Here is a 71,359-nt window from a genome sequence, read left to right as displayed (position 1 = left end):
CGAACTATGTTGTCGACAAAGCTTCTCGAAGCCTTGGATTCTTGTTTCGTATGGCCAAAGATTTCAAAGACGTATACTGCCTGAAAAGTCTTTATTGTTGCATAGTTCGTTCTATTCTCGAGTACGCTTCAGCTGTTTGGTGCCCTTTCTACCAGAACGGAGCTGAAAGAATCGAGGCTATCCAGCGGCGTTTTTTGCGGTACGCTCTACGACACTTAAACTGGCAGGATCCGTTTCGTTTACCAAGCTATGAAAGCCGCTGCCGTCTCTTAGGCTTAGATACGCTTCAAGCACGCCGAAATGCTACACGTGCTCTAGTTGTAGCGGACCTTCTAACATCTAGAATCGACTGCCCCGAACTGTTGGAGGCCATACCTCTCAGCGTACGACCCCGAGGATTACGAAACCAGAACCTGCAGCTCTACGTTCCGATTCGCCTGAACAATTACGGGGCTAACAGCGCTTTCATCGGCATTCTAAAAACTTTTAATCGGTTTTCCGAACATTTCGACTTCGACGTCTCAAGGAACGTATTCCGAAGGAAAATTTTAAGTGTATGAAGTATTGTGTAGTCTTATGTTGATATTAATTTTAATTTGTTAGTTAGTAATTGTAGTATTGTGCTATATTATACTGATAATGCGTGACGGCTCAGACCTCTGCATCTAACATACTACAGCGAGAGTAGAACGAATAGAGTCAGTCGTATTATAGAGAGCAACGGAGAATGACGTGTTTCTCCTCGACGACCCTCAGGCACGGGGACACTACATTGACGACGAGGATGAAAATGGCGATTTGATTGGTAAGTGATCCAGCTGAATGTTGAAAAAAAAAAGATATGGAGAAAGGCAAATAAGATGGGAATTGAAATGGATCAGTCGCTTAAATGCGGAAAATATTTAGTCTGATTCCATTCTGGATCAGTCGCTTAAATGCGGAAAATATTCGTAAGTCTGATTCCATTCTGCGTAAAAGCAGGGCCATTGTTGAAAATATAGAACAGTCGCTTAAATGCGGTAGAAAAAGGTTCTGTTCTATTCTGCGGGAGAGCAGGAAAGGTATGAAAACGCTTAAATGCGGAAGGAAAAAAAGAGAAGTGGAAATGGAGTCGCTTCAATGCGGATGGTCGATAGCCTGGTTTGAGTGAGAAGAGAGAGATGGAGAGAAAAGGTTCTTTAGTGACCAAAGTGTGTCAATTTGAAGTTGGGAAAAGGAAGCAGGAAGGAAAGGTGCGTCTTCCACTCTAACGGGAAGTTTGTACATATGCTACTATATGCTGCAGTGTTTTTTTTTCAGTAGAAACCAAGAGAGAGGAAAAGGCAAACTGTGTGAATATGATGTTGACCTTGGTAAACGATCGAAGAGAAAACTTGTCTTAGTGACGTTGTATGATTTTGTCGTATTGTTCGTTCTTCATTTGAATGCTCAAATCCAAACAACCGACAGAAAGAGCGAAAAAGTTGCAAGCGTAGGAGCGGGTGCATTTTGCTATGTAACCCTTACTGAGTGGGTCAAACGATTGAGAAAAAAAATCAGCACTTTGATTCTAGCTGGTTGAATTAACGACAGAGCATGGTAGAGCGTTGTTGCTAAATTGCACGGCCTACTTCGAGTGATATGAGCGGGAGTGGTTTGCGTAAAATATTTGTCAAGGTGATGATAAAACCACATACCAGTGCGACGAAAGTTTAGGTTAGTTACGGTGACGATAGGTGGGCTAATTTGTTTGGATTCGGTTCAAGTGTTGTTAAGAAAGTATGGACGATTTCGAAAGTTACACATTTTGAGAAAAGTCTAGCATATAATTGAAAAGTAAATTTTAAATTTTATAAATTGCAATGTAACAATTTGTTGACACAGTGACTGAATATAAGTGTATCGAACTTGACGATAACTGCCCCAGAGTAAAGTTTGTTGTTGAGTGGCAGAAGTGGTAGTCAATGTTGATTGATTATGGTTAAAATTTCAGTACCCATTCCAAAAGAGCCTGTTTGGAAGCTGATGAAATCGCATAAGATGATTGATGATTATCAAATCTAAGAGGCGTCAAGAAGGTGAATCTTCTGACATATGAAAGTACGGAAATGCAAGTTGGAGAAAGCGAAGCCCTGAATGAATGTTACGTGAAGAATATAGTTTTTTCAGTTTTGTGTCAATCGTCGATGAGGTACAAAGCTGAAAGTTTTGTTTGTGGTCGGTCCAGATGTATAATTGAATCCCTAGAGCACTAAAAAGGTTAAAATAAGAGAAGTTAGGTTCTCGTAGAAGATCGAAGAAATAAATAAAATTCGATCAAGTACAGATAGGTTGGAATGAATTACTTGTGGGAGCCATGTTCAAAGGATGAAATTTGAAGTTTTTCTTCGGGTATTGATCTCATAAAGGAAACTATAAGTCAGTTTTGAAATTCTGATTTGAACTTTTTATTAAGTTGATATGGAGTCATGAGCGTATACGCATGAATGAGTGGTATTTGAGAATCATTGGGATGATATGTTGGAGGTGGAATGTTAACGATGATTGTTAATGAATGACATAAATAGAAAAAAAAAAGGGAAATGCGAAAAAAACAGGAGATTTCGTGAATTATCTTCATCAAGGAATTTTTGATAAAGAGTTGTTGAAGTATTTAAAATTGTAGCAATGCAAATCAATATACCAAAATGCACGTTTGATCAAGTTGATAAAAAAAAGCCAAGTTAACTATTGATTAAACCAAACGTAAGTTTGAAATCAACATTTCGAGATTTCGTGAATTATCTTCAACAAGGAATTTTTGTGTCATGTTTTGTATTCACGAAATATCGACGAAGGTGGCGAATTAGCCAAAAGCGATCTAATTTTTCTTCTAAGAGTCATGTAGCCAGTAGCGACGAAAGCGTGGCATTACAATGACAGATTATCAGTTTAGAGCGAGTTTTGGTAGAAGTAGAAAATTGGCTGTTCCTTAAATGAACCAGAAAAAAAACGGGAAAAACTCTTGTCGTTTACAAAAGGTTGCAGTTAGCTTTAAGCTAGCGGTTCGATGAAGAAACAAATAGCGAGTTTCGCTGTTATTAAGTTTAAAAAGAAACAATATTAATATCTTGCTGTGATTTTCAGCCTGCTGAAGGTCTCTTACTGAGACTCGGCGCATAGTTGGGATTTAGGAAAGCTATAATGATGGGAAACATTGCCATCATATTTGTTGTAAATTCTATTTAACAGATCAAGTTAAAATTAGATGGTGTGCGCTGTGAAAGCCACTCGTTTGTGTTCAGCCACTCGAACCATACTTTGACTAAATATCGAATAAGGCTCATGAGAGTGTAAAATTGCAAAACGTTTGTTGTGAGTTATTAATTTTATAAATTTGCTTCTGTTGTTTTGAACTAATCTTGACGTGAACTAAAATGAAATCTGTGAGTGATGGGCATAAAGCAAAAATTTTGTGCAGTTATGTGGTAGCCAAAAAAATGGGACATGTGTTTAGTATTACATGACTGAATTCGGTGGATTTCTGTTGGTTTCAATAACTGTTAGTCCGAGGCCGAAGAAAAGTGTAGAACTGGTTTTAGAATAATGGAAGCAATCAATTGTGCAACATTTTGATTGTGGTCGTTCATGTCCACTACAACATTGAGATTGTTGTAATAAAAATAAGAAATGGCTTCAGTGAGATAATGAGTATTCGTTGTCAGTCTTTGCTTGGATTCGATGCCAATTTTCATAATCTTGGATTCAAGATTTGTCAGCGAAAGGTTTGATCAATACGATTCCTTGTCTATGCAGAAGAAAAACGACGAACCGACTCACTTTTATAAAAAAAAAACTCTGCATTAGTCAAGCAAGAGCACAAACAAGGTATCAGAATTGATATTTTCGATAATTGTGAGGAATTCTTCAGAGATGCTTTCTAGTAGGACTTAATATCCTTGAGAAATTGGCTGATAAAAATGAGAAAAATGGAAGAAGAAAAGTAGAAGGTAGCTTGTTGGTAGACTTAACACCGAACTCTATATTCATGATGTTTTGTTGGAAACGACGGATCAGAGGAATTAAAATCAGTTGAATAGAATTATATCATATAACTTTCATCCAGGCATATGTGTTCAATCAGTAATCAAATATGTATCGGACATACCCAACGACTGCGAAAATAGAACAAAAACAAAAGTTTCAGGGATGTTGTTGATTATATCCAAGACAAGCATATCTAATCCATAAATCAGCCAAAAGTGATTAGTATGATAAGATGAGGACCTGGTTTATGAACAAGAAAATGCGATAAGGAAAAAGATGGATACTGATCGGATACGCACCCCTTAACCAAGTATGATATCTGGAAAGGATAGATACTCAATCAGAAAATGAAGAAAATGAATGAGATTTCCAAAATTAAAAACTAAAGAAATATCGAGTGATAAGAAGATCAAGCGAGGATTGAGTTTGGCTTCATTAATAAAACCGATAAACTTTATGCTACATCTAAATCTGAAAGTATAATAAGGCAGTCCATATGTTTAGAGAGTTATTTATGTTACGAATGAACTTGAGGATGATTTGGGAATTATCTTTGAAAAAAAAAGAAAAGAAAAAAGTGATGTAGTATTGTGCTATATTATACTGATAATGCGTGACGGCTCAGACCTCTGCATCTAACATACTACAGCGAGAGTAGAACGAATAGAGTCAGTCGTATTATAGAGAGCAACGGAGAATGACGTGTTTCTCCTCGACGACCCTCAGGCACGGGGACACTACAGTAATCATTAGGATCAATATGTGATCCGTTGATGTTTTAAACAATAAACAATAAACAATAAACTCGACAATTCACCCGAAATCCGCACACAGCACTGCGTTCCATCCATCGTCGCCTTGATCAGTCTGATCAGCTTCCCGGAAAAGCCGTTCTCGTCCATGATTTTCCATAGCTCGTTACGGTCGATCGTGTCGTATGCGGCTTTGAAGTCGATGAATAGATGGTGCGTAGGGACTTGGTGTTCACGGCATTTTTGGAGGATTTGCTGTAGTGTGAATATCTGGTCCGTCGTAGACCGTCCCTCCATAAAGCCGGCCTGATGATGTTACCAACTCGGTAACATTGTTTTGTTTTTTTTACTAATATTTATTGATGGGTTGGAGCTAGGAATAAATTGTAAATAGATAGCGTAAAACGTAAACGGCGAATTCAAATTCAAAACACGGAGAAGTAGGCGAACTTGAAACGCACATGGCCCAAAGCGTTGCTTAAAACGCAAGACCGATGACAGCACGCTTTTGGGAAGAACGCAAGTCAGCAGCGCAGCATCGAGACGAGGAGGTTTCTTGGTGAGTCAAGAATCATCACCAAGCCTCTTGGTTTCCGGCAGCGAACGAGTTCGGACGTGCCTTGCTATCGCTCCCAAAGGCAACAATCCGAGTCAGTGGTGGTGCGAGACGTTCCGTGTGTGATTAGACGGAGCTTAAACTGGTCCGAAGAATCGTGTGTGTGCAATCCCAACAAACGACACACAACGCGTGGTGAGTGGTCCCCGAACATCGCCAAAACCCGTGTGCGCAAATCGAGGTGCGACCAACCGGAGAGAGACAGCCTCATCCAGCCTCGAGTGCGTTGTACCGCATTATCGTTTTCATCCCATCCCGTGGCCCAACCGCAAACCAAGGTGTGCGCCTTATCGAAAGCGCGTGGTTGGTCTGCCAGCGAGATCAAGGAGAGAGACAGAAACAGCCAGCCGTAAGCGTGGTGCGTGGTATCGCACTGCTCCCATCCCATCCGGATTGCCCAGCCGTGCCGTGAGTGTGGTGCGTGGTACCGCGCTTCCTCCCCCTGTCATCCAGGCATCGCCCGGTGCCTGACGATCAAGACGTTCGACCGAGTGAGCCGATTGCCCCGCTACCATCCCGATCCCGTGTGCTTTCCATCCGACAGTAAGAATTCGCCGAATAAACCAGCTTTAAACCAAGGTAACTTTTTGTTGTAGGAATCCACCCATCCGAAAACTCCCCCAGCCTAACATACGCCCTGAGACCCAGGAACAAAAGAGGCCTTGAGCGCCCAAACCCGTTAGTCCCTGTGGCTTTAGACCAGGGATTGGGTGTTGCTGGGCAGCCCCTTCTGGGCTGAACCCGTTCCTGGGGAAAAAGTATAGTTTCAATGACTTCTCACGAATCTGTTTGCTTGTGGCGTTAGGCGGCGGAGTAGGATTCGGGACAACACTTTGTAGGCGGCATTGAGGACAGTGATCGCTCGGTAGTTCTCACAGTCCAATTTGTCGCCCTTCTTGTAGATGGGGCATATTACCCCTTCCTTCCACTCCTCCGGTAGCTGTTCTATGTCCCAGATCCGGATGATCAACCGGTGTAGGCAATCGGCCAACCTGTCCGGGCCCGTTTTGATGAGTTGGTGTTTAGTTAATCAAGTGTTTTAATATACGCACAAATTATCGCTGGAGAGGGGGATGTGTATCAATTATGGTTATAAAACTCAATATCTGGGGATCGAAGGCGAATGAAAATAGCCCCGCTATGGTGAATGGTTTCTTCTCGAACCTCACAACTAGTTTCACAGTGTGTTTTGATAGATGAAGATAAAGGATTCAAGTCTTAAAATTCATTTGGTAATTGTGATTAGAAAAATTTGAATGGAAGAAAAATTGGCTTTCTATACGTTTATACGACGCATGGTTTTTATTCTGTCTTGGTGATGATTTGTTTTTTTATGGATTGCTGTGATTTAAAACTTCTCGAGATTTTTGGGAAAGTATTGTCACATGAGGTAGAAGGTGATTCAGTTTAGCTTTGATGTGTGATTTGGTTCGAAATTTCCTGAATGCAAAAATAAGTATTCATTTTTATATTTTTATCTTCATTCATTTTTTTTTTAAATAAGTGCAATTGGAGTTTTTTTTTATTTGGAAATCCTTAACAAAATTTAGGTTAAGGAATTTGTTTTTTTTTTTCTATTTTGCCAGCAGATCTAATCAGTTTTGGTAATATTTTGAAAAATCACATTCGTCATTTTAAATAAGTTCCTCGTAGATCAATCTAATCACATCAGAAAATTTAGATATACCATTATATGAGGCCGAGTTTAGCTTAGGACAGTAAAAAAAATCATTATACTAATCGATCAATCATCAGAAACTGTATTATGTTAGGTTTGCATATGTTAAGTGTATTTGAAATCATTCCAAATAATCGATCCAAACATAATGAATACAAAAACAAGAGAATAACTACCCTGATAAGCTCAAGGCTTACGGGAGTTTCAATGGGAAACTGAGGCGGTTCAGGATATTAGGAGCTTATAGGTTCTTAGTAGTTGTAACGCCTACCAAGGTGATTTCCATACCATATTACCTTTTCTCCAAACATTCAGCAGGGAGATTTGAAGATATTGCGTACAGCCGGCCTCCGCTAAACATATCTCCACATGTGCTGCACTTCCCTTCCCCCTATCGACTACATGGACTTGGCCGGTGTCGTTATTGGTTCACTCAAAAGTGAGATACTTCTTCTTCTTCTTCAAACACCAACATGGTCAAACTAGCATATGCGTTAAAGGAAATGAAAAACTTGCGTTCCTCATTTTTCTTTTCAGTAGGGGAGAGTGGGGATACTTGATCCCCTTTTCTTATTTTCCCCATATCTTTCTGGAAAAATTTAGCAACTCGCCGTTCTTGACATTTTCTGACAGCTTGTAACTTCAAGTTTCTATGCTCCAAAAATTAGATCGACTTGAACCCGTTGATGAACTAGAAGCATTTTCGTGGGAGTAAAAAAAATGCGATTTTTCTGAAGTTAAGGGAGACTTGATCCCCTATTGAAGGAGACTTGATCTTTTATTCAGGAAGCACTAATCCTTGTATAAAAATCTAACAAAACCCCAAGATAGAATGTTAATTGACTATTTTGGTCATGTCTGTTCTCATTTCACAATTTATAGCAGACATAAGAAGAAAATTCTATAACTTTGTCTCAACGCTATTAACATTGCATACTTAAAGGCGCTATTTTTTATAATTAAGAGAAAATTAATTATTTTTGCTCTTTTCTTCAGACAATTGTTTGATAAATATTAGTTTTTGGATAAATATTAGTAATTTCGTAATCAGCAATCATAACGATCAATTCAGAAGAAGAATATGCCGTTTTGAAGGGGGATCAATTGTACCCAACTCTAGGGGATCAATTGTACCCATAATCAACATTTTAGAAAACTGTTTCTGAAAAAAGTTGAGAGTTTTCCATTGCTTTGAAAATATGGCATTATGAAGTTCATTTTACGCTCAAACGATTGATACATTGGAACAAATATTTTTTTTTCATAATTTTCCCATGTAAGGAACATTTTAAAGTGATGAAAAAAGATCTTCAAGTAACATTTTGTGAAATTTTTCAAACAAAGTTCAATTACTCAAAAAATTATTTTGTTAAAATTTTATAAACTACAAGCATTGTTATTTTGCTCATTTTGGCACATTTTTCTAGAACATTTGATCTTTGTAAGACATTCCAGTTTCGAGATATAGCTAAGGAATCAAGTATCCCCAGGGATCAAGTATCCTCATTCTCCCCTATAGTATCTGATACGTAGAACATGCGTTGCAGATACTTCTACGGCCAGGCCAACCATGTGATGAAAACGCAAAAGGTACAGGAACAAAGGAGGCATGAAGCGTAGACTTCCCTGCCAAACGCTTCATATGATAATATAGGATTTCGGTTATTTTGGTTTTCTTTATAGAATAAATGAAAAAAGATATCAAAATAATACAGAACGGGCTCTTCAAGTCGAATGGAAACGAAGGTTACGGATGATTTAGGACGCATAGCTTCATTCGCTTTCTTCGCGCACAATCTACTTCCGAAGAATCCTGTCTTTTTTATCCTGTCTTTGTTCTGATGAACATTGAGAAAAAAACCTCAAGTCATTTTGTCCCATTACACCAATGATCGCAAGTCGGTCCCATATGGCTTGCCCCAAATATGGTCGGCCCCTGAAAAGGATTTTCTACTGAATTAAAACGGAAAAGTAAACCTTATAAAGCGACTCACTTTCGATTTCCGTTGCAGTGACAGATTCTATTGATTACTTGAATTAAAAAGCATGCAAGTGCCGAATTCTCGTTGGGCCGTTTTACGATGTTTCATTGCAGTTTTTCTCATTCCAACAAAAACGCGAATGGGACGGACTTGCTATGAGCGGCAGATCGGCGAAAGTTTTGTTCTTTTAGCATAGGTAGAACATTTATCAAGATTATGGAAATTATAGGAGAATATGTAGAAAGTTGTGAGCCCATCCTTTTCATGATCTCGTAGCACCGGCCTTACAAGTTCTGAAAGCTGAATTCATATTCATTATTTTTGCAACTTACACAGCAAAAAAAGTGTTGCGATATTACATCAAAAACGTGCACATAACTCGAGTCGCTAAAGGTATCTAATATTACATTGTTTTGATGTACCAAGCAACTACACGTTTTGGATGTAAAAAAATACACTAAATATATGTAACGCAGTAGACAAGATCGAGCACAGAGGTAACTTATTATCACTAATCGTTATCATTTTTTTTAATTTGAATAATTTCCGATATGTTAAAAAAATTCGACAATTCAAATTAGAGATTTATAATTTAAGCTTCTACTTGTACTTGTATGTATAACGGGTTCAGAAAATTTTATCATAGTAAATCAAACCATCAAAAACGAAAGCTATGATTTTATTCCATGAATAATATGACAAACTAAAAATTGAAGGATGGAAGCATTAGAATGGATTCAATTATAACTGCATCGGTGAACCTTTTAGTATCCTGTTGAAATGTTCGATCATATCCTTTATTCTACCTTCAGCCAGACATTCACACGCGAAAAAACACTGATTGACAATGTTCCGTATCCGTTTAATCTGCCCCTTTGAAGGCCATTGGTCATACAACCTCGCATTTGCAAACGGTGACAATCCATATCTGTAAACATTGAATGAAAAAGTTCACAGGGAGAATAAAAAACTGAACGCAGAATACTCACCTCAAATACAACTGTTATTATTTTCTTTTCTCCGGAACTCTTTTGTATCGCTGATTAATTATGGCCAAAATTCCTGAAAGAACAAAATTATGTTAAGAAATCATCACCAACAGTTTTGCTTAGATGTATTATCAATATTGATCTGACTCACCAACAGAACAAATCCTCCTGAGCTCCACAATCCAGTTTTAACTTTTCGACACGAAAACTATTTAAAATGTCAATTGGAATAAACATTGACTACTTGATGTAATACTACATAGTAATTTGGAATATTACACAACATGACGTGTTCGAATCGTGTACATCGTTTGGATGTAATATTTTAACCGAAATCAATAAAAATGAATAGGTTGGCTACCATCATCATAAATTACATCGTCCAACGTTACATTTTTTTTGCTGTGTATATAAATATGATTTTTGTCTTATTTAGAATTTTACTTAATGGCCCAGTCACTAACCGTGCTAACCGTAAGATTTTCTTGAATATTGAATTGCTTTTATTAGATCTAGTTACGTTTTCAACTCCTTGAATGATCATCATTATCATCTCGGTTTCAAACATCTTCTGAACGGTAGCGTTATGTTGCGGTTCATATATGTAATTTCCGAACAAAAAAAAAATCTTGAAACAAGTTCTTCTTGGAATGCTTCCAAGGGAAGAAAATTTTAAGTTGTTGATTTTTGTTACTTTGGAAATATTATGTGTATAGCACCAAACCGAATAGCGACAGTTTTACTAGCGACACTTTTTACTAGCGAGATTCCTGTCACTCAAAGGCTTGTTATTCTTTTTTTTTCAGTCCAGTAGGCGATTTTCATGTAGTGCATAAACTTTGTTTATGTTATTTACTGTTGATTTTCCTTAGGCCATCAATCGCATACTATAATAAGATAATAATAAGATGGCAATCTGATGGAATTGAAAGAACGTCGAAGTAGCCCAAGCTTACTATGCTAACAAGAGAAAAAAAAATGGACCATAACTTTACTGCACTGAAGCATGAAAATATAAAAGCCTAACGGTTTTCACACCACGCTGTGAGAAGTTGATTGATAGAATGAAAAAAAAGTCCTACAACTTTCGTTTTTTCAGTTAGGTACCGAAGTTTGTGTTTACCAAACTCACGATAAGCCAAGCCGCTCCGCGACTACGACGCGGATGTACCTATAGATAATGCATTTATGTATACTTAGCTCCAGTCTGGGTACGATCATTCATTTTTCCCGCAAGCAAACCGAGAAAAATTCTTAATCGGAACTGACTGTCGGTGGCTTTTAAACGTGTCCCCCCTCAGCTCAGCCCACCAGATGGGATATTTGTTTGTTTTTTGATTCTGGAACATTTTGATGTTATTTTTTCTTACTTCTTTTCGGATGCCCTTTTCCTGCACGTATCTAAATGTTGCGCGTTTGCTGGATATCTATGGTACTGGAAGTGACGATATGTTGTAATCTGTATACAGGAAGGGCCCGATGCATATCTCTCGCAGACAGTTTTTTCAAATAAGAATGCATGGTAATTTTTTAATTGAAGCTCTGTTGTTTATTCATTATGAAAGAAAAAAACGTTCACAGTACTCTGGCTTTGTTTTATATACTTTTGAGAACATGTGGTTGAATCCACCAGAATGAATAAAGATTTTAGTTTTTTGATTGAATTTACATCACGCTTCACGGTTCCTACCAAAGTTTAGAAACAATTTCGAACAACTTCAATAAGTCATATAAATATCGGGTGACATATCAGACCTACGGACATTTTCAAATAATTAGAAATTTAGTTCAACTTGGTAGCAAATTTTGAAAATCTCCGGAGAATTTGTAACAATTGTAGGTATTTTGAAAATTTCTGTTATTTTCGGACAGTTATAGTCATTTTGTGGTTTCTGTTGGGCAGATCGAAAATTTTGTGTAGGATGATTTTCAACAATCAAACAAGTTTGAAAAAAATGCTTAATTTTTGTGTAATTTGGAAATTTTGAACAATTTTTTTCGATTTCTGTGAATTTTAACAATTTTTGCAGATGCTTACAGAAATGCACAATTCGGATAATTTTTGTTTTAACTTTTTCATAATATTTCACATTTTAATTTTTTTGGAAACTTTACGGACAATTTCAGCATTAATTATTGACCATTTAACTAAATTTTCACAATTTTGGAAAATTAAGCAATTTTTAACTTAAAGGGAATTTTGAAATGAATGTTGTATCATTTCAGAAAAATTGAATTATTTAAGTTATTGAAAACAAATAGCTTGAAAGAATTATTGGACCATGAGGACCTTGCTTGTTATATTTTTGTATGACTGGAACGAATTTGAATATTTTTGAAAAATAATATATTCGTCATGAGGATATTTAGTAGTCCGTTAAGAGTAATAGTGTTATTATGTAATTCTGAACTTTAATTTTAACTTATTGACGGGACTGAATAGACGCCTTTTTGAATTTTTTTTAAATTAAAAAGTGGACTTAGTTATAACGTGGTATTGTTTACTATTCTCTATTTCCTACTCTTTTCTCATTAATCATTTCTAACTGCTCTTTTCTCTGATTTATCATAAGGTTGTTCAAAATTTTAATTCTCTTTTCCCTCGGTTAGAGCAAGTTCACTGGTGTTGGGAAAAAGTGGTAGAAATTTTGACATTTTGAAAATTTTACCATGCAAAAATGTTTTCAAGCTCTTGGGGCGTTGTATTTTTTTACAACACTGTTTCTATTTCAGCCGTATGTGATAGTAATATTGCTATTTTTGCATCACTGCATGCGAGAATACAACACGTGTTGAGCTTGAGCTTGAGCTTGCTATCAACTACGGTCCACCTACGGCCCTCCTGGCCAATGGCATAATGGTTACACTCCGTGATTGGCTCGAGATAATCAACATTGGACAATGAACCAAATAAAAGGTGCTGGGAACAAGCAATACATTCTCACTGTACAATTTTGAGAATCTCAATCTTTAATATGAACCAATAACGACGCCGGCCAAGTCCATGTAGTCGATAGGGGGAAAGGAAGTGCAGCACATGTGATGATTTGTTTTGCGGAGACCGGCTGTACGCCATCCCTCCACAAATCTCACGTTGAGTGTATGGGGAAAAGGGTAATGTGGCATGGAATATCATCTTGGTAAGCAATTGACCACTTTAAATCAGAACTCCTAAGCTCTTGAACTTTATAAGTATCCTCAAGAAACTTCCGATCAATCATGAAAAAAACCATTATTGAATAGTGACGATGCGAATGTAAGCTAGGCAAAGTTCGAAAATAATCGAACTTAATAATGATATTTCCTTTTATTAGGCTACATTGAAAGTTTTACTCGTTAAAAGCCTCAGCCCAACCAAAAATTTTGAAACAACAGAATCGATTACCGAAAAGGGAGGAATTGAAATGCGGTTTTAGGGAATTATATCGACAAAATCTCTCTATCAGTCAGAAAAACACTATTTCTTCGTTTAAATCGGTTATCATTTTCTTAAAAATGCACTCTAAGTAAACAAATATTTTGAGTTTTGGGGTAAATTTTTATTTTCATAAAGCTTTGCTAACGATTTGAAAATTTATAGTAAAATATTTCAACGAGTCTCAATCATTAGTTTGAAAGAACCTAAAATGGTCGTATTTTTCTTTACTTTCGGCTGAGGACTATAAGAGATTTTCAAAATTCTTCATTGAAAAAGAAAATGAATGAAAAATGTCAACCAAAACTTGACAATCTGGCTTCGAAATTTTCAATGAAAATGAAAGTGACAATGTTACGATAGATTGAGTGCTTTGCATTAATTTGTTTTGATAGTAGACGATTTGAAAGTACAGTTTAAATGAGTTGATTTTTAACTTTTTTTCCCTTTTCAAAGGGAACAAACTTCGTTGAACTTCATAAAGACCTAACTTAAACAAAAAAAAAAATAGAACGAGCTCACCAAAATGTCCACGATAACGTTTTCCAAGCTTTTTCAATGAAGACTTCCGGTTATTTTAAAGTTGCTATAATTTTATCACCATCCGTCCTGGTCCTGACTTCCATAAATCGGCGCTTCCATATCCTCCGTAAATAACGTACAAACCCACAATTTCCTGTTTCCTGTTTGAAGGTTTCATATACTTTTCATTCTTGACTATTTAAACATTTTCGAGGCATTTTCCAGCAGCTTGACAAAAACACGTCATTTCACAACAACTGGTTGCTTCGATCCCACAGACAAAATTCTGCATGCGAGAATACAACACGTGTTGTAAAAAAACTAGAGGGCCACAGATCTTGAAAATGTTTTTGCATGGCAAAATTTTCAAAATGTGCCGTAAGTGTCAAAATTTCTACCACTTTTTCCCAACACCAGTGAACTTGCTCTTATAAAAGAAGAAATGTTGAAATTTCAGAATAAATTGTGAAAATTGATAAATGAATATCTATTTGTGAAAATGTGAAAATTTTAATTAAAAGTTAATAAGTAACAACTGAAAATGAAAAAAGAGCAAACTAATATTAACAATGCAAAATGAAAAGTGAATAATGGGATGTGACTAGCCTACAATAGAGCCACATAGAACTAACAGCGAAAACTGTTAAATAAACATGTTAAAAATTCAATAGACAGATATGAGAAATGGATATGTAAATTGAGATGTAAAAAGTAAAAAATACAAGAGCAAAAAAAATTGAAAGAACTTACATATGTGCATTAGACTGAGTCGATTTGGGGTTATTTTTGAATTCCTTAAACCCTGGGGTCTAAAAAGCTTCGTCGTGGTCCAAAATTCATCCATGATTTTTTGCAGAATTTTTAAGTAACGTTTACATGAGTAAATTTGAACTTTTAAGATTGTATGGGAAAATTGAATATTTTGTACTGAAAAATCAACATCGTTTTTGTTTCTTCTGTGGAACCGAGCCAGCTAATGGTTTTTGTGCCAATTTATAAAATTCCTAAAGGAAATTTTCCGCTTAACAACTTTGTCGAAGACTGTAACTTCGTATCTTATTAGGCAAAAAAGTTATTAGCAGTTTAATAGGGGTATGTCTTTTCGCATTGATAAACATCAAATTCAATTGACATCACTGCAGGGCGCCTAACGAGGTATTGCATGACTACTTTTCATGCAATGCTTCGCGAGGCTCCAGCAGTGGTGTCAATTGAATTTGATGTTTATCAATGCGAAAAGACATACCCCTATTAAACAGCTAATAACTTTTTTGCCTAATAAGATACGAAGTTACGGTCTTCGACAAAGTTGTTAAGCGGAAAATTTCCTTTAGGAATTTTATAAATTGGCACAAAAACCATTAGCTGACTCGGTTCCACAGAAGAAACAAAAACGATGTTGATTTTTCAGTACAAAATATTCAATTTTCCCATACAAACCTAAATGTCCAAATTTACTCATGTAAACGTTACTTAAAAATTCTGCAAAAAATCATGGATGAGTTTTGGACCACGACGAAGCTTTTAAGACCCCAGGGTTTAGGAAATTCAAAAATGACCTCAAATCGACTCAGTCTAATGTGCATTAGACTGCCCCAAATTTGTATGAGAAAGTTCAAGCTTGTGAAATGTTATGCGCTGCAGGCCTCAATTGATCCTAGGCCTAGTACAAGGTCTCATGCAAAATTTGGGCCAGATAGGGTCACGGGAAAGGGTCGCTTAACGAACCTTTAAAGTTTGTATGGGATTTTGAGACATTTTGTTCGGGAGGAACATGAAAATCCAGTTTTTCATGAATAACGTTGGTCCCCTTCGGCCAATTTCTTTTGAAAACGGTTTTTGTTAAATCCTAAACTATGACAAATATTTCATCCGGAGACTGCATTTCGATTCGATTTATGATAAAAAAGTTATTAAACTTAAAAAATGGGATAACTTTTTTCAGGGTATTATTCATCACTGTTAATGCTGCGTCAAAATGTTCGAAGCAATGTCTCTCATTAATAGTGATGAATATCACCCTTAAAAAAGATAACTACACCCAAAATTCAGCCTCTGTGCCAATGGCGTGTAGTCAATTACATAGCATCATTGGTACAAGAAGATAACGCGATCGGTGCTGATTCAATTTGCTCCCACCGGCATTAATCTCACAAGTTAACCGAATTGCGTATGTCTGAAAGAAACAAAATAAAAACGCTTTCACGTCCCTCCCTATCGCATCACAAGACGAAGAAGGATGGAAATAAATACCGGCCAACACCAGGCAGCCAGCCAACCGAGCACTGTGCGTGTGAATGTAGCAAAAGCAACAACAAAAACATCCTTCTAATTCAATCCCTTCAATCCACCGCCAAACTACCACGGCCAAGCTGTGCGTGTGTATGCAGTAAAAGCAACAAAAAAAACATTGCTCCAATTCAATCTACCGGCAAACAACCACGGCTAAGCTGTGCGTGTGTATGTAGCAAAAGCAACAACAAAATTCACCGGCAAACAACCAACGGCCAAGCTGCCCGGCTTTAGCAGCTGTGTATATGTAGCGTGTGTATGTAATAGCAGGCAGTAAGCAAAGCACAGTTCTCATTCAATGGGTTTCCCGTTTCCTTCACTCCCGTTCCCTTTCCCGTTTCCATCTTAAGACAAATGAATACCTTGAAAGGAGGCCAAACGCCGGGAAGCCACTGTCGTGCGTTTCTTTTGTGATTGATCGGTGACAGAATGCCTATGACAAATATCCCTCTTCCTGCATGAAGCTCAAATAGTACACTGGTTAAGATGTCGGTCTGGCAAGACCATATGGTTGGTGATTTGAGTTTGATTCTCCCTACGGGCGCTGTGGTTTATATTTTTGTTTTCTTGTTTCTGGGATGAATTATCCAATAGGAACGAAATCCCATAAAATGTTTTTCTTGTTTCGCTTGAATGTAGTGGTCATGCATCATTTTAGTTGGGAGCCGAGTCCTTATGCCAGTTACGGTTTTTCAAACATACCGTCTTCGGCACAGTGCACATTTCAGGGCATTATCGGCACAGAGATTTGCTAAATAGGCATTGGATTTTTGCAACCTCTTCTATGGGTGTATGAAGCTTAATAACTTTTGTGCCTCAACTTGAATCGAATGAAATATTTGTAATAGTTTACGATTTAAGAAAAACTATATTCTAAAGAAATCGGCTGAAGGGGACCAATGTTATTCATGAAAAACTGGATTTTCATGTTCCTCCCGAACAAAATGTCCCAAAATTCCATACAAACTTTGGGCTCGTTGAGCGACCCTTTCCTGTGATCGGATCTGGCCCAAATTTTGCACGAGACCTTGTACTAGGCCTAGGATCAATTTAAGCCTGCTGCGCATAACTTTTTTCAAACGCCGGGGGGTCGTTTGGGGCACTCTAATGTGCATTTGTACACCCAAAATTCAGCCTCTGTGCCAATGGCTTGAAGTCAATTACATAGCATCATTGGTACAAGAAGATAACGCGACCGGTGCTGATTCGATTTGCTCCCACCGGCATTAACCTCCCAAGTCAATTGAATTGCGTATGTCTGAAAGAAACAAAATAAAAACGATTTCACGTCCCTCCCTATCGCATCATAAGACGAAGAAGGATGGAAACAAATACCGGCCAACACCAGGCAGCCAGCGAACCGAGCACTGTGCGTGTGTATGTAGCAAAAGCAACAACAAAAACATTCCTTCAATTTACCGGCAAAGCTGCCCGGCTTTATCAGCTGTGTATATGTAGTGTGTGTATATGTAATAGCAGGCAGTAAGCAAAGCACAGTTCTCATTCAATGGGTTTCCCTTTGCCTTCACTCCCGTTCCCTTTCCCGTTACCATCGCAAGACAAAGGACTACCTTGAAAGGCGGCCAAACGCCGGGAAGCCACCGTCGTGCGTTTTTTTGTGATTGTTCGGCGGCAGAAACCCTATGACAAATATCCCTCGTCCTGCATGAAGCTCAAATAGTACACTGGTTAGGATGTCGGACTGGCAAGACAATCTAGTTGGTGATTTGAGTTCAACTCTCACTACGGGCGCTGTATTTTTATATTTTTATTTTCTTGTTTCTGGGATGAATTATCCAATAGGAAAGAAATCCCATAAAATGTTTTTCTTGTTTCGCTTCAATGTAGTGGTCGTGCATAATTTTAGTTGGGAGCCGAGTCCTTATGCCAGTTACGGTTTTTCAAACATATCATCTTCGGCACAATGCACATTTCAGCGCATTATCGGCACAGAGATTTGCTAAATAGGCATTGGATTTTTGCAACCTCTTCTATGGGTGTAAAATAACACACCTGAAATATTACCACTAACATAGTTATTTCTTATTATTCATATTTAATTTTCCCTTAGCAGCTTTCTCCCTGTAATGTTCATTTCTTATTTTTCACTTCTAGCTCTTAACTATTATTTCACTTCTTATTTTTCGCTTTTACCTTTAAACTTTTTAATGCATGATTATTTTTAACTTTTAAACTTTTCTCTTCACTTTCCATTCTTGACTATTGTCTTTCATACTTTCACCTATTTACTTTTCACTCTTCACTTTTAATTATTAATTTTTCACTTTTTACTTTGCATTACTCACACCCATAGAAGAGGTAACAGAAATCCAATGCCTTTTTAGCAAATCTCTGTGCCGAAAATGCTCTGAAATGTGCACTGTGCCGAAGACGGTATGTTCGAAAAACCGTAACTGGCATAAGGACTCGGCTTCCAACCAAAATTATGCATGACCACTACATTCAAGCGAAACAAGAAAAACAATTTATGGGATTTCGTTCCTATTGGATAATCCATCCCAGAAACAAGAAAATAAAAATTATAACCACAGCGCCGTGGGGAGATTCGAACTCAAATCACCAATCATATCGTCTTACCAGTCCGACATCTTAACCAGTGTACTATTCGAGCTTTATGCAGGACGAGGGATATTTGTCATAGGCTTTCTGTCACCGATCAATTCCAAAAAAAACGCACAATACGGCGGCTTCCCGGCGTTTGGCCTCCTTTCAATGCATTCCTTTGTCTTTTGATGGAAACGGGAAAGGGAACGGGAGTGAAGGAAACGGGAAACCCATTGAATGAGAACTGTGCTTTACTTACTGCCTGCTATTACATACACACGCTACATATCCACACGCTAGAAATTATTAAACCATTTACGATTCAAAAATAACCATTTTTGACCTTTTCCCGGGAAATGTCATTTTATGAGTTCTCCATGAGAAGTCATTAAATGACTTCTAGGGGAGAAGTTTGAATATGGTTATTTTTCAACCGAATGGTATTCTGGAGGAGAAGGTGAAAAATGGTTATTTTTCAACCGAATTTCAAATGAGCTGCTTTTTTAGATTCATGAGGATTTGTTATGAAATTTTCGATAAAAATTGTCATTTTTCGTTCAATCGATTGCAAAATCGCAAAACCAAAGAAACCGAAGAAAGATTATGATAGTATTTAGTATATTTTTATTCTAAAAAATTCTTGTTCCCAACGGGAGTGCTTGTTTGATTGCCCTCGGAGTCTTCTTGGCAGGGACACATGATTTTGTTGCGGTCTTTAATGCATGCAGTTAAAGCTCCAGGAAATATTTTACCCGATTCGATGGAATTGTCGGAATGAAAATTCATCCTTTCCCGCAAGGCATCGAAACCTTGAAAGTATCCGGAGTGGTAGTCATATTTAAATGGTTCTGTTCTGCCGACATTTAATCGAATTTTAGAAGGGTGGCATCAGGGTGACGGCAAACAAATATATCACGTCAGAATTTCCGCAATTCCGTATCCAGCTGCTCGTCCGGAAGTTATCCTGATTTGCCATCCTGAAATGGCATAAGCAAGTTTTTCTTTCCAACTTATCGCGGAGTTTACTTCCGTTACAAGCGGAACTGTCAACGATCCACATATTGAAAAGAAAACAAACCTCATGGTTTTTCCGGCCTGCCAGCGGTAGCCTGCTGTTGGATGTACCTGGTGGAATTTTTATGATCCTAAACAGGATGGTCATATAGTACTTGATAGCTGACTATGAGAGCAGAAAGAATGGTATTTAAAATTGGCCATAAGTTTCCTACAAATAAATTTTGTTACCTGTCGAATTCAAGGATAGCATTAATTAGCAATCAATTACCTTCCAGCAGCGAGTGTGCTTGGTTATTTGATCCCACAATTGAAATACTTTTAACCCTTCCGGGGAAATCCATCCGATATCGAATAAAAAAACTTGCGAAGAACGCGTACAACTTTGCCATTATCAATATTTGTTTCAATTGAGGTTAAATTTTCATTCTTTTTCCGGTTAATAACCGAAAACTTGGAATATGGTTAAAATTGTATCATGAAATATTGATGAAAAATAACCATATTGGCAGTTCTGCAGAAAAAACTAAAAAATGGTTATTTTTCATTAAAAAATTGTTAAATGAAAATGAGCGTGCACAGCTGTCAAAGCCGGCCAGCTTGTTTTGTTATGGAAACGGGAAAGGGAACGGGAGTGAAGGAAACGGGAAGCCCATTGAATGAGAACTGTGTGCTTACCGCCTGCTATTACACACGCTACATATGCACAGCTGCTAAACACGCTAATTTTTTTATAACCATTTTCGAGTTTTTATTAACCGTTTTACGGTTTTCGTCTGAAAAGTTCGATTATTGTTGTTTTTAAACCAGAATAACTTGTTAAATTTCAATCATTCTCAAAGTACTGGTGAAAACCAAAATAATGGTTAAAAATTCAAGCGTTATTATTTTCGACCGGACGCTCAGGCGGAAGCTACTTCCAGCGAATCTGAGCAACTGATTCCTGTATTCATTCTCCGGAACAAAAATACCACATTATTTCTTCCTCCGTGGCTCAGAAACTATCGGTGAAAAAAATTAGGAAAATCCAGCTGCCTCAAAAAGTAAGTTCCGGATACGAATATTGTTACAGTTGAATTTTAGAGCTTTTGTTATGGTGTGATTTGAGCAAAAATAGAGTTAGAAAACCCAACCCTAATCAAAAACAAATCAACTTGTTCGACCAGATTTGGCCCACTGTATCGAACTTTAAAAAGAAAAACCCGACAGCCCACAGTCCACGAAAAACGGAAAAAAAAAGAAAAATAACTGTCATCGGATATTTCCGGACATCGGTCGAGGCTGCGACAAGACGAAGTTCGAAAAGTGTGGCGGATTTCCCGCGAAAAGCCCCAGCGAAGCAAAATTTTCCTGTCCCCTGTTTCAATCAACGTGTCTGGACAGACATTTCGACGAGCTGACGAGCTGAGCCGATTTGCAATCATGGCTGGCGAAACCGATGAGGAGGTTGAGCGACGACGGGGGAGCGCCGAGCAAAATCATACCGAGCAGTACGGCATCGTCGATCCGGATCGCATCATCAAGAATCCGCTGCAATTCCAGTGGACGCTCTGGTATCAGGAACCGGATAAGAACAAGTCGTGGGGAGACAATCTGAACGAGGTGGCCACCGTCGGTACCGTTGAGGACTTCTGGAGATTGTACAACCAAATCAGGAGCCCGTCGGACCTGAAGACCGGGTGCGATTATTCGATGTTCAAGCAGGGCATTCGCACCATGTGGGAAGACGAGAAGAATTTCCGCGGCGGCCGGTGGGTGATCAACGTGCTCCAGCAGCAGCGCCAAGAACGGGATGAAATTGCGATTTGGACCTCCACCGTCATGAGAAAGCCGTAAGTCGATTTTTTTTACCACGTCCGAACCATCATTGTGATGAAGGAGATTGGGTGGGTGAAATAAAAGTGGCCATTAGAAAATTTTAAATTATGTTCTCGTTTTTCATTGTGGCGACGACCATGAGAAACCATCTGTTACAAATGGCGCCCAACTAAATCGAACCACTTTGATTATTAGTTCGACAAATTTTAGGGACTTTGCGTCCACTTACAATTATTATGATTTTTAATATTCGATAATTGTACTTATCATTATTTCATTATTGCTCTTCTCGTATATCACACCATATTATTGTGTAATCATAAGTATCGTGTTATTTATTCGATATTGTTGTGAATTAAAATTTACTTTAATTATTTATTTACATTGCAATACATCATGCACAGTTATCAAGGGGGTTACCAAGGAAAAATCAAAAGGAACGCGATCTGGAGGCGCGGTATAACCTCTATTCCGGGCCCTTGGTAATTAAGAGGATTAAATCCCTCTTTTCCTGAGATAACTGTTGCTTTTAGTTCTGTTTAGTCCTCACTGTAAAATCACAGCTATTATTCTCTTCAATGGCTACATGATTTAATATGCTTGTTTTGCTGCTTGGGTGAAAGTCTTTTAGTCGTTTGGTTCAGGATTCGAGGAAATTTTTGCCAGGTCTGCTGGTATAGATCGACATCATTTGCCAAGATATGTTGGCGTTGAGTTTCGTCTTTAGTTTTAGTTAAATCTTTGCCATAATTCGTTGGCGTAAAGATATTTTTGCCAAGATTCGTTGGCTTTGAGTTTATTATGATGTGTTTATGTATTATGTATTTATGTATTAAGTTTTAGACACCTCTGCAGTAGGTGTTACGCTTCCGGGGTATGCTCGGAATGTAGTCGATCATTTCTTTCCCTCGAACTCCTTGTGGCGTGGTTTTGAAATTTTCATGGATTTCTATCATAATCCATGAAAATTTCTACCAAAGCAGCAATGTTGTGTTACAGTTGAATTTTAGAGCTTTTGTTATGGTGTGATTTGAGCAAAAATAGAGTTAGAAAACCCAACCCTAATCAAAAACAAATCAACTTGTTCGACCAGATTTGGCCCACTGTATCGAACTTTAAAAAGAAAAACCCGACAGCCCACAGTCCACGAAAAACGGAAAAAAAAAGAAAAATAACTGTCATCGGATATTTCCGGACATCGGTCGAGGCTGCGACAAGACGAAGTTCGAAAAGTGTGGCGGATTTCCCGCGAAAAGCCCCAGCGAAGCAAAATTTTCCTGTCCCCTGTTTCAATCAACGTGTCTGGACAGACATTTCGACGAGCTGACGAGCTGAGCCGATTTGCAATCATGGCTGGCGAAACCGATGAGGAGGTTGAGCGACGACGGGGGAGCGCCGAGCAAAATCATACCGAGCAGTACGGCATCGTCGATCCGGATCGCATCATCAAGAATCCGCTGCAATTCCAGTGGACGCTCTGGTATCAGGAACCGGATAAGAACAAGTCGTGGGGAGACAATCTGAACGAGGTGGCCACCGTCGGTACCGTTGAGGACTTCTGGAGATTGTACAACCAAATCAGGAGCCCGTCGGACCTGAAGACCGGGTGCGATTATTCGATGTTCAAGCAGGGCATTCGCACCATGTGGGAAGACGAGAAGAATTTCCGCGGCGGCCGGTGGGTGATCAACGTGCTCCAGCAGCAGCGCCAAGAACGGGATGAAATTGCGATTTGGACCTCCACCGTCATGAGAAAGCCGTAAGTCGATTTTTTTTACCACGTCCGAACCATCATTGTGATGAAGGAGATTGGGTGGGTGAAATAAAAGTGGCCATTAGAAAATTTTAAATTATGTTCTCGTTTTTCATTGTGGCGACGACCATGAGAAACCATCTGTTACAATATTGATGACCTGGATGCGGGACAATAATTTAAGGATGTTTCCGGAGCGTACAGGTACGTTATGACAGGTTAAGATTACTGTCGGATTCAACTAATATGCCGCAGTTATCTTTTAATTAAGAATTGAAAGCATATTTTTTTGCTCACATTTCAGGAACGATGGTACTGCCAATTTGGCCCAGATTCCAGAAGACGACCTGGCAGTTTCTCATAGCACGGATTATCGGAGAGCAATTCCGAAAAACTTTCGAAGACCGAGCTGGTTTTAAAATCCCGGTTATATTGCGATGATGATCAGAAAGTTATCACAAAAGACATTGGCAGGTGCGAAGAGTACAAAATCGGTTCCAAAATGTTCGGGGTTTCATTATGACCCATGTTCAAATCCGAGTCAGCTCCAACCTGGTTGTGACAATTGCATAACGTTCAATGTATGTTCATACTTTTCTGGATGGATTTGAACAAATAATAATTATAATAAGTAAAATACTTAAGTAAACTGACCCTTATTGATGATCAAATAAATGAAGTTTTCTAATTTTACGCAATAAAAATGAAATTATTAGAAAAAGTACTTTTTATTCCTTAAGAAATGCCTCTTTTTGATTTTTCCTTAAAAAACGGTTATTTTTCAACCGTTTTCTAGATTTGGTAAACGGTTGAAAAATAACCATAATGCAAGTTCTTCTTGAAATCGCATTTTATGAGTTTTCACTGAAAACTCATAAAACGAGTTAACCCAGGAAAACTTCGATTCTGGTTATTTTTCAGGCATTAATGGTTTAACATATTCGAGCGTGAAGCCGGGCAGCTTGGCCGGTGCGTGGTTGTTTGCCGGTGAATTGAAGGAATCCTTTTGTTGTTGCTTTTGCTACATACACACGCACAGCTTAGCCGTGGTTGTTTGCCTGTGGATTGAATTGAAGCAATGTTTTTTTTGTTGCTTTTACTGCATACACACGCACAGCTTAGCTTGGCCGTGCACACGCTAACTTTTGGCTACCCCTTAAAGGCGTAAAATTGACCCGTTTTTGAGAACCTTCGTGATCTGTCAAATAACGGGTCAATTTATCGGATCAAAATTACCCTTTATTTCGAAAAGCTCGAGTCCAGTCATAAAGGGTTGTTTTGGAACTTTGTAAGTTTTTAAATTCATTTGCTCTTGTGAAAATTTACCTCTGCAAGGGGAACTGAATTGGATGAGGAGGATGTGGTAAGTTTTTTTTCAACGAAATTATTTTAAATTGTTTAATAATAAAAATAACAATATTTCCCAACAGATTGTTCCGGAACCAGTTGTAAAAAAATTGCAAAGATTATGTGAAAGCTGCGGACACATGAAAGATTCAGCGAATCTCCTGCGATCTTTGGCTGGTTGTAGGGTAAGTTCATTTAAAGTAGTTTTATTTAAAGTATACACAAACAAAATTAAATTTGAATTCATTTCAGAATTCGTCATTTTGATGCCGTCCTCATAATGAAGGTCCAACTTTGTGTGTTTCCAAAAGCAGCCAAATCGGGACAATAAACGTTGGAATATAAATATATTTATCATTGAATTGTTTTTTTTTTTGTTTTGATTTTGAATTCCCCGAATGAAACATGATTGGCCCTGTCACTTGAAACTGCTCACATCCCGTAATCGAGCTCTTTCTAATAAGGGGTAATTTTGACCCGCTAAAAGCGTTATCATGCTGAGTACCCCTTAAAGGGTAAAGAGACTATATCCCGAAAAAGGAGTTCTCCCAGTCTTATTGAATAACGGGTCAAAAGTATTCGTTAAGGGGTAACCAAAAGTTAGCGTGCACGCTAACTTTTGGCTACCCCTTAAAGGCGTAAAATTGACCCGTTATTGAGAACCTCCACTATCTGTCAAATGAAGGGTCATTTTAACGGATCAATATTACCCCTTATTTCGAAAAGCTCGAGTCCGCTTCAAAGGGGTAGTTCTAGATCTAACATTGAAAGCGTTATTATTTATTCGGTGAATTGTGATTGATGCGAAAGATTGTAAGTATTTTATGATGTATTTATTTTGTTCCTTTTGCTCGATTTCAATTATTCATGTTATTTTTTCAGAACTGCACAGTTCCGGATGAGGGCGGTGAAAAATTTTAAGCCGATGGACGAAACCGGAACCGCAGTGGATTAACACAATGGTAAAAAAAAATGGTGGATAAATTTTGCTATTGTCATATTTCAATAAACCAAATCAAAAATGATATTTTGTTGTCGTTAATTTCCCAGCAAACATATTTCCCATAAGCAGCTCCTGAAATTTCCACCATATGAAAGCGTCTCAAATAAGGGGTAATTTTCATCCGGTATGAGCGTTTGGAATAAGGGGTAATTTTGACCCGCTACAAGCGTTATGAAGCTGAGTACCCCTTAAGGGGTACAGCGACTGTATCCTTAAAAAGGAGTTCTCCCAGTCTTATTGAATAACGGGTCAAAAGTATTCGTTAAGGGGTAGCCAAAAGTTAGCGTGTGGTTTGCCGGTGCCGATGGATTGAATTAGAAGGATATTTTTGTTGTTGCTTTTGCAACATTCACACGCGCAGTGCTCGGTTCGCTGGCTGCCTGGTATTGGCCGGTATTTATTTCTATCCTTCTTCGTCTTGTGATGCGATAGGGAGGGACGTGAAAGCGTTTTATTTTGTTTCTTTCAGACATACGCAATTCGGTTAACTTGTGAGCATAGATGCCACACCTACCGATTTTTCGGTATTCATACCGATTTTTGGGCAAATTTTTATCCAAGAATCGGTATATACCGAATACCGATTTTTGGCAAAACATACCGATTTCATACCGATTTTTGAGATTTTGATACAAAATGTAAAATATAATTCAGTGTAAGTAAGACTATCGAAAATATTGGATTTCTGTTCAATTGAAGGCGACCTAATCATATTATTTGGCGTCAGCTTAGTAAGAAACACTTGAAGCTTTTATGATAAGTGCACATTTTTCAATATTTCAGTCGAAACTCTCAAATTTTAAAGGAAAGAAGTACAAACCCCGTTCGATTTTGGCAACATGCCCTAACATTTTGTGTTGCCAAAATCGAATGTTGCCAAAATCGAATGTTGCCAAAATCGAACGGTTTTTTTTTCTTATTTTTTTTTCTTTCATTTTTACAGAATAACTATTTTTATTATCGTTAATTTAGTTTTAGTCAATTTCCGACAATTTTTAGTCATTTTTTTATCATTTTTTCTCATGTTTTGATGCATTTTTCACTACTCTTGTTTGTTTATAATCTTGGTTGTTTTTATCATATTTGCTGTTTTTGTCATTTTTCATCATTTTTTGTTGTTTCTTGTCATTTTTAAGTCTTTTGTTTGCATTTGTATGTTTTTTTAAAAAAAATTTCATCTTTTTGTCATTTTTGAGTACTTTATAGTTTTTTTTTTTAAACTTTTGTTTTTCTTGGTGTATTTTATCACCATTTCAGAACATAAAAACGTATTCATGGTGTTTGTTTCAATTATATTGGTCCTGTTATAGCGAAAACTAAAAGGCAAAGTCGCTTCTAAAAACCGTTCGATTTTGGTACATGTGCCAAAATCGGATGTTGCCAAAATCGAAAGTTGCCAAAATCGAATGTTGCCAAAATCGAATGTTGCCAAAAATGAACGGGATCTATATTTTATTTTTGATAGTCGAATGTTTAAAGATAAGTCTACGAATAAAGTTAAGCGCCAAGATAGCCAGAGGAAATTAATCTAATGAGGTTGAGTATATATGAGTTTTCAGAATTTTGAAAACATTAAAAAATTGTAAAGAACACTCCATAAGGATTACACCAATAAGGAAACATGTGTTTATCGATAACATGAAGAAATTGAATGATTGAGAATATTACATAGAAGCTTCAGGATTTTTTTAAATAGAAAATTCCACAAAAACTTTTCAATATGCGATTTTTTATAATAAGGGCCCACTGAGCCAAAAGAGTATAAAAGTAAATGATCCATGAGTTAATAATACGGAACGATTTTACATGTTTCAAACTATATTTCGTGATTTCTTCAGATTTTAAGAAATTTATTTTCATACCTTTATGTTCGGAAAACGTATGGAGAATTGCCAAACACAACAGCTTTAAAGCGTTTTTTTTCTAGAAATTTGCTTTTATGCACTCATACACCTTTTTGGCATCAATGCAGTAATTATGAAAATCCAAAGTTTGTAATTTTTTTTTCTAAAATTATAATAGAGAAGAAAGAACAGTATAAACCTTCTAAATACTCTTAAAATAGAATAAAAATGTATAAAAAAAAAAACGAGCACACAAAATACCTTAAGGCATTGATTAGAAAAAGTATTAAATAACAGACTTCATAATCACTACCGAAATTTTTTCAATCGCCATAAAATACCGATTTTTATACCGAATTTTCGGATTTCCATACCGAAAAAAGAATTTTTTGGTTTCAAAAATACCGATTTAAATGTGGCATCACTGCTTGTGAGGTTAATGGCGGTGGGAGCAAATCGAATCAGCACCGGTCGCATTATCTTCTTGTACACACTTAATCTTTTCTCCTGTGGTCGGGAGGATTTCGTCCTGTATTTTCAACAGCTGAAATTACAGGACGATTTCAGGACAGAAAATTACTACAGGAAAACAACTGTCAAATTGTCCTGTAGGCTTGCAACGGCTTTCTCCTGTGATTTGCAAGGAAATTCTTGGGACTATCCTGTAGGCTCAGTATTATTTTCTTTCTATGTTTATATTGAATTGAATAATGCAAAAAATTCCAAAAATATTTACTATTTTGAATCATTATAGAACATTTATTAATCTTAATGAGAAGTAGTTAAGTTAATAAAATAACGACGTCGCTGCTGATCTTAGCATTTCATGATGTTGGACGTCATTTTAGCTAAAAACAAACAACAAAAATGTCAATGTTTATATTTCATTTAATTTAGAATAAAATTACCAGGTTCTGCACTACCAAGGGTACATTGACACGAAATAAGCTATACAATTAGGCTCTCTTGAGACTCCGTCGGTTGATCCTTCAAAAACAATGTTCCATGCGCACGACTTGCAGCCACACGCACTTCTTTAGCTTTACGACTGCTATTGAGAAAGGTAAAATTATACGGAACGTTATGCGTAAGATAGAAAAGGATGAACTATAAAAAACGCGACAGAAAACTTTTGACAGCTGGAGTTTTCCCGTCATACAGGACAATATTCAGAGTGCCTGTGCATTCGTGAATATTATGTCCCGGATATCAGGAGAAATCAAGTGTCCTAAGATTCGGGAGGGTTCCCATACGAACTTCGAATAAATTCATCCATTCCCCTGTGGTTCAGAAAGTCAATATCCTGAGGGGAAAATTTGCAATCTAAGTGTGTACCAATGATGCTACGTAATTGACTACACGCCATTGGCACAGAGGCTGAATTTTGGGTGCAATATTACCTTCTCTGTATAGAGAAACATAATGGAATCAATAAATTCGTTTAAGTTTTCCGATGTTGAAAATATTAAATTGAGACATTCGAAGTAAACATTGGAAGTGAAAAAATTGAAACGTGGAATGTGAAAGTTCAAAGAAAAAATTCAAAACTAAATAAAATAAAAGTGGGAAATGAAAAGTGGTTAAGTGGTTAAAAGTGGTGAGGAAAAATGAAAAGTATAATATAAATTAAAGTGTAAAGTGATGAATTCACTATGAAAAGTGAAAGTTAAAAGAAAAAAGTGAAGAGTTAAAAGTCAGAGTGAAAAGCGTTAAAAAAGGAAGAATGAGAAGTAAAAAAATATTCCAACGAGAATAGTGAAATGGTAAGTAGCCATGAATTAAGGTAATTCAGTACAAATAAAAAAATAAAATGAAAGTAGCATAAGAAAAATTAAAACTCTCAAGCGAAATGTCGGAAGAGAAAAGTGATAATTGAAAATTAATGAAGAAATAACATTAGAGAAAAACAATTTGAGATACATTAGAAAAACAAAATACAGACCCGAATAACCCGGGTGGTTAAAAGGTCTCTAATAAATTATAATAATAATAATAATTAGAAAAACAAGTTAAAAATCTCATAAAAACTTGTGGGAAATAATTTTGTTCCCTTGAAGTTATCCCGTGAGCGCGGAAAATGATAACAACGTTAAATTTTCCGAGATAAAAAGGTGAATGCTTGTGAAATCAAAAAAGGTGACTTTTCCCTCACCGAGCTGAAACTCTCCTCACAACAAGGTAGAGTTTACCTGAATTGAGCAGAACAAAAAGGTACAATCCACCTAGAAAAAAGCAAATCCAAAAAAGATATTTTCTACCTCGTCGAGATAAAGCTTACCTCGTAGCGAGGTGAAGTTGACCCGGAAAAACGGGAAACTCTTACCGTTTAGCTCAGTGAATCCCAAAAAGGTAAAATTTACCTTTTTTCTAGGTGATAAGAGAAACGGTACATTTCACCTTTTGCAAGGTGAATAAAAAAAGGTAAAATTTACCTCGAAAGAGGGGTGGAAAAAAGCTACCCCAGTTACTCAGTCAATTTTACCTTTTTATTATTTTCTGTACGAGACCCAGGGATGCCAGGTGTTGAGGATGAAAAATCTGGGAAATTTTGAAAAAAAGTCTGTGTGTGTCAGTGCATAAGGAAAATCACAAATTTGGGACTTAAATTTGACGAATCGTGAGAGCGTGGGGGGGGGGGAAGAGGGGGTTGCTTGTGCTATGGTGTTCGGGTTATTTTCGAGTTGATAACTTGATAACTACACCCATAGAAGAGGTTGCAAAAATCCAATGCCTATTTAGCATATCTCTGTGCCGATAATGCGCTGAAATGTACACTGTGCCGAAAACGGTATGTTTGAAAAACCGTAACTGGCATAAGGACTCTGCTCCCAACCAAAATGATGACCACTACATTCAAGCGAAACAAGAAAAACATTTTATGGGATTTCCTTCCTATTGGATAATTCATCCCAGAAACAAGAAAATAAAAATTAAAACCACAGCGCCTTAGGCAGAATCGAACTCAAATTACCAATCATAGCGTCTTGGGCGTCGTACACAAATTACGTAACGCATTTAGGGGGGAGAGGGGGGTTGAGTCTGCGTTACTTGCTGTTACATAGGGGGGAGGGGGGGTACTTGGTTCAGTTACGTAACGAATTAATGAAAAAAAAACATAAAGAAAAGTGTTTTGGGACCAGAGCTTATATCCATCCGAAAGCCTTTTTAGGTCACTTTCGGATGGATCAGAATTTGACGTTTGCGATGTTTTATGCCTGTTCCTACTACTACTACTGAGCGGTGAGATTACACTCAAACATATGCCGCCCGCCTTGAAATCTCATTTCAAAACAATCCTAACGGTACATGTTTAGGGAACAGTTTTGTGTGAATTCTAACGGTACTCGACAAATTGATTTTGTGTTTTGTTTTGCTCACTATTTTTTACTTTTCGTTTTTCTATTACTTCCTAGTGTAGTGTGATGTGGGTAGTGTTGTTAGCTTTGGCTGGGGTGAACGCCGAACTTGAATCGATCGCTGGCGACGGAAGATTCGGTGTTGCTGCTGGATGCTGTAGTCGCTCGAATTGGATAAAATCGATGATTTTGGCTGCTACATAAAGCGAATTGACCCGCACAGGTACGTTTTAAATTCATTTTAGAGATGATACGGATTGAAAACTTCTGTATAAGTTTCCTTCCGACAGTGACGATGCTCAAAGTTTGGTTTTGTTTTACAGCTTTTCTGCGGCGCTCCTGGTGGCTAGCAAAAGTTGCTGCTGTTGGTGCTAGTCACTGCTCAGGATAGTGATTTGTACGAAATTGCCAAGGTAAGTGTCAACAACATTTTGAGTAAGATTTTAATGGATTCTAGTGATTTTTTCCTCTTGCAGTTTGCCCATGCTGTTGCTGACTTGATGCTGGATTACGTTTAGCAAGAACTTTGCGAATTCAGAACTGATTCGCCATATGAAAAATGCTTACGGTTTCATTTAAGCTGTGCTGTATGTCCCGGAAGCAGTGCCTAAACTGGACCCTTTTGACATGTAATGGATGGGTGCCGGAAGTATGCGGGGTTGATTCAAAGCTGCTTCAATGGGTGCATAAAGGGCACTTTGCGATCAGAATGACACGGTAAGTATCACATATTCGATGAAGGGCCTTCGTTCTGATCACACTGGCATATCTCGTTCAAACCGTAGGTTCTGCTGCTCATTGGCCTTGAACGGCAACAGGCGCTACATTTCCGTAGATCAAAGCGCCAGATTGTTTGTTGTAATGGCTTCACGATGACCAAAGATGGATCTGTCTGGCTGGAGGCTAATGGCAAACTGGAAAGGCTCTACATTCTTCGAAACTGCTCGGTGGTATGCTGTTGCTGTTCTGTGCGAATGAAATGGGGTGAGCACTTGATCGACTGCCGATGTATGGACCTGAGGGCATCGATCCGCTTGACTTCGAGGTTTATCAGATCCGGTTGTCCCAAGTCGTGTGTGGTGTTGAGAACCGTTGGACTGGCCGCTCTGCTGTGGATTGACGGAAGGGATGGACATGCGGCTCATTGGTGTTTGGCTGCTCAAGAATGTGGTGACTATCAGCTGGCGTGGGTGATCAATCTGCCTCAAGCGGTTGATGAGATAATCTGAATTCAAATTGGAAAGTGCTTAGTATATGTGAAGTAGCATAATATACCAAGGACTTCCCTGAAAGCGGAGGCGCCGGGCCTCCGCGCATGCTCCTACGACTTCTGACCATCTTTATTCTGATGATGACATTTTTTCAAACTTCTTGGGGAGCTTCTGAGGTTAAAACAAGGTAGTCCAACACTTATTCTAAGAGTGGGAGCATGGGCTGACAATGTTTTTTTTTTAAGTAGATCTCAAAGTAAAGCGCAAATGTGAACTTCCCAGGATTCAAGTGTGATTCTTTAGCTAATAATATGGTGAACTTAGAAAGATTTTGCTAGAGCTTTTGAGACGATATGGATACTTGAACAGTAAGATTCCTTCACTCGATATGGGGAAAATTTCGTATGGGTGAACTTAAAACCTTTAAGATATGTGTCTTGATTCTTCAAACGATCTGGGTGAACTTAAGTAGAGGAGGCTAAGAGTCTTCAAACGGTATACTTTGTGGTGACTTTACTCATACAAACTCGAATTCAAAATGTTCTTTAGGAACTTGCCAGCTCTCATACAAAGCAGATAACGCATAGTAAATCTTAAAACGATGTGAGGAGATCTTCAAACGATATGGATATGGGTTTACAACCGGGTTGAATTGGAATTACTACTGCTCATGTGAACGTATGTCAACCATGTACTTCTGGCTGGCTCATAACATACACATGGCTGATTTCTGGCTCATAACATACACAAACTCTTTCTTAATGAATTCTCAGACTGAATTCACTAACTCTGATATAGCATATCTGACTTTTTGTTCTGACAACTCATTCGACTGACTCAAAACTGACTCATTCTTGGGTAGGGCAACGACAAAACGTTCCGCTTCATTTCTGACTGTGGGTTCTTCAATTCATTTTCAGCTCTTAAATGAATTTAAAACGTACCTGTGCGGGTCAATTCGCTTTATGTAGCAGCCAAAATCATCGATTTTATCCAATTCGAGCGACTACAGCATCCAGCAGCAACACCGAATCTTCCGTCGCCAGCGATCGATTCAAGTTCGGCGTTCACCCCAGCCAAAGCTAACAACACTACCCACATCACACTACACTAGGAAGTAATAGAAAAACGAAAAGTAAAAAATAGTGAGCAAAACAAAACACAAAATCAATTTGTCGAGTACCGTTAGAATTCACACAAAACTGTTCCCTAAACATGTACCGTTAGGATTGTTTTGAAATGAGATTTCAAGGCGGGCGGCATATGTTTGAGTGTAATCTCACCGCTCAGTAGTAGTAGTAGGAACAGGCATAAAACATCGCAAACGTCAAATTCTGATCCATCCGAAAGTGACCTAAAAAGGCTTTCGGATGGATATAAGCTCTGTTCAAGTGCTCGAACTGAAGCTTTTATCCATCCGAAAGCCTTTTTAGGTCACTTTCGGATGGATCAGAATTTGACGTTTGCGATGTTTTATGCCTGTTCCTACTACTACTACTGAGCGGTGAGATTACACTCAAACATATGCAGGACATGAAGAAATTTCTACGCAGTTGAGGGACAGCCCGCATACTAAAAAACCATATCTCAAACAGTCTCTACGATACATCTACGGTTTTAGAAATGGTGATTGTATCTGTAAACGTAGCTGTTCTTCTAAACTTTACTTCGCCAACGATAGCAGACGAAATATGAACGTTTATGTAAAAACGTGCGATGGTAACTGGAAAGGTGATAGAATGATATGAACGATTTCCTTCAATTTTTCTTTAATCGTTAAACTGAACTCGAACCGTTAAACAAACCGTTCATCCCCTCTGTCATACTTGTCAAACTCGCACGTCAAAATCAACGAATCGCCCGGTCAGAGATGCCAGTTGGTTTTGTGCAAAATTCGTACACAATTATGATAATAATTTTTTTTTTTACTATCTTTATACTAAACGAAGTTCAGCTCTTGATTTATGCCGATGACATAGTGCACGCCGATGCGAATCAGCGGATGCGAATGCGATGCGAGGCGAATCAGAGGTTGCGAATTAATGCGGAGAACCACATTTGAGGGAAATGTAAGTGGATTACTTAGGTCGATGACTAGTGAGTGCGATACGATGCGAACCGGGGAATGCGATTGAATGCGGTGAACCACGTGATGAAAATGTATGTGAATCGCTTAAACCTGACATACTCAACGTGGCAAAGCAGGTGTCAATTTGTTCCGCCGCTCGAGTTCGCATAGGCTGCGTCCGTAATTTCGCATCGCATGGCTCTCACTGGCCGATGACATAGTGAGTGCGATGCGATGCGAATTGGCGGAAAATTTACGGACGCAGCCTATGCGAACTCGAGCGGCGGAACAAATTGACACCTGCTTTGCCGCGTTGAGTATGTCAGGTTTAAGCGATTCACATACATTTTCATCAAATGTGGTTCACCGCATTGAATCGCATTCACCGCATCGCATCGCATCGTATTCACTATGTCATCGGCCACTATGTCATCGGCCTGAACCTGACATTAAATGCGACGAAGGAGATGCCAATTTGTTCCACCGCTCCAGATCGTATCGGTCGCGTTCGCCAATTCGCTCTCACTATGTCATCGGCCTTACAAGATACTTTTAATAACGCTCATTATGCAAGATGCAGCATGCATGCAAAAAGACGACCTAGAAACATCAACGCTATAATTTTTTTTTAACTTTCACATATTAATTTCATATCGGTACAATTTGGCAAAATCTGTCTAATCGGCACCACTGCCCTCATCTGGAAGAGATACACAAGAACACAACAACAATTTTCGTCCATCCGAAATCTGGATTCTGCAAGATTCTACTCGCTGATTCTTCTACGGGAGCTACCGGAATTAATTACCGTAAGTAGTAACAAACAAATTCTAAATATAATCTAAATATAATGTAATAAATTGATTCCAGCTTCCTCACTCATTCATAACCCGGGTGACGATGGCTTCCCGGCATTCCATAGCGCTGGAGCTACGCGAATCCATACCCTATGCCCATGGCCGGGTAGGATCTTCCTGCAAGAATCAAATTATGGGATATCAATCCGTTTAAATTTCTCACCGACAACCGTATGTAAGTGTTAACCAAGTTCAATAAAGATAATGAGAAAAAATTGAATTGATATCAAACATCCGAAAATCCCATCTATGTGTGTGTGAGACCGCCATTGACGTATACCGTTCTGGATAACGTTGGAAAATACGTTATTTTGAATCGTTCGATAGCTATTACTGTTACTGTTTAGATAAAAGATTACTCTTCGGAAAACTGTTATATTAACAGTTTGGTTGTCTAAATACGTTTTGCAAGAGCGTTTTCTGGACGTTATTCATACTATTTGTAGTACAGTTCGTCCATATAGAGGTTTTAACAGTTTTAAACAGTAACATAACTTAACGCCATATTCAACAGACCGTCGTTTTGGAATTCAAGATAAGTGCAATGTTTTTTATGGTTTCAGATATCATTTTCTAAACGTTTTTTTACACTGTTTCTTAACGTTTTATAACTACTACAGGAACTGTTTTGTTACAATATTTTCGTATTCGGGAGATCAAACCAATCCGCCGTGCTATACACCTCGTACAAATAAAACCCCCCAATCGAAATCGAAATAAAGTGTTTTGAATCTTAAGTTGAATTCAAAGTTTAAATTCGCGAGTTTTCCAAATTGTGTCCGAAAGTGTTCCGGTGCCAAAACAAAAAGAATTGTAATTTTCTTTTTTTTGGCGAGCAAATCTACGCACCCCTTGTTCGAAAGCGTCAATGGTGGTTAAGTATTTTGTAAATAGAATTTGATTCAGAAAAACCGCACTGCGCGAATGAAGCGAAGTGAGCTTTGCTGTTATGTTTATTTTACTGTCACGTCATCGACTGCAGCTCATTCAGTGTTTATGTGCAGTGTAACTCAAATCAAATAAATTTTTGTGTACTTTTAATTTCAAAATTGAATATGGGGGGGGGGGGGGGTATTTAGAGTTACGTAACTATAGAAGGGGGGTTATATCAAACGTTACTTATTGTTACATAGGGGGGAGAGGGGGTCTAAATTCTAGATTTTTTGCGTTACGTAATTTGTGTACGACGCCTTGCCAGTCCGGCAGTTTAACCAGTGTACTATTCAAGCTTCATGCAGGACGAGGGATATTTGTCATAGGCTTTCTGTCACCGATCACAATCACAAAAAAAAACGCACAACGGCGGCTTCCCGGCGTTTGGCCTTCTTTCAATGCATTCCTTTGTCTTGTGATGGAAACGGGAAAGGGAACGGGAGTGAAGGAACGGGAAACCCATTGAATGAGAACTGTGCTTTGCTTACTGCCTGCTATTACACTGAACAAAATCGGGCTATATAATATATAGGGTCAATCCAACAACTTTTATAAATTAGGGTCAGGGATGCCAGGTGTTGAGGATGAAAAATCTGGGCAATTTTGAAAAAAAGTCTGTGTGTGTCTGTGCATAAGGAAAATCACAAATTTGGTACTAAAAAAGAAATTAAATTTGGCGAATTGTGTGAAGGGGGAGGGGCGAGGGGGGGGGGGGTTATTGTGCTATGGTGTTCGGGTTATTTTCGAGTTGAAAACAAACACTGTTTCCTACCACGTACCATGCCGATTTTATTTAAAAAAAAAATTTTAATGATTGATTAGTCATAATAAAGAATACAAGCCAGATTTAAGTCTAATCTGCCACTTACATATCAAATCTGATACATTTATATTGATTTTATCTGTCAATTTTGAAAATCTGGAAAATCTGGGCACTCTCAGCAAAAATCTGGGCAAAATCTGTGTCTGACCAATATCTGGCGGAAGGGTCAAAAGTCTTGGTTTTACAGACAAATCTGGGCACCTGGCAACCCAGATTAGGGTCTTGATAAAAGATAATAGCATTTCTAATAAAAAGTAAAATAAAATCCAATAAATTCTAGCACTTGGTTTTGGTTGATAAAAATCCGTGTGAACCTACTAAAATATCCAATAAATTCTATAAGGCAGTCACCCGTAGTAAAATGCATAAGAAGATCTAATAACATTTATCAAATTTAAACCATTTAAATAATATCGATTCTGAAAAGTAAGATTATTCGTTCGTTAATTATAATCATTGTTCATTTTCAAAGCTCAATCCAAAATACTGGTAAGTAGTTTATTTTGATCTGCAATGCAATGAAATATTGTGATTATTTTTATTCCAGAATGAATACATGCGGAAATAACAGAATTTATTTTATTTAATTTCGCTCGATAAAGAATTTTCTCCAGCTCAAGAAGAAGACGATCTATGTGAGGGGAAAACTTTATTCGCAGCTTCGTGTGGCTCAATCAGAACATCCAGCTTGATGAGAGGACTTTTTTTGACGTTGCAATACGGAAGGGTGTACATATTTCGTCGGTAAGTTTATATAGTTCAATTATTTTGAAGGAAAAGTAATAGTGTTAAAATACATTCCAGAACAAATGTCCATTAACCATATTTTATGGATACCACCTCACGGCAATGAGCAATACAACACAGGAAGAAACACCAGCAGTATTGAAAGTACGGAGAACATCCAAAAGTGCATGATATGGAGGATGCGGTGTATATATTAATTAAAAAAAATTAAATTGAAGGAAAGTAAGTAAAATAGAGCAAAACAAATTTTTAGCAAAATAAACATTAGTATGTTTCATTGGATCCCACGATACCGTTTCATTTCATCTGTAAAAATAATAAATCATATCAACTAGCCACGCTAGCCACACTACTGCATTTATCGGAATTTCCAATGAAATCAATCCTTCAACCATTTCAATAGAATAAATTCTTTCTAGTACTGGTAAAAAGTATTGGATTTTCTAGTAGTGCAAAAGCATTAGAATTTCCGATATTCTTTATAGCCCAATTTCGTTCAGTGTAGGCTGATGTCATGCTGAAGCAACTAGCAACGCGACCTACAACGCAACGTTCACACGACTAACCAGCTCTCATTTGATCTCCATGGAAATCGCGCAGACCTGTCATCTGGGTTGCCAGGTGCCCAGATTTGTCTGTAAAACCAAGACTTTTGACCCTTCGTCCAGATATTGGTCAGACACAGATTTTGCCCAGATTTTTGCTGAGAGTGCCCAGATTTTACAGATTTTCAAAATTGAGTGATGAAACCAAGATTTATGCATCGGATGTGATCCGTAAGTGCCAGATTAGACTGAAATCTCGCTTGTATTCATTGGTATTTCACCAAGCATTCATTACCAATTCTTTTTTTTAATAAGATGAACATGATACGTGGTAGGAAACAGTGTTCTTAGCGCGATAATAACCTGAATACCACAGAGCCCCCCCCCCCCCCCCCCCGCTCACACGCACCGTCAAATGTCTTATTTAGTATCAAATTTGTGATCTTCCCTGTGCACAGACAAACACAGACTTTTTTTCGAAATTGCCCAGATTTTTACTCCTCAACACCTGGCATCCCTGCCTGTCATACTGGTCGCTTTGTGTAGCGCGACCACACTGAACAAAATCTGGCTATAAGGTTTATTGGGAATTCTAGTGTTTTCGCACTAAAAGAAAATCCAATACTTTTTACCATTAGACGAATGATTTATTTTATACTTTTTTCCAATGAATTCTAAAGCGAGCCAATTTGATAAAATTTATTGTTCAAGGTAGTGAAATGAATGGTTTAATCAGTGTAATAAAATATGCTCGTATTTTGTTTATTTTTCGGCATTATTGTGATTTTATTTTTTAAGTTGTATTGATATACAATTGCTGGCGTGTGTGATATGATCAGTAAAGCAACTTTAGCTTCAAAATTGAATTAAAATTTGATGTATTTATAAATGCAATCAAATTTTGTTTCAGTAAGTGGCATCCTTGGTAAACGGGTAAAAGATAGACACTTAGGACGTAGTTTGTCTTGTTTGTTTGATTCCGCCTGCTCCAGCTTTTTCACTGCCACATTTTCAAGTGCATAATTCTGGAGTCAGCTGTTAGTTCGTCGATGATCCTAACGGAATTTTTTTTCAATCTGAAAAAAGAGAAGCAGTTTATAGACCTGTTTATCTTAACATTAACCATCAAATTCTAATTTACCTTTCAATTTAAAATCAGAACAGACCTGGTTTCCGCCTCAATCCTGTTTAGAATCGGTCATGTTCTGTTATCTGGATGATGGCATGCACTTTTTCCGGGTATAGAAAGCATTCTCCGGCTGGCTCTAAGAGACTCAATCCAGTACCGTGTGAGAATCGAAAGCACATCCGACCAAAACATACGATATTGGATGTCTGGAATCGTAATTAAATTTTATATAAAAATGCTCAAGATTATGTATGTCAGAAAAATTACCTTTAATAAATTGCAGTTCCATCCATCTCTTCCGGGAAGAACAATCCAATTCCCATTCCTCCCAGCGGAGGAACAATTTATTTTACACTGTATGATCGAATGCCTTTTTCGCTTCCCCTGCATGGAGGGATTATTGATGAAGCTCGTAGCAACCGTATCTATTCCTAAAAAATAAATTTCAAACAATTATAACCATTTCTATGAGGTTATAAACATATAAACTTACCAACTTATTGTACTCAAATTGAAAAATAACGAATTTTAAGCACACTGAATGGAGGAAAAGCTATTCTGTAAAAAATATATTAACTTCAAACTGCTAAAATTTATCGAAAAATTCTTGTAATTGGTAGTGATTGTAACAAGCTGCTAAAATTCAATGGAATTTCCAATATTTTGTACTGGATTTATCAGTAGCTTCTATTACACACTGAACTTTAAGATTTATTAGATTGACCCTATAAATTTTATTGCCAGATTTGGTTCAGTGCAATCTGATGCCAATGTGTTTAGTAGCGCGACTAGTAGGAAATCCAATAGGAACATTGTTTTTTCTCGATTTGAAGCAGTGATTCCGGGTTTTAAGCACAATAGTACGAAGATCTGTCCGAACTTGTGATAATAAACTAAAAACTATCTTAATCGGCGAGAAAATTTTCAAGAATTCTTAGTTCCGGCAAAAAAAACAAGGAATTTTGTCGGTTCAAATTTCGGCATTCTTGCAATCCGGGTCGTGATTTGATGAGTTTTTGATGGCTCCGGAAAGAAAGGAGACGATTCAAAGCATTATCAGATGTAGAGAAGTGATGATTTGTAGGGAATTTCAAAGTGACGTCGCGCCAGCATGACATGCCAATGCAATGCAACGCAATCTTATTGGAACGTTGCGTTGCGTTGCGTTGCTAGTTGTTTCAGCATGACATCAGCCTTACATACACACGCTACATATACACAAGCTTCGTTCAATCGTAAGTAGCGATTGGTTTCGACTAGTTTCTGTCAAGTGGTCGTTGTTCAACGGGCTCATGTTTTGGTCGAAACAGGTCTGGTCGTTGTTCAACGGAGCAAGTTGAAATCGATCGAAACTAGTCGAAACCGATCCAGCTCGAAAGCAGGATTCGTTTCTACCACACTAACACACATGCAGCGTGTGTGTCAGACAGAGAGCGACGTCCGACAGAGTTTTTGTTTCGTTATCGCCTCATCATTCATGCTCTGGCTGGATGTTTGGATTCAGTCGGCAGTCGGTTCTGTATGTTTCGAGTCGCTGTGCTAACTCTTCCTGCTGTGCGGTGGAAGACGTTTGCACTTGCCCCGGGGGGTACCTTTGTAGATTTATTTGAATGGAAAATAAACTTGCAAAATCTCCTTTTTTTAAATCTTACTGTATATATTTTTGTATAGCGTTTAAATAGCTGTAGGAATAGCTTTGAAGGAAAACTATAGGCTATTGATACTAAAACCACAGAGAAACAGACAGGACACTCGAATTCCATTCTTCGCAAATTGATTTCAGAAATCTAGAACACGCCGAAAAATATATTGTAAAAATAATCAAATTTCGACCAAAAATAATAACACTTGGTACAACAAAAATCTGGTTAAAAAATAACAATATTATAAAATTTGAAATCAAACTATTTCTTTGATTTGAAATGAAACAAAGGGATGTCTGCTAATATGTGTATTTGACTTTCGGATTTCTAGTATCTAAAAAAGATTCATATAGCATTTTATTAAGATTTTTATTGAAATTTCACAATCTTCCAAACTACTAAATTTTTCTCGATCGGTAGAGCCAGTTAGTTGCTTCAGGGACGGCCTGGATCTGAGCCAGACCAAGCACATTACGCCGACGGACGGGCACGACAGTAAGCATCCGTACGGCAGCTGCGTTCTAATTATGAACGCCAACATGGAGGAATGAACTGTTGCGCAGGCGAACATCCTATCATTGGAAAGGCCGTGATCGTTCGGCTCTTCGCCTCCCTAATGGTGATGTTCAGCTTGTATCAGATGCGCGGAGAAAGGATGAAGTTGGCTACGTCCTGGACGAGTCGAAGCGTTCCCCGATGGCCACACCTACGTCAAGAACGCCAACCGGGAGCCTGATAAATATTAATCGATCGACTCCAGCAGGTCGATTGCATTCAGTTGAGCAGCAGTGGCGAGAAGGGTAGGAAGCACACTTTGGGTCGAAGCATCTGGAATAAAAATAAAAAGTTGATGAAAAAAATGAAAGCTTAGAGAAATGATGTTCCCCCAGTCAGTATTGAACAGTTTTCGGGCTAGTTAGATACTTTGAAACCTACCTACGGGTCCAGCTTTTATTTTTTCTTTTTGTTTCTGACGTCTTCCTGATGAAGCATGTTCAATTTTCATATGATCCGGGCTTACGTCCATGGCATTGATTGCCTGTTCTAGCCTTATCAGTGAACGGACGGGAACCCCAGCAATTCTGCTGCGTCGATTTCGGAACAATAACGATATGGGGTCCCGGGCTATTCCAAAAATTCTTCAAATAACCAAGCAGAGAAAACGTCTGTAACGTCTTTCCCAAACCCATCTCATTGGCCAAAATACCATTGATTCCGTTTTCGTACAGCGAAATCATCCAATTTAAACCACGGATCTGGTAGTCTCGCATCTCGCCGAACATGAAGTACGGTGGCGACGCTTCGAAACGGAACACCGTTTTGGCCTTGGTGGCCGCCTCAGCCAGCAGCTCCTCATCCTCTTCCTGTTCCGTTTTCCTGTGACGGTGGCTGAAATGTAAGTTATGGTTAATTTAAATTTGAATCATCCTAATGTGAAATTTAAAAACAACACTTACTCTCCCGGATCTTCGCTAATCGACGGTGCCTTCTCCCGTTCGCTCTTGGTTCCGCTGGCTTTGGCCGGAGGACTGCTACTGCTCGATTCGTTCTTCTTTCCGGTTTGCAAAGTGAGCGAAATTCGAACCGCTTGCCGCGATCCGTTTCCAGCGTCATTTCGTAATACGGTTCCTTGTGGGACGACGTCGTATCGGAAGTGGATTTATTCTGACGATATGCAAAAAAACAAGCATCAGCTTTTTATTCCAAAGTTAAAACAATCCCCGCACTTCAAGCCACTATCCCGGTACCCTTCCCGGACAACCATCGAACAGTCAAACTTAAAATTTCACCACATACCCATCAATTTTCAGTCGTATTTTAAACCACCAAACTTACCCAATTTTCGGAATCCAGATAAGCTTTTTTCTAGCCCGTTACGGAACGCGTCTAAATTTTCCCGTGATCTGTTTCGGTCTGTCTAGAAATTCAGCTTCGTTCAATCGTTATAGTAAAAATCGGTTTCAACTGGTTTCTGTCAACTGATAGATGTTCAACGAGCCAATGTTTTGGTCGAAACAAGTCAGGTCGTTGTTCAATGGAGCAAGTTGAAACTAGTCGAAACCAATCCAGCTCGGCAGCAGGATTAGTTTCGACTTGGTAGAAATCGGTCAAAGTCAATTGGAAAGAGACAGGTGATCAACTGTCAATCCATTTCTACTTGTTTCGACCCGTTTCGACTAGAGTTGATTGAACAGACATTTCGTGTGCAAAACGCACAAAACACGCATTAGTATTGGTGTAAGTATGTTCAACGGACGACCTGGTTGAAATCGATCGAAGTCAATTGGAAAGAGACAGATTACCAACTGTCAAAATCCATTCCTACTTGTTTCGACCTACACACTCATCTGGCGCAACCCCTTATAGTGTAGTTTTGACCCGTTATCGGAAAAGACTGGGTTAACTCCTTTTTCATGTAAAGTCCTTGTACCCCTTACAGTGTACACAGCATGTACGTCAAAGCAGAGGTGAAAATTAGTAATGTAAGAGCAAACGCACCAATACGGGAGTATACGGGGACCGGTTTTGCTCATTTCAGGGGACCGGTTTTGGTATACTCACTCTTCCGCGCACCGGGCGGTAGCATAATTATTCTACATTCCGCATTGCACTGAGAAAAAAGGAAAGAGAAATTTGATCAAGAATTAAAATACGGACCGAGTACATTTTTTGAGTCGTGAGATTTTTCGCTTGAATTTCAAACGTATTCTGCTAAAGATCCTGATGCCCGATGGAAACCTCGGTGCAAAACGTTATTCATACAGGCTATCAGTCGGATTGTAAATCGATTTCGTCCCCTGTCCACGGTAGCTGCTGCAAACATTCTGATCCAGGAAGCTGACGGCGATGGCGAGATGGTGGCCGCCCTGGAGAATCTCCCACCTAATGAGGTGGAAATCAAGCAGGGTTTCGAGGCTTCGGTCGGTCAGAATCATGGAACAAGTTTCAGTGGCGGTGGGAAATTGTGGTCCTGGGACGTTTCCGATGAACCCTGTCTATACGGGAGATATTTCAAGAGAGGCTAGCCGTTACGGAACTGGAGCAGATCGAAGATGTGGAAAAGTTCTACGCCGGCAACTTCCATGTACTGACGGACGAGTGTATGGTGTTGATGCTTCTGTACAACGTCCTGCTGGTGAAGCGTCTGGAGAGCGTTCTCAGTGAAAGGAACTTCTGATACATGGAACCAACGGTAGCAAGGAGTTAATCAATTTCATGTCGACGGGACGTGCTCCTCTACGTTTCAATTTGATAAGCGCCGTTGAAAAGTAGGTTGACGATTTTAGAGCCCCAAAAGAACCGTACCATGTTAAATCTTTTAAATAAATTGTTCACAATGAAGTTTTTTTTTCGTTTTGTAATCGATTTCTTGTTTCATCGAAAAGAAAAAAGCCTTTACCGGTATAGTCTAATATGTCGAAAGTTAGCTTAAATGCATACGTAATAAAATAACAATCATAAACCTTTAGTTTCAATTCTATTGTAATCTTTTTTCCATGAGCACTCACACACAATCGCCAATCAATCATACATTTAAAGATTTAAAGTAGGACAGAGGTCATCATAAAGAAAATCTTATAACGTCGTGCATCCTGGGAAAAGGAATAAAATTCTTGCTTTTGCTACTGTCATTCGAATTAACATAATTTTTCTATATAGAAATAACTAACTTAAACAACGACTGGAGGTCACTCGATTTAATGTTCTTTAGTTCGTCTAGCACGGCAAAAATGTTGATGGATTTGCCTGTCAAAACTAACTTAACTCTGATCTTTCTTCAACTTTAACTTCCCCGGGAAAGGCATCGGATGTCTTCCTCTGGTAGTACTTCCGGGGCTAAGTTAGCCCCGGATAGCACTGCTATGTTATACAGAGCAGCATACTTTTGTAATTCGTTCAGAAGTTGAATCTGAAAGAAATGAATTTTTGTTTAGAAAACGCCAAGGAATGAGAAGATTCAATTTTTATTACCAAATTCGCATGTGTCATCGCTTGCTTGATGTTTTTGGAAATTCCAGTCAGACCCCATTGCTTTTTTCGAAGGAAACAACGGAACTTCGATGCAAGGTTGTTCATCCGGCAACGGAAACTCACTCAGCACTGCCACATAGAATAGCACATCAGCCAGGGTAATTTCCTCTTGCCCATTTCGTCCACCTAACGGCTCTTCTAGTTCTGTTAAACAACCATTTTTGGTCACAAAATACGATGCTTAGAGTTTGTTTATCTGAAATAGAGTGAGGAAGGAAAAAATGTTATCAATATTCAAAGGTAGAAAAAAGTCCAAAACAATAAAATACAAAATAAATTACTCACCACCAAAACCAGCATTTGCACTTTCTCGTTCAATTCTTGGATAAATTGAACTTTTAACACGGAAAACTGTATCGAAATTGGTTATTCCAAAAATGAATCCATCCTCAATTTTGATTTTCATACAATTCTTTTCTTAAAAAGAAATCAACAAACATCTACACGCTGCAACGTCGTTTGTTTAATTCTGCTTAAAACGGTAGAATTTTTTCAGTGCATGTTTGCTCTCGCCCCTTTCTAGTGAGCAAATTTGGTGATTTTGTCGGTCCCGACGGCAACGGCCCTATTTTGCTCACCTTCATACTAACCCCCGGTGCGGTATAGAAGTGATCAAACTCGTGAGCATTTTCACTTTACTCGCGATTGCTGCGGATGCCCTAAGCATGTAAAATCTACACATTATTTTGGAAGCCCGCTTTGCGATGTCAGCCCCTTGATGTTAGCCCTTAAAATGTCAGAAGTATGGAAAGAAAATAATAAAAACAAATCAGTTAGTTTTGAATTTCTGTATTCGGCAAGGAATCATTTTCATGCTCCTGTTATAGAAAAGGAAAATATTCAATCAACTCAATCTATTGAACCTATCTTTCAGCATTAACCGATTATTGAATCGTCGAACGAGATCGGTTACGGCAGAAAGAGTTCTATATTCTGAATGACAAGTTAAAAAACTACCCTTTATTTAGTAAGCCAGCTTTTCTAAATAATGTGTAAAATTGACTCGAGGAAACGACACTTTTTTTGACAGATCTCGGCTGTTCGCAATAATGGGTCAATTTTACAAGTTTACACGTGTTGCGCCAAATGAGTGTGTATTTCAACCTGTTTCGACCAACTTCCATTGAACACACATACAGCTGCCAGAGCCGGGCACACGCTCTTTTTTTTTAACTCAAAATTAAGTAGTTTTGGTTCAAAACAGCACTTCAGTGGCATCCCTCAACTTTGAGTTTGTCTGGGGAATAGCAAAATTAAGTTCTGATATGCATACTCAATACTAAGTTCGGCAGCCGAACTCGAATTTATCCTTTTTTTTTCGAGGGTAGCTTTTTTTCAGGGAATTAAAGGATGATTAAAATTTGTTGTACCCGGATGTTGCTGTCCCGGTACATTGCATTGCAATTGCAGAGCGGTGGAAAGTTTTGACACTCCCGGTCAAAGAAAACTTCCGGATGCCTACGGGAAGTAAACAACATCCGGAAGTTTCCGGACATTCCAAGCCGCTCACCGTATGATGACAATGACGGACAGAATTTTACGCTGACACGGTGAACATGCATTCCTTCATAATCTTCCGGTAATTGTCCCGGAACGACAAAATTTCGCGGCGTGTTCGTTGGTTGCTGTTCCGGTTCGAACTGAACTCGCTAAGTGTTTTCAGTCCAACAAAGAGAGTTCAATTTTTAGTTCATAAGGTCGAACTCAGCTTTGCTCCCTCGCCGAAGGAAAAAAAAGGATCAATTTTGAGTTCGCAGTTCGAACTCCATTTTGAACCATCGCAAGAAGGAAAAATGGTACTTAACTTTAAGTTCATAGAATCGAACTATGTTTTGAACCTCGGTCGTACTTAATTTTGAGTTAAAATAAAAGAGCGTGCAGCTTGGTCGGTAAAAGCAGAGTGCCTCCAGTAGGGTGGGTGCATACTGAGGAAAAGTAGGCAAGGGGTACTAAAAGTTTCTCATTGGTGGGGGGTGGAGACGGTGCGCTTTTTGACAGCGAATTGTTCGCCTACCATGCCTACGATTACGATTGCCTGTCACAAGGGTCACAAGATGGACGATTCCGTGCATTGGTATAAGAACACACCTAGCTTTACCCGCCTTGGGTAAAAGAAATATTTTTGTTGTTGCTTTTGCTACACACGCACAGCTTAGCCGGTGGATTGGATTGAAGCAATGTTTTTTTCGTTGCTTTTAATACATACACACGCACAGCTTGGCCGTGGTTGTTTGCCGGCGGATTGAATTGAAGGAATATTTCTGATGTTGCTTTTGCTACATTCACACGCACAGTGCTCGGTTCGCTGGCTGCCTGGTGTTGGCCGGTATTTATTTCCATCCTTCTTCGTCTTGTGATGCGATAGGGAGGGACGTGAATTCGTTTTTATTTTGTTTCTTTCAGACATACGCATCTCGGGTCACTTGAGAGGTTAATGCCGGTGGGAGCAAATCGAATCAGCACCGGTCGCGTTATCTTCTTGTACCAATGATGCCTTGTACCAATGATGCCTTGTACCAATGATGCCGCCATTGGCACAGAGGCTGAATTGTGGGTGTATATAACAATTTACAAACAGTATGTCTGTTCAATCAACTCTAGTCGAAACGGGTCGAAACAAGTAGAAATGGATTGACAGTTGATCACCTGTCTCTTTCCAATTGACTTCGACCGATTTCTACCAAGTCGAAACTAATCCTGCTGCCGAGCTGGATTGGTTTCGACTAGTTTCAACTCGCTCCATTGAACAACGACCCGACTTGTTTCGACCAAAACATTGGCTCGTTGAACATCTATCAGTTGACAGAAACCAGTTGAAACCGATTTTTACTAGCGATTGAACGAAGCTAGTGTTTCCTACCAAGTACCATGCCGATCTTATTTAAAAAAAAGTTTAATGAATGATTGGTCAAATACCAATGAATACAAGCCAGATTTCAGTCTAATCTGCCACTTACGGATCAAATCCGATACATGAATATTGATTTTATCGCTCAATTTTGAAAGTCTGTAAAATCTGGGCACTCTCAGCAAAAATCTGGGCAAAATCTGTGTCTGACCAATATCTGGACGAAGGGTCCAAAGTCTTGGTTTTACAGACAAATCTGGGCACCTGACAACCCAGACGAGACCACTAGTTGAGGTGCCAGTTGCCTTGGTTTTTCAGGATTTGTCCTGATTTTCGAGAGACCGTCTTGATTTTTCAAAAAACGCTTGAATTGTCCTGATTTTTGGAAAAAAAAGTCTGTGAAATGTCCTGATTTATATGAATTAATCAGATTAAACAAATCTCTAAAAATAATAGTTTAACCGACAATAATCTTCGGTTCAGATAATTATTTAAATAGTGTTTTCGATATAAACTGCAGACCAGCTAAGATTCTGTTCGCTTCAGTTGCATAATTTGATGCGGCTTCACTGCAAAAAATCCACATTTAAATAGTATGTTTCTCCCACACATACGCTCGTGAAGCTGTTCGACAAATTAAATTTATGTGATGTAAATAAAAACTTATATTTTGACACATAAGTTTTATGTGAAATTAATATATTGAACTGACTGAATTAAAATAAGCGTGTGGCATCGGCAAAATATCATCGAATTTGTTGTCGATGATTTTTTCTGCTTCATTCTGGGTTGCCAGGTGCCCAGATTTGTCTGTAAAACCAAGAGTTTTGACCCTTCGTCCAGATATTGGTCAGACACAGATTTTGCCCAGATTTTTGCTGAGAGTGCCCAGATTTTACAGATTTTCAAAATTGAGTGATGAAACCAAGATTTATGCATCGGATGTGATCCGTAAGTGCCAGATTAGACTGAAATCTCGCTTGTATTCATTGGTATTTCACCAAGCATTCATTACCAATTCTTTTTTTTAATAAGATGAACATGATACGTGGTAGGAAACAGTGTTCTTAGCGCGATAATAACCTGAATACCACAGAGCCCCCCCCCCCCCCCCCCCCCCCGCTCACACGCACCGTCAAATGTCTTATTTAGTATCAAATTTGTGATCTTCCCTGTGCACAGACAAACACAGACTTTTTTTCGAAATTGCCCAGATTTTTACTCCTCAACACCTGGCATCCCTGGCTTCATTCCAAAATGGCGCGCGCGGAGTTTTCTCGACACATTTTTACCTCGCAGAACCGGAAAAGAAAAAAACCATCAGAAAACCCGAGAAAACTATTCAAAATTCCTTTGTAAGTTTTGGCCAGTTTGTAATTACAGCAGTTGTGCCAAAAAAAGTTTGCTAGCTAGAGCTCGAGGACCGGATGCGATACAGGGCTGCTCACGGATAAATGACGAAAGAAATTCGGATTCAAAAATTTTCAAAGCATGCTTGCAATCTTCCGGATGGCCAGATATGCATCTCGAGATGGACATGGCTGGTTGACACACAGTCAGTCACTTCAAGAGTGTGCAGCGTAAGTATTCGGTAATACAATTACTGATTTTATTTAACGATACGTTTTTTTTTTTTCAGAAACTGTTTAGCCAAAACTTTATCTAAATCATTTCGGAAAATGAGGAACAAAAAATCCTCCCAGAATCACTGCCGGAACCGCGGAAAGCAAAAACCTCCATCTCTTGAAAAACAGCAGCTGCATCAAACTTCCGATGCCCACTCAAGTCGGTCTCCCGGGAAAATTTGCAAAATCCAAAGGTGAATAAAACTGCTGCTTTCGGGTCCGGGCGAAGGTTCCAATTTGAACTCTTTTGATTAATCGACGATACGTGACTAATCTACCCGTTAGATGCCGAGAAATGTAAAGTGTTTTCAAATAAAACGTGAAAATTGAGAAAATTTAATAAATGTTGCGGCAAAAGTCAAGATCATCAATAATTTGAATCATTATCCTCTCCTTTTTTGAAAATTTCAATTTTTTCTTGAACTAATCTACAGAAGGAAGGCCCATAAAACCAAATTGTCTAACATATATCGTATATATGTAAAATTTCATAAAAATCATTTGTCACACATATGCTCTTTATGTGTCTATGCATATAAAACTTTCTATGTTTTTGGGTATATGCGCGACACATATTTTTTAATTGGGAAACAAATTGCAAAATTCTATATAGGCCCACACATAGCCTCAATGTGTCGAATTGGTTGAGTGCACGCATTTTTTCAAGTGTTTCACTGAATGAACTCCCACACTCAGGCAAATTCTTATTACAATTTTCATAAGATGCTTCTTATAAACCGCTATTTAGAGTGTAAAATTGTTTTTCATAAGAGTCTTATGAAATTCTTCTAATTCTCATACGAAGTTCTTATGAAAAATAGAAGAAACGGTATTGTGAAAAAATGATGAACACATTCATTCCATCAGTTATGTATTTCGTAGTCGTCAGAAGCACTCACCATTTGTAAAGTTACTGCTTTTACTGAATACTTTGATGTGATTTTATTCTTCTAAATGGTAAGTTTGAGTTTAAATTTATTTTTAGTTGAAAATATTTGTAAACTTAATAGGAACATTTTATGTTTTATTTACTTTTCAGCTTGGTTACCGGCAAAAAGCGCGAAGTCTAAGGTCCGAGGCGCAATACAACTTTTTTATGGAACCGGGTGTTGAAAGGCAGCTGATTGTCACCATAATACCATAATGTTTTTTCATACAAATTAAGCAGAAAATAAAATAAAATGAAAAATAATCTTGAGTTATTTCAATTTTATGCGACATTTCTATTCCCATAAGAGTATCTTATGAAAAGCAACAAACCCTCATTGAAACCGGTGTTCATCCTTTGAGTTCATTCCATCATAAGACAATCTTATGAATTTCATTATTTTTTCTTATGGCGCCACTTCATAAGAGAATCTTATGGCATACATAATAGGATTTTTCTGAGTGCATGTTCAGTTGATGAATTCAGTAAATTTTAGAAGTCTTTTTAGCGTGGTGTATTTTTTGTTTGATTGCCTTGTTTTCAGGGATGCCAGGTGTTGAGGAGTAAAAATCTGGGCAATTTCGAAAAAAAGTCTGTGTTTGTCTGTGCACAGGGAAGATCACAAATTTGATACTAAATAAGACATTTGACGGTGCGTGTGAGCGGGGGGGGGGGGGGGGGGGGGCTCTGTGGTATTCAGGTTATTATCGCGCTAAGAACACTGTTTCCTACCACGTATCATGTTCATCTTATTAAAAAAAAGAATTGGTAATGAATGCTTGGTGAAATACCAATGAATACAAGCGAGATTTCAGTCTAATCTGGCACTTACGGATCACATCCGATGCATAAATCTTGGTTTCATCACTCAATTTTGAAAATCTGTAAAATCTGGGCACTCTCAGCAAAAATCTGGGCAAAATCTGTGTCTGACCAATATCTGGACGAAGGGTCAAAAGTCTTGGTTTTACAGACAAATCTGGGCACCTGGCAACCCAGCTTGTTTTTAAACATTGTTCATTCATGTTAACGAGATTACGTTTTGCATCGTAGTTCGTAGTTTACAGTGATTTTTACGTAAAAATCATGATTAATAATTAACAATTATTGTTAAAATGGATAAATTTTCCGATGTTTGTAAGCTAGAACCTAGCAGTAACAGCGTTGGGGGTTTAGTAATCAAGAAAAAAGATAAAGATTCTGATGTGTTCAAGAAACCGAAACCCTCCCTGTTGGGGTTGGACAAATTGGCAGCAGCTCAGCGGGCCAAGAAACAGCAGGAAGCTGCCAGGCTTTCGTTCAAGGATTCCGACGGTAATGATATGGATGACGAAAGGGACGACGGTGGCAAGGGTGGGCAACGGTTCGATAAGCCCTCGACGTCGAAAAAGTATCGAGAGACGGCTGATGAAACTCCCACGTACACGGGCGGTGTGAGCGAAGTGGCGCGCAAGAAACAGAAAGAACGGTCCCGGGAGCAGGACTACCACTACCACGGTAAAGGTCTGTACGCCTCCAGTAAATCGAAGAAAAATGACCGAGACCGAGACGATCGGGATGAGGACGACCGGAAGCGGCACCGCTATTCGTCCAGTAGCTCTCGCAGCCATAGGGGAGAATCCTCTCATCGGCATTCGGGGTAAACTTAACCAAATTATTTTTCACAGGAAAATATACTAAATTTAGTTCCTTTTTAGTCACTACAAAGATGAGCCAAGAACTCCAAGAAGTGATCGGCGAATGGATTTGTACGGATGGGAGGACGAGGATGAAAGACCAAGTACCAGCTCATCGAGAAAATCTACGTGGGATTATCCAACACCGAAGCTGCCTAAGGGTTCCGAATCTGTGCGAAGCAATCGTTCGTCGTGGTCTTCAAAACGCCCGAATCGTGAGGACGAAACTCCTCGACCAACACCAGCTCATAAGTATAACAAGTGGGCTCCAGATAGGAAAGAATCTGGGGCAACTCCCCGAACTGAGAAGCGAGGAATTCCCTGGGAGACGGAAGAAGATAAGGATTTGTGGGAGCAGGAACAGGTACGGTTGGATCGCGAGTGGTACAGTATCGGGGAAGGTTACGACGAAGACAATAATCCTTTCTCGGGTACCAGCTCGGAGTATTTACAAAAAAGAGAGGAACAGCTTGAACAGCGAAGAATTAAACGCATGTCTGCCCAGCAACGGCAAATAAACAAAGACAATGAACTATGGGAGAAAAACCGAATGTTGACGTCTGGAGTCGTTATGTCTATCAATTTCAACGAGGACTTTGATGAGGAAGCTGTAGAACGTGTGCATTTGCTTGTGCATCATACGGTTCCTCCGTTTCTGGATGGCAGAATTGTATTTACTAAGCAACCGGAACCGGTTATCCCTGTCAAGGATGCAACATCGGATATGGCGATAACAGCTCGAAAAGGAAGTGTGCTGGTGAGAACATATCGGGAGCAGAAAGAACGAAGAAAGGCACAGAAGAAACATTGGGAATTGGGCGGAACCAAACTCGGTAATATTATGGGCGTAGAGAAGAAGCAAGATGACGAAGATGCAAAGTTTGATGCAGATTCAGATACAACAGACTATCGCAAAGATCAGAAATTCGCGGATCATATGCAAGATCAAGACGACGGATCTGAGTTCACGAAAAAACGACCCATATACGAGCAACGTCGCTCATTGCCGGTTTTTGCGGTTCGTCAGGATTTACTGAACATCATCCGTGAAAACTCCGTGGTTATTATCGTTGGTGAGACGGGTAGTGGCAAGACAACTCAGCTGACTCAGTATCTGCATGAAGATGGTTACAGCCGTTTGGGAATGATCGGTTGCACACAGCCTCGTCGAGTGGCCGCGATGTCAGTTGCCAAACGCGTGTCGGATGAAATGAATACGAAACTTGGACAGGAAGTGGGTTATGCCATTCGGTTTGAAGATTGTACAACGGAAAAAACCGTCATCAAGTACATGACCGACGGTATTTTGTTGCGAGAAAGTCTTCGCGATAGTGACTTAGACGGATATTCCGCAGTAATTATGGATGAAGCTCACGAGCGATCTCTTTCAACTGATGTACTTTTCGGTCTATTGCGAGATATTGTTGCTAGGAGGAGGGATCTTAAACTTATTGTCACCTCTGCTACTATGGATGCTTCCAAATTCTCGACATTTTTCGGAAACGTTCCAACGTTCACGATCCCTGGAAGAACTTATCCGGTAGACGTTTTCTTCAGCAAGAATGTTTGCGAAGATTACGTTGATTCTGCCGTGAAGCAAGCACTTCAAATACACTTGCAGCAGCTGGACGGAGACATGCTTATTTTTATGCCTGGTCAAGAAGACATTGAGGTCACTTGTGAAGTTCTGAGTGAGCGGCTATCGGAAATAGACAATGCACCGCAACTATCCATTCTCCCAATTTACTCTCAACTACCGTCCGATTTGCAAGCGAAAATCTTCTTGAGATCTCCCGATGGTCTTCGCAAATGCATTGTAGCTACCAATATTGCGGAAACTTCTTTAACTGTGGACGGAATCATATTCGTTATCGATTCGGGATATTGTAAGCTGAAAGTCTACAATCCTCGTATCGGTATGGACGCCCTCCAAATCTACCCCATCTCGCAGGCAAACGCTAATCAACGATCGGGTCGTGCCGGAAGAACGGGACCGGGGCAAGCGTTCCGCCTCTACACCGAACGACAGTACAAGGACGAACTGTTGGCTTTGACCGTTCCGGAGATTCAGCGTACAAACTTGGCCAACACGGTGCTGTTATTGAAATCGTTGGGCGTGGTCGATCTGCTTCAGTTCCATTTCATGGATCCACCGCCCCAGGATAACATCCTCAATTCGCTCTACCAGCTTTGGATTCTGGGTGCGCTTGATCATACCGGAGGTCTCACTTCGCTGGGCCGTCAGATGGCCGAGTTTCCACTGGATCCACCGCAGTGTCAGATGTTGATTGTGGCCAACCAGATGGGTTGCAGCGCAGAGATTCTGATAATAGGTAACGTTTTTATCTGTCTTTATTTCTTTCTTTCTTTATTGGAGGGGAAAAAGCCCATATAAGTTGGATTGGATCCCTCTCATATGCGCGTAAAAACCCTTGTTGTCTTGTTAGTATGACGCTTTTTTATGACATTTATTTCTATTTAACAGTATCCATGCTTTCGGTTCCTTCGATATTCTACCGTCCTAAAGGCCGTGAAGAAGAGGCTGACAATGTTCGCGAAAAATTCCAGGTACCGGAGTCCGATCATCTAACATATCTCAACGTCTACCAGCAGTGGAAAATGAACAAGTAACTGCATCCTCTTTATAAAATGTTAAATTAAATTCATTTTAACATGTTAATTCTTTCTAGATACTCTTCAAACTGGTGTAACGAGCACTTTATCCACATCAAAGCGATGCGTAAGGTAAGGGAGGTGCGCCAACAGCTGAAGGACATCTACGAGCAGCAGCGTTTGAAGGTGCAATCCTGTGGCACCGATTGGGATATTGTTCGAAAGTGTATCTGTTCGGCGTACTTCTACCAGGCCGCCCGGCTCAAGGGAATCGGTGAGTATGTAAACCTTCGGACCGGTATGCCGTGCTATCTGCATCCCACATCGGCCCTGTACGGTCTCGGAACGACCCCGGACTATGTCGTTTACCACGAGCTGGTTATGACGGCCAAGGAGTACATGCAGTGTGCCACGGCCGTCGACGGTTTTTGGCTGGCCGAGCTGGGTCCGATGTTCTTCTCGGTCAAGGAAACGGGCAAAAGCAGCCGAGAGAAGAGAAAACAAGCGGCTGAACATTTGCACCAGATGGAATCGCAGATGCAGAAAGCACAGGAACAGATGGAAAAACAGAAGCAGGAAGAAGCCGACCGGCAGCAGCAACAGATGATCAAACAGGAAATCATCACGCCCGGGGCGACACCTCGCCGGACACCGGCCAGGATGGGGTTGTAGGGATGATGGGTGGAGAAAGTCCAATAAAACTTATGTTTGTCAAATGAAGTGTTTATCGGAACGTTGAAAGAATGCCATTATGATGATCTGTTACTTCTCATTTTCTTCTGGAAAAGTTCTCAGTTGACTACCATATATCTTATCTTCTACGGAATGAATCGACCTTCTCTGTTTTGTGTTCTCGTGATACTGGAAGATCTAATCGGTCAATATACTGCCATCGAATGGATCTTCGCGGACATTGACTAAAGACCTAAAGCTTTCGGTGAGTTCATCGAATTCGATCAAGCAATACAAAATCCTCGATCAGAAAAGAACCGATTATCTGCAATGAATGAAAACCTTCTATTCGGTCTGCTATCAATGAAGTTCAAGGTTTCACCCATCATGAAAAAAGGAGCAGCGGAATTATATATTAACAATTTAATTAGCGAATGTTAAAATTGTTGAAGGAAGTAAAATGGTCATTAGATTTTGGATTCGTGAATTTGAGTGCTTATTAGGCTGCATCTCGCTTCTGCCTTGAGGAACTGTACGACAGTTCGAGAGTGCTTCTATTTCTGATCATCATCAGTTCGGAATATCAATTATGCACTTTTCCACATCAAACCGGTAATTACCTGATATTATCGAATTCACAAGACTGAAATTATCACAGAACATTTCCTGATACCGATACTGAATAATGATAATATTATTTTTTTCCGAAAAAAAAACTGATCTAGAAAAGTTACTTCAATGTTACAAGGGAGACATTTTCCGGAGTAGTAATCCATGTCAAAATGCCTCTGAAAATTTGGAGTACCTAGATACTCAAACGATTATCCCGGAACTAAGTTATTTCATGAATCAAACTAAAAAAAATGGATGTCCTTGAGTATTGGCTATTTGAAGTTTTTTTTTATCCATTTTCAAAATATTTGCTTAATATACGGTATTTAACGCAATTTGTTGGCATAAGAGAATTTCAGCCAGCTATTTTTTTAAGGTTTTATTAGTGACACTTTACCATCCTTATGGCGTTCGTGCCCAAGCCAGCTATTCGTAATCGACATTACCTCTCAAAATCGCCCGCTCTCTTTCGAAAACATCGATTTTTTCCTGATATTTTCCAATAATGATTTTTTTTGGCCTTTTTTTGTATAGGTACTCTACTAAAAAAAATACTATAATGTGTTAGATATTTGTTTATTAACATATCGAATAAAATGTCAATACATGATATTTTTATAGCTCTTGCTGCAATCAAACGTTTGGTAATCGTTCGTTATGCTAATAATACACTTATTTAAAAAAAAAATGCAATTTGAATGCCACAATAACTGTGGTACCTGAGTAGGGCCCTTGCCAAAGCACAGAGAGTGTGCCTGAGTACCGCCCTGGCATCACGAGTGACAGCACATGGCAGACCAGCAGATGGGTGATTTGTGTCCAGTAAATAAATATAATAGTGATCTAAATACTCGCGGATTATAGTCTTTATGAGCCAAGTATCACAGTTGGCGACGAGGATAAAGCGATTCAGGTAAAATAGAAACAAAAAAAAAAATTTTCACGGGGGAAAGGAAAATTATGGGTTTTGCGTTCCTCTCAAATCGAGGTTATGTACGCATAATAATTGAGTTGTCTTTCACAGGAGGAATTTTGCCATACTACAACCGAGTTGTAGTGACTGTCTGGTGGACAGTGGTCGTAAATACTACTGAATTGTAGTGACTGCAAGTAGCAGTGATATTACCACAAAGGTGGTAGGCCTTCGGGCGGAAAACATTATCACAGAAGTGATAGGCCTTCGGGCAGAAAACATTACCACAAGGGTGGTAGGCCATTCGGCGGGAAAAAAAAAAAACCACGGGAGTGGTAGCCCTTTGGGGTGGATAATTGCCGCTGGAGGCGGAAGACTACTTTGGTAAGTAGTGGATAACAACAATGTTGTTTATGATTCTTAAATAAGATGTTACTTCTAGGTAACGGCTCTAGGGAGTGATCAAATTGAAGAAGTTATCCAAGCGGGTAACTCTTGGAACTTCTGGGTCCAACGAAGGTGCCGGATTTAAACGGTAAGGTAAACATAGAGATGTTGATAGTCATAGTATCACAGCCTAATTCAATTATAGCAGATTTTCTGAATCGGAATACTGTTCAACCATGGAAAAGTGGGAGATCCCGCAGTTCAAGTTTAAACAGCTCCCACGGAATAGTATCCGTAATGAATGGCTCAAATACAAGCGCAATTTTGAGTTCATTATTGCAGCTAGCGGGGAGACTGATAAAACAAGAATTAAGAATATATTCTTAGCGAAGGCAGGTCCGGATCTGCAAGAAATTTTCCTGTCGATACCTGGTGCTGATGTCGATGAGGACGAAGTGCAAACAATTGACCCTTACAAAGTTGCGATATCCAAACTCGATGCGTATTTCGCTCCAAAACAGCACGACGCATTTGAGAGAAACGTATTTTGGACACTTAAACCGAATGCTGACGAAAGTTTGGAAAAGTTTATGCTTAGATGCCAAGACCAAGCAGGCAAGTGCAATTTCGGGAAGACAGCAGAGGAGAGTAAATCGATCAGTGTGATTGATAAGGTGATAATGTTTGCGCCGAATGATCTCAAAGAACAATTGCTACAAAAAGACACTCTTGATATTGACGTTGTGACTAGAATGGTCAACTCGTATGAGTCTGTAAAACATCAGGCTCAGTACATGAACCTTTCCGGTCCAAATGCAGAGATTGATGATGGTGTTCACCCGGCATCAGTGAGTGGGATCAATAAGCTCCTATATTCAAAAGCATCTGAGTGTTTCCGATGCGGAAATAATGACCATACCGGAGATGACAAGAGCTGTCCTGCCAGAAAGAAAGAGTGTTATAATTGTAAACAGCTTGGACACCTCGCTGTGAAATGTCCCAAACGTAACCACAAAAGAGACAACTTGGAAACTCAACCAAAATGGAAATGTTCTTCGGAAAAGCGACCGAGAGTTGAAAACGTGCGTGAGCGTAAGAAAGACGGGAAAGATTACCGAAATTACATATTCAGCATCAACGGCGGCGTTGACTTTATGTGGATAGTACTTGGAGGCGTCATGGTACAAATGATAGTTGATACTGGCTGTAAAAAGAATATTGTAGATGAAAGGTCGTCATCTATTATTAACGATGATTAGTTTGATAATAACTCGTTATTCATTTTAGATCCTGGGAACATCTCATATCCAACGGAGTTATTATTAAGAATCAGTCGACTGAGTGCTCGGAAACATTCTTCCCATATGGCAGTCCTATGAAGCCATTGACTGTGCTGCAGAAATTTGACGCAATGGTGTCGGTCGAAGGTTCGAGCCACTACATGGAAGGCCAAGCATCATTCTACGTTGTACAGGGTGGGCAACAGTGTATCTTAGGACGCGATACCGCAACCGACATGGGGATACTGCACATCGGTTTACCTAGCACCCGTATAAACGGTGTTAAACCTAAACATATGCATTCTTCCCTAACGTTAGAGGAGATCAGGGTGGAATCGCGGTCGTCAGATCAGTCGCACCAGTAAGCTGTATCGAATCGGAATTTACTCTACTTCAAGGGAAACTCATAATGAACAACCCTTTGGACACATTATTCGCGCTAAGATTTCAGACTTCAAGGATACAAGGATAAAAAAAAAATAAATAAAATAAAAAAAAAAATTAAAAAAAGGCCAATTAACATGAATTTGCCAGATAAGGATCAAGCTTTCGAAGATAAGGGGAAGATGTAAAATATCACTAGGCTCCTTAGGCCTTACAGCAAACGAGCCTTCGAAGGAAAAATAAATGAAAAAAAGGGGAAAGGGTCCGATGGTTTTCGTCAAAGAATCAGACAGACTTCGATTAGAAAAGTATAAGAGCTCAACGAGGATCAGCGAAGGATGAACAGTGGTTTACGACGGATGACCAACACAGATGTACAATCCGATAAGGAAGTTCGTGAGTTTGGGAATGAAGCTGTGAACCCATAAGTTGTATCTAGTCGAGCCAAGAGAGAGATAAAAGGTCTGCTAAGTTGAACGATAAAATCATGTTATTTTGATCTAAAAAAAAGGGGAGAGATGTGGTACCTGAGTAGGGCCCTTGCCAAAGCACAGAGAGTGTGCCTGAGTACCGCCCTGGCATCACGAGTGACAGCACATGGCAGACCAGCAGATGGGTGATTTGTGTCCAGTAAATAAATATAATAGTGATCTAAATACTCGCGGATTATAGTCTTTATGAGCCAAGTATCACAATAACAATAAATCTATTGCGAAACATTCGAAATTTTTTTTGAAAGCGTCAGCTTACTTCAGTTGAAACATATATTCCAATACTATCGTTCGGCACTGTAATTTCAGGTATTAGTTCGCAGATGCAACTAAACAGACTGCGCGCTTGCAGAAATTCAAACACATTCGCGGAACAGTTAACCAGGTATCGATAATTAGTTTTGTTAATTTAGACCTGCCTCAGGTAAGGTATATTCCGTTTCATTTTCGATACCCTCGAAAAAATCATCAAAGTAATCAATGTTTTCTCGATTAATGTTATTCTAGGCAACGCGATAAACGGAAGGATTTTTTTTTATGTTTCTTCATCGAACGATCTGTACCGCAGTTTCATGCGTATATATCTGTGGTGCAACGACGTCAAATTCGAGCCAAAGAAATCAGCGCGTTTGCTCCTTCTGGCAGTGAATTTCACCGTATCGTTCCGATAGTTACGAATTTTAAAATCACCGATCGCTGGTGGACGCAATTGTTGGTTGTTTGAACGGAAGAATTGACAATTTTTCCAGTGCCGCCAGTGGACATGGCCAAGAATCGAGGAAGTGGTGGTGAGCCGGAAAACGAAGACAAAGGTGGTGTGATGCTAGAAGCAACGGCCTCGTATACAGCTAGTTCATCGCAAGAGGACGGACAAGCGGAGTCGGGACCGGTGGCCAATCCGGTTGTCGTCACCGCTTCAGTCTCGTCGGACAATGATAACATCTCAACCCGGGTTGGGTCACGGACAAAGGTAAGGCTGAATGAAATGTGGTAACGTTTAATCTCGTTTGATGCTAACATTATCTGTTTGGTTCATTATTTGATTTATCGATAGAAAGCCAAGGTCGTGTTCGATCCGTCGGACAACTACGTTCCGAGAAAGCGTGTCCGCAAGAGTGATGCAAACGCTACGGATGGTCCCGGGGAACCGGGGCTGCCGAAATCGCCCGTCAAGTTTACCGAAAAACTGGCTTCTGATTCGGTTAACAATGAAGCCAACTCAGCTAACAACAACAATAAAACACGCCTCATGCCGACGAGCAGCAGCTCGCAAAATCCGAAACCTAATTCCGGAATTCCGAGCGGATATCGCAACAAGATTCTCTGCTCATCGCCGCCAGAACCCGGGTCGGCTGGTTCGTCTGGTGGAGTGGCGGTCACCGGAGGAGCAAGGCAGGAATTCAAAAGAGAGCCCACCTGTGACATGTGCCACAAGGTGGAACAGCTAAGGCGAGGTTTCAAGCTGATCGATTGCTCCAACTGTCCTTTCCGAGCGCACTCGCGCTGCCTACGGGCCCATCAAGTGTACTCCAAGTTTCCGATACTGGACAACTTCCGCTGTTTCCAGTGTATCGAGTGCGTGGTCTGCGGGAAGGTGCTACGCGGTGTAAGTAGAGGCCAACCTTTGCTTTCGTTTATTGTTGAGTTATTTTCCAATCCAAGATGCGTTTTACAGAAAACGATCGTGCCAAAAATTGTTCCTTACATTTCCATTGTTGGTTAACAAAACTATTTCTTATCAGTATCATTATTCATACTGATTCAATTTCGCAGACTTATATATCGATAAATCTGCTTTGCAAATTGTCACAAAATTGAATTTGTTATTTTCAATGTTTGAAAATGAATTTGCCAATGAATTTTGCCGAAAAAGGTAACTAAATTGATTTCTGAAATTCCTCCATTTTTTTCAGAAATAATAAAAAAAAACCGAGTCATTAAGTTTCAAACAAGAGAAAGGTTGTTTTTTTTTCGAAAAAGCTTACAAATTAACAAGTGTTTCAAAATCGTCATAGTTTACTTTCAAAGCTGCTTCCATTTCCAAATTTTGGTTCCGTCATCCACCAATAATCAAAATTCAATCATTTTCAGGGAAACCTTCTCTTCTGCGCCAAATGCCAGAATGCGTTCCATGCAAACTGCCACGGTCCGACGGTTGCCCAGGAGGGAAGTTCCAGCCGTTCGTGGAGCTGCAAACGATGTGTGAGTGAAAAAACGGCTACTCCCACACCGGTTACATCCACGGTGGCTCCCAGGCAGTTGATGCCACCACATTTGCAGCAACAACACAAACAGCAGCAGCAACAAAAATTGAAACAATCACAGCAACATCAACATTCGCAACACAAGCCACAACAGCAGCAACAGCTCCCAAGATCTCAAGAACGTCGCCCAGCGGCCGCCGTCAGTGCGGTTATTCCTGATCAATCTCTGCAGCTGGGGTTGCCGCCGCTGGCCGTGCAAGCGATTCATTTTCTGCAGCACGAAGACCTGGATGACCACGAAACGCCAAGGGATCAACAAGCTGATGACGAAGCCCATCACGACTTTGCCGGGTTCAGTGATAATGAACTGGGTAAAGGTTCTCGGTCCTCGTCGGAAGATGGCGGAGAGGGCAGTAATCAGTCGACATCAACGACGACGACAAAGCACAACGTGCCCTCGACGATGAGGGCACGACGCCGTAGCTATGATAACGGAACCGACAATGACCATATGGAGGAGGAAAACGATGACCACGACGACGACGATGATGATGCTGATGAGGACGACAATCATAACGATGTCGATGAGAAACCGAAGGTGGCAAACGGGAACAACAACGGTACCGTCGAAACGCACGGTTCGACGAATCAGGCGGACTTCGATGAAGACGAAAAAAAGTTCGACCCCGGTATGGATAATTTCGAAAACGTACACAATTGGACCTGCGAAGAAGTATACCTTTACTTCCAGCACCACTTTCCGGATTATGCTCATCTGTTCAAGGAACAGGTTCGTTTTGAGACATTGACAGAAAAGAATCACGAATTAATTCAAAACTCTCTTAATCTTCTTTCTAGGAAATTGACGGTCCATCGCTGGTGCTGATGCGTAAATCGGACGTCCTGACGGGCTTCGGACTGAAGCTAGGACCGGCAATCAAGCTCTATCAGCGGATAGTGATGATGCAGAACAATGACCGCGACATAAGGCTCACGTGGATCTAAAATTACGAAATCAGGGTGTTCGTTCTGCTTTTGATGGTTTTTTCCGATCTCGTCCCAGTACTTTCATCGGGGTGGCTAAAGATTCAAAATTACTACTACATATGAAGTGAGAAGCAAGATGTGGAACTTGCGTCAGTAATATTTAGATGATAATATTCTGCAAAATTCCCTGTAACGCGTTCTAAGTTTTATTGAATAAAATAATGAATTTTTAGAGTTATAATCCTTAACAAGTTGTGTGTCTTTATTCTTTATTATTCGACGACTGTCACAGTCCTTTAGCTTTGACGAAATCTAATTTCATCTCCAGGTAATGCAGTTTAAAAAAAGTTGTAAAACATTGATGTTGTAGAAGTCGCAGTACTACCGTGATAGTATTTCAGTTTATCGTCGTAATTTTGGACAACCGAGGAGCTAGATCAAGAGTAGGCGTTGACTGGATGGTAGCGCACGCGTTTTTTTTCGTCCGTGGAAATTTTATAATTTGTTAATTTTTAAAGTGAAAATTATCGAAGAATCTTGACAAAACACTTTTATCAGAGTGCCTGAATATGTGTTGTATTAGAAATAGTTCTTTCTCATACCCTGAGTCGTGTAACTGTGCTGTTTTTCGAAACCAGTCTGGGGCACGGGGGCTTAAAACCGGAATTCTCTCAGTTCCATGGATGGTTTTTCAATCTTCTGACGGAATAAAGAATGGCGATTTGGCGTTTAGAAGTGCAAATATTTTCAATCATTTTGAAAAATATAAAGTTTGTTTTGATCTGTGCTAGTCCAATTAAAGTTTTTGATGAGGGCAGATTTGAAATTCCGCATCGAACTTTCAGGAATTGAAAAAACTAAAAGGTTACAACTGAAGTGTAGCTGGCTGGCGTTCTTTTTCAGTGTAAAAGTTAAAAAAGCAGTTGCTAAATAGAACATGAGTGCACGTTTTAAAATGAAATTGAACATAATTTAGTGCAAATTCCAAATCTGGTTCATGTTGCCATAAGAGAGTAAAATTTTGTCGTTCCTGCTGCATGTAATGTGATTTTCCCATGTATGTTTTTCGGTTGCAAACTTTACTGATTTCTGGCTTGCTATGACATTTTTTGAGTTGTTGCCTAATTGAGTTCCTGGAAAATGAAGAATTGGCTATAAAATCGCCGAAGAGCTGACGTCATGATTTCATGTGCTCGAGATGCATATGAAGTGTTTCACAGTTTTTTAACACTCTTGTGGAAGCAACGCTGACCTGCTGCGCAAAGATAAGTATCCTAATTTTTTTAACTCGTGCAGTGAAGTCTTTTAAAAGGTTATTTTCTAAATTAATCAAGACTTACAATTTTAAAAAGATTATTCTTGAAAAACAAATTTTGTTATATCGAAACTTACATTTCCTCTTTAAATGAATAAATAATCTTATATGCATAAGCGAAGCAATACATTATAGATTATAATTTTCATGTGTTAAAAAGCTAAAATATAGTTGTTGGAAAACTTTAAACGTGATCTCATTATTCAATTTCAATCATTAGAGTAATTAAAAAAAACCTTTCGAGTTTTAAACAGACCTCGAAAGGTTTTCTGTTCTACTAATATTTTTCGATTCTCTTTTTAATTTCAAGAGCGAGTAAAGGCGCTTTATCCTTGGTCGATGACCAGAAATGATTGTGCACTGAAATCCAAAACAGTTTATCTTAGAAAACTTAAATCTTAGAATATTCTAATCATTTTCTATAATTCATCCAATTTGTCAAAATGCTTCTGTTCAGGTTTTGTGATTTCTGTGTACAAAATAAATCATTTCCAGCCGCTGAAGAATGGTCCCTGTGATTGTTGAATTTAATTGACATTAAGTACGGTTTCTTCATCAAGGAGCATTTTTCTTAGCATGCTTCCAACGATACTGCCCCTTTGAAACGTATGGTACTGGTGGTCCACGTTTCTTCCTGTTCCTGTGTTCCAGATGTCTCTGCGTTCTCTGCTCCATGGTAGGCCCAACCAGTTTATGTTTTCGATTATTTTAATGTTTTTATGTTAAAATAATTGAAAACATGAAGAAAGACAAGAAGAATAATAAAACACTTTTACTATTCTTTGGGACTCAGACATAAGTTCTGGCTATGGAAGTACGATTAGTGATTAGTGATTAGTGATTAGTAATTTTGGACAACCGAGGAGCTAAAGTTTTAAGCCGGAAAAGCCAAAAATTCAGTTTGAAACCGCCGCATCATTCAAAACAATCATCCTCAATTTTTTTGTTCGGTTTGTTAAAGTGAAAGCTGGGGCAAAATCAGAGGAAATTTATGCAGTCGCAAAATTTCATCTTGGTTAACTATTCTCAGGCGACTCTCTTCATTTAAAAATTATAATGTTTCCCAAAATTTCAATTGTCGATATTAGTGTAACTCCTTCAGATTGGTGTATCCGATTGAATGAAGAAGTAAATTCCAAGGTTTTCAATTATTCCTTCAAACTTGGATTAACAGACAAAATCACAGGTTATAAAAAAATAAATCTACAATTCTGTGATTTCATAGCTTTAACTAAAAATTCAAGTGAAATAAATTATCAGTACGTTCAAAGTATCTAATAAAATCATAAAGAAACGAGATGTTTTAAGTAAGGAGTGAATTTTAAACGTACCTTTTCGTAGCCACACTGCTTTTCAAAGCACTAGGGTTAGCGCCTTTCGTTCTTCAACTGTTAGATCTTTTCGAAATTGTACTGTGAACTGAAAAAAAAACAGAAAATTAGCTTTAAGTTTTGCTATCATATCACCAGCAGAATTTAAATAATTGTGGAAAATTTGGCCTGTTTTCAGGAAACAAACTCTTAAATTTGTATTTCCCTCATTGGGCACAGCGTTTCAATCGGAAATAAGTCAATTCGATCAATAGGCAAATGAATGTTGACCAAACGACCGAATTTTTTGTTGAATAATAAATAACGAATCACATCAAAATTTTGACACACTCCCAAATAAAAAAGTATCTGACATAAAATATAAAACATTCATGAGGGCATTCTTTCGGTCGACTGGAAAAGCGTGTTTGTCATTTTGATTTCATAATTAGAGTACATAACTTAAAAAACTTCATTTAAAAGGCTTCGTAATTCCTAAGTAATGCAAAACTGAAGAGATTTAAACCAAAACTAAAATCGTCAATGGCGTTCAAGTGTCGATACTACAACTTCCCGTCGTAGTTTGGCGGTGCCGTTTCCGGTACTATTTTGGCCACCTTGCGCGGTTCTTTGACCAGCGTCACGGGACACTGCATCTCCGTCCAGCCGACCGGAACCATGGGCGTCGGCTCAGGACTTCTTGTCGACATTGCAACAGCTACGCCGAGTTCGTTTTCTGCCGTCGTCAAGTGATAGGTGTTGAGTTCCACCAGCGGAAGCTGTAAGAGGGAACACAATTCATTGATTTTATTAAGCATAAAATTAATTGCCCAGGAGACTCACCACTCGTGCCAGAATAACGTCCCCGGGTCGGAAGCATTTATACATTTCAACTCGATCCTTTTCTGTCGCACGAACATCCTCTTTTCTTAGAATTCCTCTACAAGAATACGGTTTAATAAATTTGAATTTATAAACAAATCGTCCAACGTATACCTGTATGGTCGATTAAGGCAAGTCTTTCCGATGCAGATGATTGAACATTTGGCAAAACGCTGATTCAAGACGGTGATCCTCGCTGTGACCACATCACCTACAACCGGTACCACTGTTTTACTGCCAAACGACGCTACCGATATGTAGTTATTCTGGAAGCAAACCCCAATTATTGTTGTTAATTCCTGATTAAACTATACGTTAAAAACCATCTCACCTTTCGTCGTTTTCGGATCCTGACAACACCGGAAAGACTGGCATGAAGGTAACCGAGTTTCTCATAGGTTCCCTCGCCTCCCACGGTATACTCTGTTACGGCACATAGCCGCTGGCCTGGGACGCAGATGTGTGTCTTTTCCTCGACGCCTGCCGATAACGCTGGCTTCACCATTGTTGTGGGTAGACTACAGTTAACTGAATTACCGTAAAACAGTGATAATTTCAGAAAAATTCTAGAAGCTAACACGAAGCGACACTGATGGCGAAAGTACTGCGCGGCATGCAGAATCTTCAAAATCTTTCAAAACAAACCTTGGAATGAACCGCAAGTGTTCATTGAAGATGAATTCGAAATGGCGGAAAATGAACTAAAAAAATAGAGCTGGGCGTTCTAATGGAAAGGATTAATTTTGTTTGTTCAATTGGTTTGTAATTTAATTGTAATTTGTAATTCATTAACTTAAACGTAGCCTATGAACTACAATTTCATGTTTTATCAGCGCTTCATCAAAATAAGAAATAGGAAATCAAAAAGGAAACTCATCTTATGTAACCGAATACTGCGAATTCCTAAACCATTCTTTTCAAACATTTTTTTTTATTTAAAACTAGTTTATTAAAGGCCTTTTACTTTTACAAAGTTTCAATGTGCCGAGTGTATTCGTTTCACTAGGTTAGTAGGGAAGGGGGCCGTAATAGTCGCGGCGACTCAACAGTTAAAAAAAAAAACTTTAAACAAGGGAAAAGGAAGGGATTTATAGGGGTTATTCCGTTATTCTTAAATATCAGTTTTACATTAGGGTCCGGTGGTGGCCTCCTGTAGCTGTGGTTTCGGTAGCTACGGTTGGTATTAGTTTCCGATCTTCTGGCCAGCCTTTAGGAATGTGTCGAACCCGTTGGATGAGAGGTGGTACTAATAAATAAACAAAACAGACATTAAATGAAGAACACACAAGGGGAGAGTTTACGTGGATAAGCGGACTAAACGACCAAGTCAGACAGCTTGAGATATTTGTAAATTGGGAACAAATATCCAAAATCTAAATTTGCCAAAATGTCTCGAATTGGAACACCAGGTAGTCTACCTCGGGCCCTAAGGGTATCCAGTAGCCAAGCCCTCGTTTGACCATACCTTTCACACGTCCATACAACATGATCAATCCCAAGCAACCAGAATTCCCTTAAAAAGGTTCCATAGAAGCTTAATCAGCTCTCGTTTGTGTCTGAAGAGAATGCTTATCAGCCCAAAATTTAAGTTCTTAAAGCTACTTTCAAGTTGGTTTAGGTGGCTGTAGAGAACGCTATTCAGCTTCTAAGAGAATGTCAAGAAACTTCTACGCGCCGAAAAAAAATCCGAGTGACAGATTGCTCTGACAACCACATGTCAGATTGCTAGGTTGCCGGTCTATCATGTGTAGGATACAGATGAATCGTGAAAAAATGAACAGCTCAAAGTAATGGTTAAAGATTTTGATCAATAAACACATTCGATTGAATGTTTCTTTTATGAGCGTGTAAAAGGCTTTTGTAGAAACGGTTAGGAAAGAGAGAGATGAAAAAGTCAGTCGATTAACGAATTTTGGCGTGAACGGACGCGAGTGCATAAAACCAATTGCTATTGTCCGGAACAATCAATCGACGAATCCGACATGGCGCAGTAGTGGCTCCCTGATGAATAAGTTAAGTATCTTTCGTGAAAAATGATGCAAAGTGTCAAATAGTGTATTTTATTCTGGATAAGAAGTTTATTCCCACATGTGTTTAAGATATTAAAAATAAAAGTGAAATCTAAGATGCCATTTTTTAAATCAGGACTTCGATGGGAAGGCGAAGATCCTAAATGAATAATTGAGTAAGAAAAAGAAAGAAATTTGATGTTATTTTGCTAATAATTGGGGCTTCGATGGGAAGGCGAAGTTTCCCAGAAAAAAAATATGAAAAAAAAATAATAAAAGGAAATTGAATGGACTTCGATGGGAAGGCGGAGTTCATAGTATATAGTGTTTGACTTCGATGAGAAGGCGAAGTTGAATAAATTAAGTAAATATAAAGGAATTTCGATGAGAAGGCGAAGTTCTTATAAGAGAAAAAAATAGTAATCAGTTGAAAAATAATTGTATCAAAAAAGGCATTAATTAAAAAAAATGGCTGCTTAAATTTTTATGAGAAAAAAATATTAACAATATGCTGAAAAAATAATAGTATCAAAAATGGCAATAAATTAAAAAAAAATGGCTTCTTAGGTTTCATAAAAGAACTTTTGAGAAAGAAACATACTGTGTGCGTTAAACAAAAATTGAATTTGGAGAAACATGTGTTTAAAGTTGTTTAAAAAAAGATCCTCTAAAGATTCGAAGGAGCTGAATTCGATTTTTTCAAAATTCAAACACTTCATGAAATAGTGAAAATGTTTAATGTGATTCAAATAATAACGTGGTTTTAATTTTTTTTTGTTTAAATGAATCAATCATAATTGGTTTGAAATCCATAAAACAATGTATCGATTCAGAGCTAAAAAAATAAAAATCCTGAAACAAACTGTTTTTCGCTCAAAGTATCAAAACATATAGGTCAAACGCAGTTTATTTTCCAAGCTACTAACAAAGAACAGAAGAGAAAATATTTATGAGAGTGCACTTGTGATTTAAGCCAAATTTTATTAGTTATATCTGATAATATTTCTATATTTGTACAGTAATTAAAAATTAAATTAAAGGTTGATGTGGCGAATGTTATGGAGTATTAATTTTTTGTCCTAAAAAGATGAAAAGTACTGTTACATCTCAAAATCAGTATTCAAAAATGAGATAGAAGTTCATGAAACAATAGCAAAAATTACTTCTGATAGATGAAAGCATTCTAAATCAAAGACCGCAGAATCATAAAGCATTGAGTATTCAAAGAATTTAAAGTCATAAATTTAAAAAAGTAATCAAGCAAAAAAAAAAAAAAGAAAACATGAAGCTATACTCTAGAGTGGAAAAAATAATAATAGCCAATGTTGTAAAAATCTTTAAGTTTAAATGTGAAAGTTTTTGATAGGAGTAAGGAGTTTGAAATGAACATTAATAATCAGGTGAAAAATCAATAAAAAAAAATAATCAATGAAATGATACAAAAGGCAAAAAAAAAATATATCCTTAAAATATAAGGAAACAAAAAAATCCAGACTCAAAAGTAGAAAAAGTAAATAAACAAAAGGATTTCAGAGTCAAAGTGAAGGTGTCATTCTGGAGCAAGAGCGAGAGTTCAAAAGTAAAAAATATATAAAAAGTAATGAGTAAAGAAACAATTATGAAGAAAAAATAATAAAAATAGTGAGGAGTCGAGAGTCTAAGGTCAAGAGTTAAACAAAAAGTCAAGAATTAAGAGTGCGAAAGGTAATATTTAAGGGTTAAGAAGTTAACTTTTTTTGGAGGTGGAATTTCAATGAAAAGGCAAAATTTGAAAAAAAAAAAAAGAAAAAAAAATTAAATATTTACCAATCCGAAAAGATATAAAAAAAAGCTACTAAGGTTTTCAAATTTTCCATAAATAAATCGAGCTAAAAGCTGCTCTTCTTAAAAAAAAAAAAAAAAACTAAAATTACACTCTATATATTTCTATTCTCAAGTACAAACGATATAAATATTCTATTGGAACTTTATTTTTTTAAGTAAGAATTTGAGGAAAAGAAAAAAGTTTTGTAGAGTCGATACATTTGAAAGATTATATGCTATTAAAATGATTCATAGTAGAGCAGTCAAACAGACAACTACAAAAGTGCAAGTATTCGGCAAAAGCAACTTGGGGAGGAATATTGATAGAAAATTTATGGAATAGTAGAAGCAAAGGTAATAAAAGAAAATTATTAAAAAAAAATTAAAAGGACGTCAAAAGAAAATGCTGTGACATTGAACAAATGAACGATGAAAAATAAACGAAAAAAAAGAAAAAAAGCAGAACGGAAAAAGTGGAAGCAAAATAACTAATCCTTGAAAAAAAAAATGGAAGTATGAAAAATTATGAATGCTGAAAAAAAAAGAGAGCCAATGAAAACGATGATAAAAAAATCAACTTTAAGACAAGGATGGAGCAAATTAAAGATTCAGAACTTTGATGTCCAAGATTTATGTAAATGGGCTCAGACGGTGAATGTCTTAAAAAAATTTCTGCTGTAAAACAAGAGGATAACATTGAAAAGAAAAAAAAATGAGTTATGAAAAAATAAAGTTTTACATGAATGGAAAAGATTGGAAAATAATAATACAAAAGAAATGAAATTCGACACGAATGCCATATGGATGGTATTGTGTTACTAATAGAACTTGAAAAAAGGTAATGATAAAACAATTAATAATAAAATTTATGGTAATTGAACATTCAATAAATATTTTTTTAAATAAAAATAAGTGAATTAAAATGGTCCTGAAAAAAGAAAGCCTAGTAAGAAAGTGTTAAAGTTAATATAAGTAAATTAAAATAAATTGAAATAAAAAAAAAATGAATAATGGGAATTGAATTTGAAAAAAAAAACAGAAACCAAACCAGTAATCAACCCAATTTTCATTCAAACCAATTTAAAACTTACTCATATTATACAAATTTCCAACAATCAATAATAATAAAAAAATTGTGCGTATCACAAGTAAGAACAACCCGCATAAATGGGGATTATAACCGAACGATTTCTCAAATCGTCAAACGACGATTTTATGAAGCGTACAATAACGTTTTCCAAACGATTATAGACATTGTGAAAAACATTGCCCGAATCGTGAATTCCGAAATGATTGTATTTTAAATATGTCGTTAGGTTATGTAACTGTTCAAAACTGTTAAAACAGTTGTATGGGAAAACTTTTCTGCATACAGTATGCTAATGGTTCAGAAAACACTATTATTAATAGTATGCAGCATATCGAACTATAATGGTTATTGTTGCAATAGAAAGCGATAAAACGATTCTATAAAACGTGCT

General features: G+C 38.5%; 5 protein-coding genes and 2 long non-coding RNA genes across 7 annotated transcripts; 4 read left to right on the top strand and 3 right to left on the bottom strand.

Moving 5' to 3' along the window:
* The first annotated feature begins 21,252 nt into the window (after positions 1-21,252).
* On the top strand, positions 21,253-21,666 carry LOC129737626 (eukaryotic translation initiation factor 4E-like). The gene has a single exon (XM_055728788.1). The coding sequence runs from the start codon at positions 21,253-21,255 to the stop codon at positions 21,664-21,666; it is 414 nt and encodes a 137-aa protein (XP_055584763.1).
* Positions 21,667-22,997: 1,331 nt separating this feature from the next.
* On the top strand, positions 22,998-23,411 carry LOC129737625 (eukaryotic translation initiation factor 4E-like). The gene has a single exon (XM_055728787.1). It carries the CDS (start codon positions 22,998-23,000, stop codon positions 23,409-23,411), a length of 414 nt encoding a protein of 137 aa, XP_055584762.1.
* A 17,930-nt stretch (positions 23,412-41,341) lies between these two features.
* On the bottom strand, positions 41,342-43,006 carry LOC129740223 (uncharacterized). The gene is made up of 4 exons (XR_008736153.1): positions 42,744-43,006; positions 42,365-42,572; positions 41,844-42,296; positions 41,342-41,735 (listed from the first exon to the last, which is right to left on the bottom strand). It is a non-coding gene; the product is annotated as an uncharacterized LOC129740223 (long non-coding RNA).
* Positions 43,007-44,536: 1,530 nt separating this feature from the next.
* On the bottom strand, positions 44,537-45,581 carry LOC129740222 (uncharacterized). The gene is made up of 3 exons (XR_008736152.1): positions 45,225-45,581; positions 44,880-45,135; positions 44,537-44,817 (listed from the first exon to the last, which is right to left on the bottom strand). It is a non-coding gene; the product is annotated as an uncharacterized LOC129740222 (long non-coding RNA).
* Positions 45,582-51,344: 5,763 nt separating this feature from the next.
* Positions 51,345-55,311, top strand: LOC129740206 (pre-mRNA-splicing factor ATP-dependent RNA helicase PRP16). The gene is made up of 4 exons (XM_055731814.1): positions 51,345-51,979; positions 52,038-54,349; positions 54,502-54,643; positions 54,707-55,311. The coding sequence occupies exons 1-4, from the start codon at positions 51,456-51,458 to the stop codon at positions 55,299-55,301; spliced, it is 3,573 nt and encodes a 1,190-aa protein (XP_055587789.1). The 5' UTR covers positions 51,345-51,455; the 3' UTR covers positions 55,302-55,311.
* A 4,579-nt stretch (positions 55,312-59,890) lies between these two features.
* On the top strand, positions 59,891-62,768 carry LOC129740208 (uncharacterized). The gene is made up of 4 exons (XM_055731819.1): positions 59,891-60,338; positions 60,423-60,974; positions 61,460-62,362; positions 62,431-62,768. Exons 1-4 carry the CDS (start codon positions 60,132-60,134, stop codon positions 62,575-62,577), a joined length of 1,809 nt encoding a protein of 602 aa, XP_055587794.1. The 5' UTR covers positions 59,891-60,131; the 3' UTR covers positions 62,578-62,768.
* A 2,843-nt stretch (positions 62,769-65,611) lies between these two features.
* Positions 65,612-66,690, bottom strand: LOC129740215 (exosome complex component CSL4). The gene is made up of 4 exons (XM_055731829.1): positions 66,398-66,690; positions 66,181-66,332; positions 66,028-66,124; positions 65,612-65,963 (listed from the first exon to the last, which is right to left on the bottom strand). The coding sequence occupies exons 1-4, from the start codon at positions 66,569-66,571 to the stop codon at positions 65,748-65,750; spliced, it is 639 nt and encodes a 212-aa protein (XP_055587804.1). The 5' UTR covers positions 66,572-66,690; the 3' UTR covers positions 65,612-65,747.
* Positions 66,691-71,359: the final 4,669 nt, after the last annotated feature.

This window comes from Uranotaenia lowii, chromosome 1 (assembly GCF_029784155.1).
Source record: "Uranotaenia lowii strain MFRU-FL chromosome 1, ASM2978415v1, whole genome shotgun sequence".
NCBI classification, from domain to species: Eukaryota; Metazoa; Arthropoda; class Insecta; order Diptera; family Culicidae; genus Uranotaenia; species Uranotaenia lowii.
Note: the sequence above shows the minus strand (reverse complement) of the source record. Positions and strands in the feature narration are given on the sequence as shown.

Bases quoted from the DNA above. Each gene is read 5' to 3' on its own strand.
- LOC129737626 (XM_055728788.1), top strand. From the start codon at position 21,253: ATGGCTGGCGAAACCGATGAGGAGGTTGAGCGACGACGGGGGAGCGCC.
- LOC129737625 (XM_055728787.1), top strand. From the start codon at position 22,998: ATGGCTGGCGAAACCGATGAGGAGGTTGAGCGACGACGGGGGAGCGCC.
- LOC129740206 (XM_055731814.1), top strand. From the start codon at position 51,456: ATGGATAAATTTTCCGATGTTTGTAAGCTAGAACCTAGCAGTAACAGC. The intron at 51,980-52,037 runs GTAAACTTAACC...GTTCCTTTTTAG, and splicing joins TCCTCTCATCGGCATTCGGG to TCACTACAAAGATGAGCCAA. The intron at 54,644-54,706 runs GTAACTGCATCC...AATTCTTTCTAG, and splicing joins CAGCAGTGGAAAATGAACAA to ATACTCTTCAAACTGGTGTA.
- LOC129740208 (XM_055731819.1), top strand. From the start codon at position 60,132: ATGGCCAAGAATCGAGGAAGTGGTGGTGAGCCGGAAAACGAAGACAAA. The intron at 60,339-60,422 runs GTAAGGCTGAAT...ATTTATCGATAG, and splicing joins GGGTTGGGTCACGGACAAAG to AAAGCCAAGGTCGTGTTCGA. The intron at 60,975-61,459 runs GTAAGTAGAGGC...AATCATTTTCAG, and splicing joins GCGGGAAGGTGCTACGCGGT to GGAAACCTTCTCTTCTGCGC.
- LOC129740215 (XM_055731829.1), bottom strand. From the start codon at position 66,571: ATGGTGAAGCCAGCGTTATCGGCAGGCGTCGAGGAAAAGACACACATC. The intron at 66,333-66,397 runs GTGAGATGGTTT...GTTTGCTTCCAG, and splicing joins GGATCCGAAAACGACGAAAG to AATAACTACATATCGGTAGC. The intron at 65,964-66,027 runs GTGAGTCTCCTG...TCCCTCTTACAG, and splicing joins ACGTTATTCTGGCACGAGTG to CTTCCGCTGGTGGAACTCAA.